Genomic DNA, 67,449 nt, shown 5'->3' on the forward strand with positions numbered 1-67,449 from the left:
CATGATCCACATAGTTGAAAGCCTTTGCATAGTCAATAAAGCACAGGTAAATATCTTCCTCTAATTCTCTGCTTCCAGCCAAGATCTACCTGATGTCAGCAGTGATATCCCTCGTTCCACATGCTTGTCTGACTCTGACTTAAACCTCGGGTAGTTAGATACCTGGTAATGTACTATTGCAACCATTTTTTTTTTTTTAATAAAACACTTTAATCATGTGTAACAAAGGCATGAGTCATAATGCAACCATTTTTTAATTACCTTGAGCAAAATTTTACTTGTATTTGATATTATATTGTCCAATGATTTCCATATTTTGTTGGGTCACCTCTATGTAGAAGTGGAACAAAGATGCATCTCTTCCAATCATTTGGTCAGGTAGCTGTCTTCCAAATTTATTTTGATAGATAAGTGAGCATCTCCAGTGATGCATCAGTTTGTTGAAAGATTTCTATTTGTATTCCATCAATTCCTGGAACCTAATTGTTTGCCAGTGCCTTCAGTGCACTTTGCATTTCGTCCTGCAGTACCTCTGTGCTATAACTATAGAAAATTGTACAGCATTTGCTTAAAAAGTTAGAAATAGGAATACCATATGACCCGGCAATTCCTCTACTTTGTATATATTCCTATGAAATAAGAGCCATGACATAAATAGATATGCACATCCATGTTCACTGTACCACTATTCACAATCATAGTTCACAGCTTAAATGCCCACCAACAGAAGAATGGCTAAACTTTGGTACATACACGCAATGGAATACTAAGAAACAATGAAGAATAATGATGAATCTGTGAAACACCTCAAAACATAGATAAGTCTGGAGGACATTATGCTGAGTGAAATTAGTCATTCACAAAAGGACAATTTACAACAGACCACTGTTGTAAAAAGTTAACAAGAGACTTTCTTGATAAAGTAAACATTCTGTGATGGTTTACTAGGGCTGGGAGAGAAGGAAAAATTCTTCATGGGCTATGTATAGTGTAGACACATAGAAGACAATCTACAACAAGAAAGTGGTTGGCAGACACAGCGAGGAGCACAAGAGTTAAAATGAATATAAAGAGTTCTAGTAAATACTATTAACTAATGGTACAGGGAGGGATTGCAATCATTGTAATGGAATGAAGTGTATGATTTGTTGAATGTAAAACTGATGATCCACTCTGCAAATCTTCACTCAATTCACAATAAAAAGTTTAAAGAAGCAACAGCAACTCCACTGGGACTCCAGAGCATATTTGTTTGACACCCGCACCCCTTCTGTCTGGTAAAGGACAAAGCAGGATTCACACCAGGAGGAGCCAGAACCCTAAATCCACATTCATCTCCTGCTTCTGCCTGAAAGCATCCCAGGGTCTTGCTCAGGCCAGTGCTCGCTCGTGCATTCATTCTTCAATTCTTCTCTCTAAGAAAGCCCCAAACTCCTCAACAACCTAAAAGGCCCTTTGAGTTTGAACCCTTGTGACTTTCGTAGTATCCTCTTAACTGTTCTGCTCCTCCCTCCCCATGCCCACTTAATCTCCCAAAGTAACATTCCCACCGTTCTCTGCTCCAACTAGACAGAATGCTCCATTCCTCAAAACTGTCCTCTCTCATCTCTGAGCCTTTGTGTAGCCTGTTCCTTCTGCCTGGACCTTTGTTCCCTCCCTGCCTGGATAAATCTTAGGAAAATCTTAGATCTCAACCTAAATGACGCTGCCTCTCCATTCCCATCTAACATCCAATTTTAATTGTTCATTTGCGTTTTTAATAAATCTTGACTTAGCACCTAGCATCTGCCAGGCACAGCGGGGCTTCCTCACTCAGCTGGACTCCTGCCTTGTGTTCCCTGCTACCGTCAGCACTCTCTCCACTTTGTGTTAATTGCTTCTTGAAGAATCTATCTTCCCCATTTGCTTGTGAAGTTTCCTGAAAGCCAGAATCACAGCTCTCTCACCGCCATAACTCCAGCACCCAACACAGTCCCTGGCACAAAGGAGGGTCTTGGAACATCCTTGTTGATAAAGAAATGCATTAAAATGAGGAAAGCACATTCTCCAGGGAGAAAAAAAGTCATCAGTGTCAGAAAGATGGCAGGCCTTTCCTTAACTAAAGGCATGGATGGTAGCTTAAACTGGGTTTATTTTGTGCGGTTCCATGGACACAAACTCAGGACTGACCAGGAGGATTTACAAGGCACTTGACCCAGCCTTGGGAGCCCTGCCTACCGCCCCCAGGCCTGTGAGATGGGCTACCCTGTAAGACAGTGAGCCTCCTGCCATCCAGGGGCATGATAATAGTAACCAGGGTTGGGAGGGGGTGGGTCCTCTGTCTGGGTTCTGGGAGGAGTGCTTTGCATAACTCCTCCTCCAACCCCTAAGAACAGCCACAAGATGCTACCTTCCCCTGTTTTAGCAGATCAGGAGGATGAGGCAGGGAGAGGGGTAAGTGACTGTGCTGGAGGAGTGGTGGGCAACTGAGCCTGCCAGCATTCAACTCTTATTTGCCGTGAAAACCCCCAACTCGCTGTCCAAGGGCCTTTATTTGCTGTCCCTGGGTGTTCACTTAATCCCTGCTCAGCGCAAAACAGAAGTGATCTTCATCGTGTGTGGGTTCTGTATTTGCTGATTCGCTAAAACAAAACAAAAACGTGTGGTCCTTTCACATGGGCATGTGTGCAACAGCAAAAACTAACCCGCTGAGGGTGAACCCAGCTGCCGGAAGTCCTGGCTAATTCAGTGTCTGTGAGGAATATTCGACTGTTATGCACTGGGCCGGGTGGAGCGCTGGATACGAACAGCTCCTCACTGGTCCACAGTGACCACTCGGGACAGACTCCATGCAGTCTCCCCAGCAGGACTGAGCTCCTGTGTCCGCTAGGAGTTGGCTGAACAGAGCACGCCCTGACTCCTTCCCTTTCCTGTCTCCTTTCCCCAGCCCTCTAGCCGCGTGTCTCGGAATCACCACACAAATATACCAGTCCAGGTGCGGCGCTGTAGGATAAGCACGGGACTGCTAACAGAAAGATCAGTGGTTCTTGGAAACCCTGTACAAGGTCAGAACTGACTCGATGGCACCTAACAACAACAATCACTCTAAGCAAGGGATCCCTGATGGCATGGTGGGTTACACATATGAGAACCACAGGCTTGGCGGTGGTTACCACAAGACGTTCCTCAGAAGAAAGATGAGACTTTCTGCTCACGGAGAGACAGTCTGAAACCCTGCATAGGGTCACTATGAGTTAACAGCACACAACAACAATAACCCTAGGCAACACTGGCTTAGCAGTAGAATTCTTGAGACAGTTCTGGTGGCACTGTAGGATAAGCACTAGACTGCTAATTGCAAAGTTGGTAGTTCAAACCCACCCATCAATCCTTTGGAGAAAAATGGAGCAGGCTGCTCCCATAAAGATTTACAGACTCAGAACCCCAATATAGGGTCTTTATGAGTCATAATCAGCTCACAATGGGTTCTGCTTCTCAGGAAACCCCACACACCCTATCTGACCCAAGAGCCCACACTACAACCTATATTAGGGATACTAGAATGCAGCTCATTATCTATAACCAAAGTCCCTGGGAAGTGCAAATGCATTTGTTTACAAATCTAAAGGTTGGTGGTTGGAACCCATCCAGCAGCACCATGGAAGAAAGTCCTGGCAAACTGCTTCCCTAAAGATGACAGCCAGTAAGACCCTACGAAGCAGTTGCACTTTATAATACGTGGGATTGGCATGAGAAGCAATCAACGTGATGGCAGTGGATTTGGACTTTGTTTTGTTTTGTTTTATGTGCAGCCAAGGGCGGGAGGTAGCAGGGAAGTTTCAGCGGAGAGACCAGTGTGAAAGCCTGGTTCTGGAACATCACACAGTGCAGACAACGAGCCCCTGATACATCTGGGTTCCTCGTGGCACCTGGGCTGCCGGCTTGGCCAAGCTCCATTTTGTCCATGTCTCCAGCCACTTGTCACTTTCTCCTTGAACGTGCGCATGTGTTCTCCTGACAAATGTGCAGAGGGCAATCAATTTGGCATAATGATACCAAGACGAGTCTAGGATGGCTGTGAAACTCATTGGACCAGTCAGCGCCAGATGAGAGATTGCTATGCTCCAGCAGTTTTATAAAATTCAAAGCTTTCTGCTGGAGCCAAGGGTCAGTTATTGGACGGTTTCTTGCCTAATCATCACAAAACCCTGCCGTGTCAGCATCACTAGACAGGTTTTTTCAGATGGGTTTCTCAGGAGCCCTTCCTCTGCTTATGTTAAGGTTCTTCAAGAATGGGAATAACCCAGAAGAAGTGAGATCCAGTTCTTCAGAGATAATAAACTGCTTCCCTCGGCAGTTTATTTCCATGGGAAGGAAATTGTCTTCATTTTTTGAGGTTCTTACAAGGAAAGCTCCTTATCCCTGGTAGAGCAGATCACAGTTATTCATTTATTCAGTTGTTTGTTTGTTTTTTACTTTTTTACCGGCATACTCTAGAGTACTAATGTTGCTGTTAACTCCCTCAGGCAGCCCCTGGCTCATGGTAACCCCATGCAGAATGGAACAAAATGATGCCCAGTTCTGTGGCATCCCCATAATGGGCTAAAAGTTGGACTGCTTTGATCCACATGTTTTCATTGGCTGATTTTTGGAAGTCGATCTTGAGGCTTTTCTTTCTGGTCTGTCTAAGTCTGGAAGCTCCACTGAAGCCTAGTCAATATCATAGCAACATGCCAGCCTCCGCTGAGGGGCAGGGGGTGACCATGTTTGAGTGCATGGACTGGGAACTGAACCTGGGTCTCCCACATAAAAGGTGAACATTCTAACACTGGACCACCAATGCTATTGGTAAGTGCCACTGAGTCAATTCTGATGCATAGCGACCTGTATAGGGTTTCTAAGGAGCAGTTGGTGGGTTTGAACCACTGGTCTTACAGTTAGCAGTCCAGTGCTTATCCTACAGCACCATACCAGGACTCTACAACTACCATATGATCCAGCCATTCTACTCCTAGGTATAGACCCAGAAGAATCCATGTTCAGTGCAGTACAAACAACCAAGGCTCTAGGATTTGATGGACTTTAGATGTTTTAATAAGCAGATACAATGTAAAAAGTACTCTATGTCAATAAATCTGGCACCAAACAACATAAAAGTTGTGTCTTAGTTTCCTGTTGTAACAGAAATACCACAGAGGAGTGGCTTTATAGAACAGACATTGATTTCTCTCAAAGTTCAGGAGGCTAGAAGTTCAAATTCAGGGCATCAGCTCTACAAGAAAGATCTCTCTCACACACATTCTTTCTCTGTCTGTTCCGGGGGCAGGCTTTCATGTAGTCTCTATTTTTCTTCTTTTATGCTTTTTGTGCTTTTGTATCTAATCTACGTTGTAAATCACTCATAAGTGATTAGGACTATACTGAAATTACCCAAATGGATTATTTCACACAAGTGGGATTACATTCACAGATATATTGTTAGCTGTTGTTGAGTTAGTTCTGACTCATAGTAACCCTGTGTACAACAGAACAAAATACTGTCCAGACAGGCATCATCCTCACAATCATTTCTGTGTTTAAGCCCATTGTTGGATCCACTGTGTTAGGGGGTCTTCCTCCTGTTTTTGCTCAGCATACTAATTGAATCAATACTGTGAGAAGAGACAACCCTGAGTACACCTTTATTCATTTTAAACCATGCAATATTCTGTTCAAACGACTGCCTCTTGATCTATGTACAGGTTCCACATGAGCACAATTAAATGTTCTGGAATTTCCATTCTTTGCAATATTATCCATAATATGTGTTATGTGTCATATAGTTGAACATCTTTACATAGTGGGTAAAGCACAAGTAAACATCTGTCTCTCCAGTTTTCCCTATTTTCAGTAAGGTCCAACTGTTGTCAGCAATGATTTCATGTCCTCTTCTGAATTTGGCTTGAATTTTTGGCAGATCCCTGTTGGTGGAGCATTGAAAGCATTTCTGAATTTTACTTACAAAATATTACTTTCATGTGATGTTAGTGACATTGATCGATAATGTTATACATTCCATTGGATCACTTTTCTTTGGAATGGACACAGATATGATGGCCAGCTGGCTGTCTTCCAAATTTCTTGGCAGAGACCATCTCAATTGGTATTGCATTCATTGTTGGAGACTTGATTTTTGCTAATGCCTTCAGAGCAATTGGACTTCCTTCTTCAATATCATCAATTCTTTATCACATGCTACCTCTTGAAATAATTAAGCATTGATCCTTTTTGGTACAGTAACTCTTTATCTTCTTTTGCTACTGTTTGCATCATTTAATATTTCCCCCCAAAGAATCCTTCAGTATTGCAACTTGATGCATGAATTTGTTCTTCAAGCAGAAATTGTTCTGCTTGAGAAATGCTGAGTGTATTTTTCCCTTTGGGTTTTCTAACTCCAGGTTTTGCACATTTCATTTTAACACTTGACTTTGTATCCTTGAGCTACTCTTTGAAACCTTCTATTCAGCGCTCTTATTTTATCATTTCTTCTTTTTATTTTAGCTATTCTATATTCAAGAGCAATTTTCAGCATCTCTTCAGACATCCATTTTGGTCTTTTCTTTCTTTCCTGTCTTTTCAATGACCTTTTGCTTTCTTCACGTGGGTTTCATTATCTAGTACTGCTATAACATAAACACAGGTGGATGGTTTTAACAACTGTAAGTTCATTCTTTCACTGTTTGTTGTTGTTTATTGTTGTTTTTAAGTTCGTTCCGACTCATAGTGATCCTATATAGGGTTTCCAAGGAGAGACTGTTGAGTTTGAACCATCGACCTTGTGGTTCAAACCAACATTACAGTCCAATGCTTATCCTACAGTGCCACACCAGGGCATCTCTCACAGTTTGTTGCTGTTGTGAAGTGCCGTTGAGTTGATTCTAACCCATAGCAACCCTGTACAGGGTTTCCCAAGGAGCAGCTGATGAGCTTGAACCACCGACCTTGCAGTTCAAACGACTGGGCAGTCTGACACATTAACCCACAGTGCCACAGCAGGACTCCACAGTTTACCATCATTCCCTGGATCTAGGAGCTTCACAGTACAGGGACCCTGGTCCAAATGATGCACTGCACTTCTGGCTCTTCCTACTTGATAGTAGTATCTCCCTCTCTGCTCACTTCCCTCTCCTTTTATCTTTGTAAGATCCAAGATGTTGCAGGCCCCAGCCCTGGGGAACTCCCTTACATTAGAACAGAGTTGTGATGGAATTAAGGATATTACAACCCATAGTTAGTTGTTTTCATTGGTTTATCACATCCTGGGGAATCATCACAGAATTGGCACATTACATCATAACATAACTGCCAAGCCTATGAGAAGCATGACCCAGACAAGTTAATACATATTTGGGGGGATACAATTCAGTCTATGACATCATATATGGTGTATTGATGGCATCCCACAACTCATCTGTTCATCGGTCATTAGTGTTCGATGCATTGAATCTTTTCTTGGGATTGTCCATCAATTCAACCAGTTGTCCTTGACCCAGCTCTGTCTTATAGCCACCCAATGTCTGTCACAGTAGAACTATGCGCCAGAAGCTTTTCTTTCCTTTCCTTTGTCTTCTTCTTTTTATATAAATGTAACTCAAAACAATAGCAATTTATTTTGCTCACAAATCTGCAGTTTGGTCAGGGGACAGTTTGATTCTGCTCCACTCAACATTAGCTGAGGTGGTTTAGAGGATGAGGGGGGTGGCTCAATGGCTGAAGGGTCGAATCACCTTAAGGCTCACTCAGTCACTTCATAAGGTTTTTTCCAATGGCTGATTTTTTTGGAAGTCGATTGCCAGACCTTTCTTCCAAGGTGCCTCTGGGTAGATGTCAACCTCTAAGTTTTGGTTAGAAGTTAAGCATGTTAATCTTTGTTCAACTCGGTTTCTTTCTCTCTATACACACACACACACAAAAAAAAAATTTAATTGCTGGAATACACAAAAAATATCTCTGTAAGGGCGTACAAGACACTGTTGAGTGGTGGTCCCTGGGACTGGAGACGGGACGCCTGGGTTAGGTCTGAGGGGTGACCAGAAACTGTTTCTCTATATATTTTCTGCTCTTTAAATCTGAGTGTTAGGGAAGAGATTACTTATTCAAAAATTTTAAATTTAAAAAGCTAACACAGCTGCCAAATGGAAAATGGATTGGAGGTGGTCAGGAGCAGATTCCGGGACATAATGACACAGCAGAGACACTGTCCTGTTCCGTTTGTATGACACTGTCGGGGTGGGGGGTGAGAGGGAGAACACGCGCTGATGGCTGATGGGGTCTGAACATGAGGCACAGACCCCCTTGGGGAGGGATGACCTGTGGGAAGGGCAGACAAAGGTTCCAGAGGCATTATGTGAGGCAGGGAAGAGAGGTAGGAAAAAGAAGTTCAGCAATAGGAAAGCCAGATTAACTTGGCTTCTAGCCGAATTTGCTCTGGTTACAGACTGAGCTATTTGGAATTACTTGTCTCCTTCTGAAAACATAGCGCCACAAATTTCATGCATAGAACCCAAGAAGGGGTCAGAAAGGTGAACCTCCAGCAGAACCCAAGGCAGGAGACGGAAGTTCAGGGATATGAGCCCAAACGCTGAGCCTCCGCCAGCCAGAGAGAGAGGAGTTATCAGCCTACATGCCCACTGCTCCATCCGCTGAGCAAATGGGCGGAGATATGCTAAACGCGGACTGTTAGGGCAAAGCAGCTCTTGGCTCCCGCGGATGAGCTATGGCCCCGCTGGCTGTTAAAGGAGGCCTCCGTGGCTCTGCAGAATGATTTGCTCAACTTTAAATCAAGGTGACAAGCAGCGAACTAAATCAAAGTGACCACACTTCTTGTCTTCCTCTGCAGCGGGCATTTTCCTGGCAGCTGCTGCCCCCTGGTGACCACGCCTGGGTATGACAGCCTCCGTATGACTCAGAGGCCTGCACTCAGGACTCCAGACTGTTTTGCATTCTGACCGCACAGAAAGTGAGTCTGTCACATTTCTCCTGCCCTTTATAGAGATGGCCAGCACCAAGCACTGCATCAGCGAAGTCATAAACAACCAGGCCCACGTGAACAATGAAAAACCGAGCCGCAAAGGGCATTACCACGTGCCTGGTCTCAGAGAAGGCAGAGAACGCAACACTGCAATGTAGATTATAAAACAGAACCCCACTGCTGGCTTATAAATCATCATCGGCCCAATGGCCGTTAATAAAAGCTAGTGTTTACCGAGCCCCACTATTTGCTAGGCGTAGCTTCAGACCCTGTGCACGCATTAACTTGTCCAAGCTCCTCAGCACCCATCCGAGGAGGTCCAAACTAATGAAGACCCAGAGAGGTCCTGTGCCAACTAAGTATTCAAATCCAGCAGTCTGAGTCCCAGGCCTCTACAGATTTCATTGTTAAATTCCATATTCCTTACTCCTTTCGTTCAGATAGCTAAATCAAGGTCTGCATCCTCCAGTGATTTTGTCCCCCAGGGGACAATGGGTAATGCTAGCTAGAGTCATTTTGGGTTGCTACAACCTAGGGAAGGGCATCTAATAGGTGGAGGGCAGGATGCAGCTAAACATCCAGTAATGCTCAGGGCAGGCCCCACAAGCAGAGAATTCGTGATTGAAATACCTAAAATCATTGACAATCTATTACCTCTGTCTCTCTCTCGCTCTCTTTAATTTTTGCTCTCCTCTCTGACAAGGAATTAGCGCAAATCTGCTTTAGCCTGGAAAAGGTTTTCTTCTCAGGGCCCAAGCAAAATAACTCTTAAGCGGTCTTCCCTCCATTAAAATCCCTTAAAACTTCTTATTTACCCAAAGGGATAGTTTTCCATTCAGCAATCCTGCTAATAATATACCCTACAAGCAATAGGGCTCCGAGGAGGGACCCAGGCAGAGGGAGACACGCTGTCCACCACAGAGAAACTGGCACCATGACGCTAGTGGCCTGTGTGGAATATTGTGACTGTCCCTGGCATTGGGCTACAGCTTATACACATGCTGCTTGTCAGAGCTGTGGGGTGACAGTCCAGGAAACAACATGTTAACAGTTGTCTCTCTACTCCTCGTGCAAACTCTTCCTTTGGGATCAGCCCCAAAGGTTCACTTGCAGGTTGGGGCAGCAGGGCTGTCCCCTCCACCAAGTAGTTTAGATTCAGCTGAATCTAATGACAAAGGGTGGGGAGTCCTGGTGTGGCACTGTGGGCTAATGTGTCAGACTGCAAAGTCGTTTAAACTGCAAGGTCGCTGGTTCAAGTTCACCAGCTGCTCCTTGGAAACCCTATACAGGGAGGGTGTCTATGGGTTGGAATCAACTCAACGGCACTTAACAACAACAATGATGGAGTAAGTCAGGGGATACAGGTAAGGTATCTGACTACCCCAATCTCAATGCACCTCTCCCAGCCATAAGATCATTCACATAGGAGATACTCACCTACGGCTTGTTGAATGAAAGAATGATTGAAAAGAAAGGAGAACTGCATATCTCCGTATGGCGAGTAGTGTCTGGGGTCTTAAAAGCTTGTAAGCAAACCATCTGAAATAAAACTACTGGTCCCTACTGGTATGGAGCAAAAGAGAATGAAGGAAACAAAGGCTCAACAAAATAACTTGTCTACAGGAACTATGGGAGCCCGATACCACAACCCAGAAGGTACCGTATAGAATGAGAGAAAAAACGTAGAACAAAACTTAAATCCCTACAATGAAGCCAGACCTAGTGCATTGATAGAAACTAGTAGAACCCCTGAGCCTTTGCCTTAAGATAACCTTTGAACTTGGAATTGATACTGTTTCTGAAGATCACCTTTCAGTCAAATAATAGATTGGCTCCTAAAATAAACATTACCACCTGTGTAATGCACTCTCTTAAACAATTAACTATATGAAGCCAAAGGGTCAACAGTTACCCAAAAGCAAAGACAAGAAGACAAGGAGGGGCAGGGAAGCTAGATCAATGAAAACAGAACAAGCCGAATGGAAACAATGAGAATGCTGATACCTTGTGAAAGTCGTCACCAGTGGCATGGAACAATTTCTGTAAAAATTGCTAAAGGGCAATCTAATTTGTTGTATAAAAGCATAATTACTATTATTTTTTAATTAATGACCAGAGGGTAAATTTTATAAGACTCATTCATTCATTCAAAAATATTCACTGAAATCATTGCAATGAAATGATGGTATAAAACCGATGTTCTCCCATGTAAACTATCACTCAATTCACAATAAAAACTTTTTTAAAAAAAGAAAAATATATAGTTACTGAGTGTCTCACCAGGTTAAACACTTTCCCAGATGTGGGGAGAATAAATGAAATCAAGTCGCTGCTCACATGAAACATATCTTCTCATGGGCTGATGGACGCTACACACATGAACAATTGGATCTAGAATGTAATGGTGTGTGGTGGTGGGTGATAGGGAGAAAGTAAAATAAGCAAGGACATTGAGAGCAGCAAATTGAGGTCTCTTTAAATTGGGTGCTTGGGAGGGTCTCTCTGACAAGATGGCATCTGAGTCAAGATCTGAAGGTCATGATATTGCCAGGGAACAAGCCATGCATCCATGTCCCCTCCATTTGAGAATCGTAAGTGCAAAGGCCCTGGGGTAGAAGTGGTCTTGAAGAGTTCAAGAAACCATAAAGACAACTAGATAAAGTAGATGAAGGAGGGCCTGGGCGTATCTTACAGTAGTAATTCTCAGACAGGAGTGTGAATCCGAATCACCAGGAGGACTTAGGAAAGACCGAGGGCCACCCCCAATGTTTCTGATTCAGTAGGTCTAGGGCAGGGTCAGAGAATATGGATTTCTAACAATTTCCTGGGTGATGCTGATGTTGCTGGCCCAAGGCCACCATGAATCTTTACTGCACTAAATCCTTTTAACATGACCCATCATAGATCATCAGATAGCCATGGCTTGTTTCCTATATGCCTCCTTTGCAGCAACGATCAAATCAGTCTTAGATGAAATACAACCAGAAGGCTCCTCAAAAGGGAGATGGCAAGACTTTGACTCCCTTACTTTGGACAACACATCATCAGGAAAGACCAAACTCTAGAAAAGGACATTGTGGTTGGTAAAGTAGAGGGTCACTGGAAATGAGGGGCATCCTCCATGCGATGGACTGGCACAATAGCCCCAGCAATGGCCTCAAGCATACCAAGGACCTTGGAGGCAGTGCAGGACATGTAAGGTCGCCAGGAGGTGGAGCTGACTTGATATCAACTAGCAACAAGACCGAAATAGGCACTCAATACGTATTTGCTGAATGAATGACTTCCTCAAAGGATGATTCTAGTGTTTCTCCTTTCCTTTCTGCTGTATATTTCACTCCAAGCAGATGCTGAGGTCAAAACTCACTTTTCCAGACCCTTCTCTTATCTCTCATTCACACCTCAACTGAGTGGCACCTGCCACATGCCAAATGCATAATGCATCCCCACAACTCCATATCTTTGTCTGTGCTGATGCTCCTACCCAGAACTTCCTATCCCCTGTGTCCTCAAAAATTCCTTCCCATCCTTTAAGGGTCTCCCCTTGCATATGCATCTCAACTCCCCCTCCACCATCCAGAGTTAGGAGGTGGCACCCCAAAGTGCAGTGAGTCCTGTACCTGTCCAAGTCATGTGCTGTGTTCACCAGTGGGCAGCCTCCGGGTGGTACCAGTCAGCAGAGGTATTAAAGTGCAGCTTCTCATTTCAATCCACTGCCAAATGTCAAGGTCAAGGGACTTCACATAGAAATGCAGATTCCTGGCATCTCTAGAAAAGTCAGCACCCTGCCATACTGGGTATGGGTTGGAAATCAACTCGGTGGCACTTAACAACAATGAGGATTAAGGTGGAAAGTGGCACTATGGCATAAAGCACTGGACCGCAAGGTCAGCTTGAACCACAAGGTCGGTAGTTCAATCTCACCAGCCACTCCTTGGAAAGTCTGTATAGGGTCGCTATGAGTCAGAAACAGCTGAATGGCACTCAACGACAACAAGGGACTATAGATTAAAGTGAAACTAAAGATTAAGGTAGTGTAGTGGTTATGAGTTATGCTGCCAACCTCAAGGTCAGCAGTTCGAAACTACTCAGCTGTTCCATGGGAGAAAAATGAGGTTTGCTGCTACCATAGAGATGTGCAGCCTCGGAAACCCTACACAGCGTCACTATGAGTCGGAACCAACTCCACGGCACACCACCACCACCACCTTATTAGAGGGTGTGACTTAATCACTTGGTTTTCCTTGGGGACATGGTCTCAGTCCAATTTGCAGGGCTGCTCCAGCAAAATTCTGTCTCATGCTTTGGCTCTTGCATCTGGCTGATCACATCTGATCTCCAGTTGGCAGGACTTGTGGTCCATCACCTGACCTCTCTTCTGATTTGGATTCCTCAACTCCTGAAGCTACATGGGTGAGGAGAATCCTCCAAACTAACCTTTGAACTACAGATTTAGGACATGCCAGCCTCCACAATTGCATGAACCATTTCCTTTGACAGTTGTGAGTTCTGTGCAATGTTGCAGCATGTTGCAAAACCCTGGGGCATGTGGAAGGGGAGAAGTGGTGTGGTGTCAAGGACTATGAAGTGGTATAATATGTTGGAAAAGTCAGGCATTTGGGATCTCTTTAACCCCCACCTTATTGGGCCAGCCTTGTGCTGATCTTTGTAAAAGAAATTATCCTGACTCACTGTAATATTTGGCTTGAGGGAATGGGTGATAAATGAGAGAAAGAGGAACCTTTGGTTTCTGGATGGATAAAAACCAACCATGGATTAAAGCAGAAGTGATGTTGTAATCACTTACCCAAGGCAAAAGCTACTCATGAGACACAGAATTGGGAGCTACAGACCTAAGTCCTGATGAATTAGATAACTGGATGAATTTGGAAATGCAGAGTGATAAAGAAAGTTGTTGTTGTTGTTGTTAAGTGCCATCGAGTTGATTCCAACCCATAGCGACCCTGTATAGGGTTTCCTGGGAGCAGCTGGTGAGCTTGAACCGCCGACCTTGCAGTTCAAACAGCTTTGCAGTCTGGCGCATTAACCCACAGTGGCACACCAGGACTCTGATAACGAAAGAGGAAGACATAAAATACCTTGGGTTTTGTTGAGAATTCGCTGCAATGGCAAGGAAAAAGAACAAAAGAATGTACGGGCCCATTGTAGCCCTGCACCAAACCCAGAGCCACTCATCTCAGATATGACTCAAAAAGGAAAAAATGGGTTAGAACAACAATAAATACCCCTACAACCACTGGCTACTAAGAAGCTATTCCAAGAGGCGGGATGGGCAAAACCAGGAGGTTACTGAAAGCAGGGGTACACTGTAGAGGAACCCCTCCAACTGGTAAATTGCTATCACCAGCTTCCTGGAGAACGACTACTAAAACAGATTGTGAGAGACACTAATTGAGGGGCAGTGTCTTTGGTTTCCAATGCTATAGATTGGAAGAGTATGTTTGGGTTGATGCAAGATGCACAACTCACTACGCAACAGTCATGGATGGTAATACCAGATCCATTTACACAGAAGGTTAACCCAGAGGGAATTGCCAGCCTGGTAGACACGAAAAAATTCGCAGTAAGATCTGTTCACCCTGAGAAGGGAAACTACCCCTCTTCCACTCTAAATACTCAATGAAGCACTCAGAGGAAGCAGCTAAGGTGCTGTTTATAGAAGTAATGTTGGCATGGCTTTATGGTGATCATATTCATCCCCTTCCATTGGTCATGGTAGAGACGATGATCAAGGGAGCTCCATCCATGTGGACATCCATGCAACCTTACTACTAGGAAATAAAGCAACAGTATGAGAAGCCGTGTCAGAACTGTTAGCACAACTTCCCTGCATGGGTTTTACAGATGCAAGAAACATAAGGTAATTCATAGGAGAATGGGAGAATGGGAAGAGGGAATTAGGATAGAATGAACCCAGTAGGAGAGATATTTTAAGATAGTCACTGAGAAATGAGGCGCTCTGGTAGCGTAATGGTTACAATTCGGGCTGCTAACTTTAAGGTCAGCAGTTAGGCATTGATGAAGTTGGCACAAAAGCCCTAATACATCACTAAAGTAGGTTGGGTGGACCAAGAGAAGCTTCTGATGGTCTCACTATGTTAAAGAAGCCTAAACAAGTCCTCTCTAGCCTCACTGGGAGTAACTTAATGATGTGAATTCCCACGTGGGATCATTTGGAGCCGAGGCTCAGCTCAATGCCAGAATTGACAAGGAGGCCAGAGTCTTCTGGTCTAGCCCCCAGCAGTAGACCCAAGGCCATATGTATATGCATGGGTAAAATGGCCTGGGATGGGGGTGGAGAGAGAGACTTTCTTGGCACTCCTCGACACACCAATAAAAGATTGAAGGGACCTAACGTTAGGTCCTGCTGCTGTGGCACTGTGGGTTAATGAGCTGGACTCCACAGTCAGTTTGAATCACAAGGCCGGCAGTTCAAACTTACTAGCTGCTCCTCGGAAACCCTATACAGGGCCGCTGTGGGTGGGAACTGACATGACAGCACTTAACAACAACGTTAGACTCAGTGTCCTGGTGCATTGCTGTAGGATAAACACAGAACTGTTAACCACAAGGTTGGTGGTTCGAACCCACTAACAGCTTCTTGCAACCCTATCCAGGCTCCCTAAGAGTCAGAACCAGTTTAAAAGCACTGAACAGCAGGATTAGGCTCAAGGTATATAGGAGTGCAGCAGTTGATGAGACTAAGGTGAAAGTTTGGGTGAGAATTGGAAGGTTTGCACAGCTCTTGTATGAAATAGTTACATCTCCCTAACCTGAATATATTCTTGGGGTGGATATTATATGTATTTGGGGAACATTCCTTCTATTTGATATTATAAAATGGAAGCTATGTAGGACTGCTGTTCGGCAAGTATTGATTGTTGTTGTTGTTAGGTGCCATCAAGTTGGTACTGACTCATAGCGACTTTATGCACAGCAGAATGAAACACTGCCCGATCCTGGCCCGACCTCACTACTATTGCCACGCTTGAGTCCATTGATGCTGCCATTTGGCCAATCCATCTAGATGGGGGGTCTTCCTCTTTTTCTCTGATCCTCCACCTTACCAAACATGATATCCCTTTCCAGCTAATAGTCCCTCCTGACAATATGCCCAAAGTATGAGAGATGGAGTTTGGCCATCTTGGCCTCCAAGGAGCACTCTGGCTGCACTTCTTCCAATACAGATCTGTTAGTTCTTTTGGAAGCCCATGACACTTTCAATATTCTCCTCCAATACCATAACTCAAAAGCATCAATTCTTCTATGGTCTTCCTTATTTACTGTCCAGCTTTCACATGCATATGAAGTTATTGAAAATACCATGGCTTGGGTCAGGTGCACCTTAGTCCTCAAGCTGACATCTTTGCTCTTCAACACTTTAAAAAGATTTTGTGCACCAGATTTGCCTAATGCAAAACATTGTTTGATTTCTTGACTGCTGCTTCCATAAGTGTTGATAGTTGATCCAAGCAGAATAGAAGTCCTTGACAACGTCAATCTTTTCTCCATTGATAAGAATGTTGTTTATTGGTCCAGTGGTGAGGATTTTTGTTTTCCTTACATTGAGATGCAATCCATACCGAAGCCTGTGCTCTTTGATCTTCATCAGTAAATGTTTTAAGTCCTCTTCACTTTCAGCAAGCAAGGTTGTATCATCTGCATATTGCAGGGTGTTAATGAGTCTTCTTCCAATCCTAATGCCATGTTTTTCTTCATAGAACTCAGCTTCTTGGATTGTTTGCTCAGCATACAGGTTGAATAAGTATGGCGAAAGAATACAACCTGATCGCACACCTTTCTTAATTTTAAACCATTCAGTGTTCCTGTTCTGTTCAAACAACTGCCTCTTTGTCCATGTACAGATTCCTCATGAGCACAATTAAGTGTTCCAGAATACTCATACTTCGCAATATTGTCCATAGCTTGTCATGAAACACACAATCGAAAGCCTTTGCGTAGTCAATAAAGCACAGGTAAACATCTTTCAGATATTCTCTGCTTTCAGCCAAGATCCATCGGGCATCAGCAATGATATCCCTCGTTCCACAGCCTCTTCTGAATCCGGCTTGAACCTCTGGAAGTTCTCTGTCAATGTATGCTTGCAGCAGTTTCTGTATTGTCTTTAGTAAAACTTTACTCACATGAGATATCAAAGAGATTGGCCGATGAGTTCCTCATTCTGTTGGCTCACCTGTCTTTGGAATGGGCACAAATATGGATCTCTTCCAATCAGTCGGCCAGATAGTTTTCTTTCAAATTTCTTGGAATAGATGAGTTAGTGCCTCTTGTGCCACCTCACTTTCTTGAAAGATTTCAATTTTTACTCCATCAATTCCTGGTGCCTTGTTCTTTGCCAATTCCTTTAATGCACCTTGGACTTCCTCCTTCAGTATCATTGGCTCTTGATTCTATGCTACCTCTTGAAACAGTTGAACATTAACCATTTCCTTTTGGTACAGTAACTCTGTGTATTGATTAGACATGACTGAACGGGAACCATTTTAATTGCTCCAACCCACTCAGATTACTCATTTGAAACAATATAGGATATTTGATGGGCAAAGGGAGATAATTTTTTTGATTAAAGACATGCTAAAGGCAGGAGTGTTGATGCCAACAAGTTCTCTGTATAACAGTCTTGGTATAAGGGCCATCAAGTCAGTTCTGACTCATAGCAACCCTGTGTAGGGTTTTCAAGGAGTAGCTGGTGGGTTTGAACCACCAACCTTGTGATTAGCAGTCTAGGGATGATCCTACAGTGCCATACCAGGACTGCTGTGTGATCTGTGGAAATGGCAGATGGCTCATGGAGGTTGACAGTAGGCTTTCGAGGTCTAAATCAAATAGTGCCACCTGTGGCTTCAGCTGTTCCAGACGTGTCTCCACAGTGCAGAAACTATGCAGGCTCAAGGAAACTGGTACTCAGTGACTGATCTTGTAAATGCCGTTGCCTCCATCCCAATCTCAGAAAAAAAATCAGCCATAGTTTGCTTTCATGTGGGAAGTATCCCAATATACTTTCAGTGTGTTACCTATGGGTTATTTAAACTCACTGGCTTACTATCATAGAACTTGGACTTGGTGCAGATCTTAAATGCAGTGATACAGAACACTGATGATATTATGTTAATTTCAAATACAGAAGAACATGCTAGAGCATATTTGAAAACAATGGTTGCCCACATGACCAACAGAGGCTAGTTAATAAATCCAGAAAAACTCCAGGGTCTTGTCCATTGAAATTCATGCGATGAACTTGGGCTGGAGCCACCCATGACATTCTTCAGGTAACCAAGAACAAGTTGCTGTTGCTACCTACCTAAGACCAAAAAGTAGGCCCAACATTTGGTTGGTTTGTTTGGACTTTGGAAAATGCATATTTCACATCTGGGAATACTGTTGACTCCTATCAATAAAACTACTCACAAGAAAACTGCATTTAAATGGAGGCCTGAGCAACAGAAGGTTATTGGGTTACAGAAAGTGGTCTCACTTTGCACCTCTTCAGGTGCATATGATCCACATTCAGACATAATTTTGGAGATGTCTGCTGCACGTTTTTGCAGAGTGGAGCTTATGGCAAAAGCAAGAGAACATTGCCCTATGATGACCATTGGGATTCTGGACTAGAAATTTTCCAGATGCTGCAACACAATGTGTGACATTTGAAAGGCGATTACTCACCTGCTGTTGGACTTTGCTTGAGACTGCCTCAATGAGAGAAGGACACAAAGTCATCATGAGACTTGAGATACCCATAAAGTTTTAGTGATGCTGGAGAAACACTTGAATAAGGAAGGCAGTGCTCAAAATAGTTCTGTAATGAAATGGAAATCATACATAAAGGAAGAAGCTATGGAGAGTGCAGGGAGGCACTGTATTCATGAGCAGGTAGTCACTGTTCCCATAGCTCCCACCTGGGAACCACCTGAGAAGATGCCAGAGCCCATTGCCACATGGGCAGTGTCCTATGAACAACTTTCTGCTAACCAAGGCTGCTTGGTTCACAGGTGGCAGTTCCAGGTACTTGAACAACACTTGATGTGGAAAGCTGTTGTGTTAGGAAACAGCTTTCCTGCAGAAGGAAAGACCCTGATTGAAGAAGGTAACAACAGTTCATTCAATGGGCTGAGCCAGCTTCTTAACTGACATGAAAGAATTGGACAATGTATTTTGTTGTTGCTAAGTGCCTTCTAGTTGGTTCTGATTTATAGTGACCCTGTACAGGGTTTCCAAAAAGAGACTGATGATCTTGAACCACTGACCTTGCAGTTCAAACCAACATTGTGGTACAGAGCTTTAACCCATAGTGCCACACCAGGATATTTGGATTTTTACTGATTTGTGGGCAGTGGCCAGTGGACCGGCTTTATGGTCAGGCAATTGGATAATGGAAAATTGAACTATTTAAGGGAAATCCATGTGGGGCTAGGACCTAGGAAAACCACTCTGGAAATTTAGAGAGTGCATTAGAGTAGGGCATTTTGATGCCCATGTGAAGAAGCCTCTTCCTGGATAGAAGGTGAGTGGAATCAGCAAGTGGACATGTTGGTATGCTCCCTTTAGGTGGCCAATTGGGTCCATGAAATGAGTGGACATGGGGGTGCTATAGAAATGCAAAGAAACATCCCTCCAACAGCCTCTGAATCACAAAATGCCAATAAGGGTTGCTCTGTCTGCCAGCAAGAAAGACAGAGGTTACAGATGGCTATGGGACAGATTCCCAGGGAAGAAGGACCTGCTCACACCTGGCAAGTGGATTATATAGGCCCAGTGGCACCAGGGGGCTACAAATGGGTCCTCACAGGAATAGATACTTACTCTGGACTGGGCTTTGTATATCCTGTAATGGATGCAGATGCCAAAAACACCATTAAAATATCACAACAAAAGATATTGTACCAATTTGGACCACCAAGTTATATGTCCTCAGACCAAGGAACACATTTTATAGCTCACAGGGTACAACAATGGACCAAGACATATCATATAAAATGGACACATTATTTGGCAGACCACCCTCAGAGTAATGGTTTGATAGAGAATTGAATGGGTAATTGAAATATTTGTTATCTAAAATGAGGGGAGATAAAGGCATGAAGGACTGGCTCACACACATTCAAGAGTGTGTCCTCACACTCAGCATGAGGTGGGCAGAGGGAAGATCGCCACTGGATAGATTCTTACTTTTCTCAGGAGAATCTAGGGAAGAGAGGATAGGGAAGGATGCTGGTGTTGCTATACAGTTCTTCCACACATTGCCTGAAACTGCTTTTTTCCTGTCAGATGCCACAGTTTAAGGATCGGGAATGCAGCTACAGGTACCAGAAGCAAGGGTAATCCCTCAGCAAGAGACTATAACTATGTCCCTGAACCCATATGCCAGAATTACCAAGGTCTGCTGGGACAGACTGTACCTTCCCCACGTCTAGCAAAACCAGGGATTGACAGTAAATAGTACCATATTGCCTAGTGATTGAGATATCCCACTAGCTTCATATTTATGTAACCCCACTTCGGACATATTGTCAGGAGGGACCAGTCATTGGAGAAGGATATCATGTTTGATAAGGTGGAGAGTCAGAGAAAAAGAGGAAGACCCCCAACGACTGGAACAGATCCGTATTTGTGCCCATTCCAAAGAGAGGTTGTTGCGGACCGTGTAAGACTGGTCAGAGGTTCAAGGCCTTATAGGCCCGAGTGTAACAAATGAGGCCACTGGCAGTTAATGGCAAATTGTTTTTCATCTTAATATTGTTACATGTATTAATTTAATACACGGAGCCTTTGATAATCCACAGATAAATGTGATATTTTCCTAAAGCCTAAGACTAAAAAAGTTGCAAGGTCAAGCCTCTCTCCAAAAGGATTAACTAAAAATATCTTAGCAACTTCTCAGATCTTTGTTCTATAGACAAAGAACCCATCCTCCCTAATCCCTTTTCCAGGTGCAGCCCATTCACCTGGGCATCTCCTGCAGAACTCTCACCTTCCCCCAACTGAGCTCAGGGGCTATAGATATGTTAATTGGGCCTGAGAATCCAAGTTGCTGGCCTGGGATTTGAAGCAGCGAAGTATGATGTAAAGTTACCTGAATGTCTGGAAAAGTACTGATGTTAGCTGTACCTTGCCTAAGTCCCCCCAAGCTTGGTGTGAAGCTCCTCCCCTAAATAAAACAGAGGCCCAGGCCTCCCCAGGTGTGCATTATGGGTTAGAAGGCATGCAGTAAAGATTGCAGGAAAGTGAGTTGCTGCCTGCATAGGCCACGATGCCTGTAGTCCCAAGCCTGCCCACCAGTGATGTATCCACCTGGCTTTGGGGTGCCTCATTGTCTCTCTTCTTCTGTTTGTCTGTGTATTCTTTCGCTATCCCTATCGCCACTGGATCTCCCCTCCTCGTGAACCAAACACTCGTGAACCGAGCCCCTATGTCGAGGCAGGTCCCCGACAAGAGGTGACCCAACAGAATGTGGAAATCATCAGACAATCTCTTTGATATCCTATGCGAGTAAAGTTTTACTAAAGGTAATACAGAAATGGCTGCAAGTATGCATTAACAGAGAACTTCCAGAGGTTCAAGCTGGATTCAGAAAAGGCTGTGAAACAATGGATATCATTGCTGATGTCCGATGGATCTTGTCCGAAAGCCGAGAATATCAGGAAGAAGTTTACCTTGTGCTTTATTGACTACGCAAAGGCTTTCAATTGTGTGGATCATGACAAGCTATGAACAACTTTAAGAAGTATGAGTATTCCTGAACACTTAATTGTGCTCATGAGGAATCTGTACCTGGACCAAGAAGCAGTTGTTCAAACAAAACATGAGGACACTGAATGGTTTAAAATTAAGAAAGGTGTGCAACCAGGTTGTATTCTTTCACCATACTTATTCAACCTGTATGCTGAGCAAATAATTCGACAAGCTGGGTTCTATGGAGAAAAACATGGCATCAGGATTGGAGGAAGACTCATTATCAACCTGCGATATGCAGATGATACAACCTTGTTTGCTGAAGAGGACTTAAAACATTTACTGATGAAGATCTAAGAACACAGTCTTCGGTATGGATTACATCTCATTGTAAAGAAAACAAAATCCTCACCACTGGACCAATAAACAAATTCTAATCAACAGAGAAGAGATTGAAGTTGTCAAGGACTTCTTGGATCAACTATCAACACTCATGGAAGCAGCAGTCAGAAATCAAACGACATATTGCATTAGGCAAATCTGCTGCACAAGACCTTTTTAAAGTGACGAAGAGCAAAAATGTCAGCTTGAGGACTAAGGTGTGCCTGACCCAAGCCATGGTATTTTCAATAACCTCATATGCATGCGAAAGCTGGACAGTGAATAAGGAAGACAGAGTTATGGTGTTGGAGGAGAATACTGAAAGTGCCATGGGCTGCCAAAAGAACCAATAGATCCATTTTGGGAGAAGTGCAGACAGAGTGCTCCTTGGAGGCCAAACTTCATCTCTCATACTTTGGGCATATTTTCAGGAGGGAGCAGTCGCTGGAGAATGATATTATGTTTGGCAAGGTGGAGGATCAGAGAAAAAGAGGAAGGCCCCCAATGAGATGGATTGGCCAAGTGGCAGCACCGATGGACTCAAGCGTGGCAACAATAGTGAGGTTGGCCCAGGATCAGACAGTGTTTCGTTCAGCTGTGCATAAGGTCACTATGAGTCGGTACCAACTCAATGGCACCTAACAACAACAAAGAAGTAAGGATTAAGATCGAATTGAGAACTGAAGTTTTAAGGATCAAGGATCTACGGAATTGGAGAATGGATAAGGAAGATTATAGAAGACATGATGCATTTGAGTTATGGTGCTGGAGGAGAATACTGAAAGTACCATGGAGTGCCAGAAGAACAAACCAATCTGTCTTGGAAGAAGTAGAGTCAGAGAGCTCCTTAGAAGCCAGGATGACCAGACTTCATCTTTCATACTTCAGATACACTATCAGGAGAGGCCAGTCCCTGGAGAAGGACATCATGCTTGGTAAAGTGGAGAGTCAGTGAAAACGAGGCAGACTCCCAATGAGATGGATTGGCACAGTGGCAGCAACAATGGGCTCAAGCGTAGCAACAATTGTGAGGGTGGTACACAATTTGTTCTGTTGTGCATAGGATTGCTGAGAGTTGGAACCAGCTCGACGGTACCGAATAACACCAACAAGCATTAAGGGTGTCCTCCAATTATAGAGAGTGCGACTCAAGTCACCACCCTTTGTTTTCCTTGGGGGCATAGTCTGAGTCCAATTTATAAGGTTGCTTTGGCAAAATTCTCTTGCTCTGAATCTTGCATCTGGCTCATCACATCTAACTTCCAGTGGGCGGGACTTGCAGCCTATCACCTGACCAGATTCCTTAGCTGCCTCAGCCTCGTCTATCAACAGCTTGTCTCCTGCAGATTTGGGTTCCTCAGCTCCTGAGAGAGACTACATAGTGAGGAGAATCTTCCAGATTGACCTCTGAATGACAGATTTGGGACTTGCCAACCTCCACAATTGTGGGAGCCATTTCCTTTGACAATTGTGAGTTCTATGAGCTATTGCAACATATTGCAGACCCCTGGGACTTGAGGGAGGTGGTTGATATCAAGGATTATGGAGTGGTGTAATATGTAGGAAAAGTCAGACAATTGGGATATCTTTAAGCCCCACCTCATTGGGACCATGCACACCCATTAGCTGTGTGTATGTTAGTTCCCCTGCACCAGTGTTCCAGGTACTGAGGAGTATGTGCCGACAGGCCGCTCGTGCAACATCTTCATTGAGTGGCTGCGCTTTCCTCTGAGCACCAGTCAGTAAAGATTCCAGGGGTCCCACAGAATGAGAAGCCACCAAATCCACTTGCCCTCCAGTCGATTCTGAGCCATGGCAACCCCAACTGTGTCAAAGTACAGCTGTGCTCTATATAGAGCTTTTAATGATTGATCTTTCTGAAGTAGATCACAAGGCCTTCTTCCAAGGTGCCTCTCTGTGGACTTGACCCTCCAGCCTCTAGGTTAGCAGCCCAGCACATCAACCTATAGGGACTTTTGAGGCAGAATCAACTTAATGGCAGTGAGTTTAGTCAATTTGGTAGACGGTGATGATAAAACAAATCTGCCCCGATCCATTTATTCCCATCCCTCCACATTATTTATTGAACTCTGCTGGTAGCAGAGTGGTTATGAGTTGGGCTGCTAACCTCAAGGTCAGCAGTTCAATACTTCCAGCAGTTCTGCGGGAGAAAGATGAGGCTTTCTGCTCCCGTAAAGATGTACAGCCTTGACTGTTTAGAAGGGTCCAACTGAGACTCACATCATTCTCAACTGGTGGGATATTGAAAATCTGAGTTCAAACCGGAGCCACTGCCGTGACCACCCACAAGTCTCTTTTCTGTACTTTCATTGACTGTTTTGTGAGTTGAGTCATGGACAGTCTGCTCTCAGCTTCTAGCCTCGGAGAATAGGGTTACCGTGCTAGCTAGCACCTATGGAATCGTCAAGGACCTGAGACCCTGGACCCTGCCTGCCAGCCAAGAAACTCAAGAGGAAGAATTGGCAGTCTTTGTGTCCCTCACAGCCCACGACGGGACCCAACATGTCTCAGGCCACCAAGAGGAAGTATGTGGTAAAGGAGGTGCTGGAAGAACTCACGATGCCCTCCGACCAGCAGCAGATTGTGAGGGTACTCAGAACCCCAGGAAACAATCTGCATGAGGTGGAGACCGCCCTGGGGCTGGACTTCTCAGTGAGCATGCCCTCCAAGTACCACAAGAACATCTGGATTAAGAGAGGGGACTTTCTCATTGTTGACCCCATCAAGGAGGAGAGAAGGTGAAGGCTGAGATCTCCTTTGTGCTCCGCAAGGACCATGTGCACTCTCTGCAGAAGGAGGGGCTCTGGCCTGAAATCTTCTCTGAAATGACTGAGAAACACAGTAGCAGGGACAAACTCAGCCTGAACTCCTGACTGAGCCCCAGTCTTCAGGAGATGAATCCAGCTCTGAAGATGATTCTGACCTCTTAGTTAACACCAACCACAGACAGTATCATGAGAGTGAGGAGGAGCTTGAAGAGGACGAGGCAGCCTGAGACCCCAGGCCTGCCACACCACTTACTCAGAGACTAGGTCCTGGCTCCCCTGAGCTTGAACATTCCCAGGGTGCCTTGCACTCTTCCCCCGCTGGTTGGGGACACAGCCAGGCCCCTCTCTGAAGAGACTCTATACTCATTCCTTTTCTTGTGACTTCAAAGCCTGGTAGAATGTCATGACGCATCCTGGACTGTCATCTCTTGAGAATGGTTTTCATGTTCCATCATGAAATGTAGTTCTCGCTTAAGTGTCTGGTAGATAACCTTCATCAGACTGAAGAAATTTGCTTCTGTTCCTACCTTACTAAAGGGTTGGGTTTTTTCCCCTTTAATCAGTGGGATTGGATTTTGACATCTATTAAGATCACCAAGCTTTGTTTCATTGGTACAGTGAATTACATGAGTAGATTACCTAATGCTGAAACATTCTTGCCATCTGATATAAACCTCACTTCCAAGCAAACACAGAAGTTGCCATGGCCTCGACTCCAACTCATGGTGATGATGCCATGAGGCTTCAGAGTAGGACTGTGATCCACAGGGTTTCAGTGACTGATTTTCCATAAGTGGATTGCCAGTCCTTCCATCTGAGGTGCCTCTGGGTACAGTCAAGCTCTCAGCCTTTCAGTTAGCAACGGATCATGTGCCCCCAGGATTTTATGCTTGTTAAGCTAATTATTGTTAAATTTCATTTAAATGCTTTCCCTGCCCTATTTTGTTACCAGCATTTTGCTAGCCTTGAAGAATAAGTTTGGATACAATCTTTCTCTACAGACTTTTTTGTTTGTAACAGAAATTCTTTGTTTCCTAAAAGTTTGGTAGAACGTCTTTATAAAAACTTCCGTCTCGTGCCTTTTTAAGGGATACATTTTCTACTTTTTTCATTTCTTTTATGACATTTGACCTACTCAGGTTTTCTATCCTTCTTAGAGTCAAATTTGGCAATTTATATTTTTCTAGAATCATGTGCTTTGTGTGATTTTAATTTGGGGGGCAAAAAGATATGTAGTGTGAAAGCTACATAATGAATGAGGAAGACTGAAGAAGAGTTGATGCTTTTGAATTATGGTATTGTTGTCTTTGTTATGTGCCGTGGAGTCAGTTCTGACTCATAGCGACCCTGCATACGGTTTCCGAGGCTGTAAATATTTATGAGAGCAGAAAGCCTCATCTTTCTCCCTTGGAACACTGGTAGTTTCGAACTGCTGACCGTGAGATTAGCAGCCCGATTCATAACCACTATGCTACCAGAGCTCCTTGAATTCTGATGTTGGCAAAGAATATTGAATATCCCATGGACTGCCAGAAGAATGAACAAATCTGGCTTGAGATAGGTTCAGCCAGAGTGCTCCTTAGAGAGGATGGTGGTGAAACTTTGTCTCATGTCCTTTGGACATGTCAGGAGGGCCCAGTCCCTGAGGATAGCCATCATGCTTGGTAAAGCAGAGGGTCCATGATAAAGAGGAAGCCCCTCAACAAGGTACATGGGAGACTGTGTCAATACACAGTGGTTACAACATTGAGCTCAGACAGCTACAGCTGTGAGGCTGACACAGGCAGGCAGAGTTTCATTCTGTTCTTGGTTTCACTGTGGGTCAGAACCAACTTGATGGCACTGAACAACAATGTTGAAGTTACTTGGACGTTCTTGTAAGTGACAAAACCCAACTCGTATTAGCAGAAGCAAACAGTTCATGGGCCTGAAGTCTGAGAATAGAACCTTGTGCAGAGTAGACTCAGGGCCAGAATCTTTTCATCAGGACGCTCCTCATGTCTCTCGGATTGTCTCAGGTTCTCTGATGAGCCATTCCATTCTCTCCTGCAAGGGATGTCTACAGGAAGTACTAGCCTCCACACACTCTATGTAGATTTCTCCAGAATTTGTACATTTCAGGGAAGACCAGTCTATCTGCTCAGGTCTCTTGCCCTTTGTTACGAACTTGTGTTGGCCCAGCATGGGAAAGGCAGGAGCGGCCACACTTGATCCATATAATATGTCTCTCCTACAATAGGCTCTGTTATCAGGGGTACAAGAGGTGGTGACAGATACAACTGACAAATACATATTCTGTATTTGATGTTTCTCTTTTCTTTAAATAGCTTTGTAAGAGATCTGTCTACCTTACTGATCATTGCCTTCTGTTTCTTTGAGTTGATTTGTTCATTTCTAGCTGCTTTAGTTGTATGCTTAATTTCAGTCTTGTTTTATAATGTACTTGATGGTTATAAATTTTCCTGTAGTTACTCCTTTGGATGTTCCCCATTTTATCATGTGTGTCAGTGTGAGCCTATTTTTGGCACTGTCAACTTGGCCCTAAGTTTTTCTCCAGCTCTTTCAATGATTCTGTGAGCTACCTATTCATGTCTTCCCCACTTAAAACAACCCCAACAAACCCTTTCAATCTATTTCTCTTATAAGCCATTTAGTGTCTGTAGGATGCTGCTAAGATGGAGGGGGAGGGTCTTTATATTCTGCTTACTACTTCCCTTTGAACATATCCTTCCTTGCATCACACTTAGTATTTTGTATTTTTCTAGAATCGTGTATTTTAATTTTTTTGGCAGAGCATATGTAATATGAAAACCGGACAAAGAATACAGAAGACCAAAGAAAAATTGATGCCTTTGAATTATGGCGTTGGCAAAGAATATTGGAACAAACAAATGCTGAATCTGGATTCCACCCCTGTTCTCCCCGCTTACTGTTGGGACCCACCCTGTATGAGTGGATCTCCCGGAATCAGTTAAGTGTTGTAGAAGACCTTTTCCCCAGTGCCCAGGCCATGTGACTGGTTACCGGACAGTGCCTGGTAGGAGTAGGTTCCAGATTGTGACACTGTGACCAACTGTGCCAGACAGACCATTTCCCTAGGGCTGTCCCATGCAGCCCCGCTCATTCTGTAGATGGACCAAAAGGCACAAGGACAAAATGTGGTGGCCATGTGGCTTTTCTGCTTTGATCTGTCAACGTGATGGAATACCTCAGTCCACTTCACACGTCAGCACAGTCTATGCATTCCTGTGATAAAATGCTCAAACCAAAAAAAAAAAGATTTACAGCTTTGGAACCCCCTACAGGGTTGCTATGGGTTGGAACCGACTCAACGGCACTTAACAACAACACTCTACCCCATCCCACACGTCTGTCAGTTTGTTCCACTGTGGTGACTTGGGCATTTCTGTGATGCTGGAGGCCAGGCCACTGGTGTTACAAATACCAACGTGCTCACCCACAGGACAAGTTTCAGTGGAGCTTTCGGATGAACAGACTAGCTTTATTTCTTAAAGTGAGAAGCAACGCCTGCAAACAGCCATTAATAATCAGAACATGGCATTACATAGTATGAATCTAGGCAAATTATAAATTGTCAGAATAGAAATGGAACCCATAAAGATTGATATCCTAAGCATTAGTGAACTGAAATGGACACGTATTGGCCATTTTGAAACAATCTCTGTCAGGAAGAACTGAAATGGACATTATTGGCCATTTTGAAACAATCTCTGTCAGGAATGACAAATTCAAGAGGAATGATGTCACATTCATTGTCAAAAAGAACATTTCAATATCTATCTTGAAATGCAATGTTATCTGTAATAGGAGACTATCTATATGCCTACAAGAAAGACCAGAGTCCTGGTGTGGTGCTGTCTGATAAGCAGTGAACTGCTAATTGAAAGAACGGTGGTTCGAACCCACAAGCCATTCCTTTAAAAGCTCCATACAGGTTCTCTATGAGTCAGAACCAACTCAACAGCACTTCACTACAATAAGGAAGACCAATTAATACACAAATATTATTCAAATTTGTGCACAAATCCCAAAGCCAATAATGAATAAACTGAAGAATGCTACCAACTTCTTCAGTATGAAATTGATGAAACATGCAATCAAGCTGTGTTGGTAATTACTGGTGATTAGAATGTGGAAGTTGAAAATAAACAGGAGGGATAAGTAGTTGGGAAATATGGCCTTGGTGATAGAAATGACGCTGGACATCTGCAGGATGGAATTTTGTAAAACCAATGATGTATTCATTGCAAATACCCTTTTCAACAAGATAAACGGCAACTACACGTATGGACCTTGCCAGATGGAATGCACAGGAATCAAATTGATTTTATCTGTGGGAAGAGATGATGGAGCTCAATATCATCTGTCAAAACAAAGCCACCAATTGCTTATATGCAAGTTCAAGCTGAAGCTGAAGAAAATTTAAACAAGTCCATAAGGGGATACTTTGAATTTTAAAAAATGTTTTATTGTGAAATATGTGACAGTTTACATGGGAGAACATTAGTTTTACATTCAACCTATCTTGTATCATTTCATTGTTATGGTTACAATCCCCTCCATGCATCATCAACCAACTAAAGGGTATACACTACAAGCCTGCCCTGGGTCGTCAGCACACAGGCCCTCTCCCTCTCTGTGTCTAAAGTCCCCAACTGCTCCATTTCTCCACATCATCGTCTCTGCCTCCATCTCAGGCATCACTGCTTCTCTGGGTAGGGTCCTGCTCTCTGCTCTTCTCCCTTGATGGTCCCAGGGACCTCCACTCCTAGGCTGAAAAGTTAATTGCTCCCCTCCTTGCTACAAAACATCTACCTTTACATTTCCAACCCTCAAAAGCAGTCCTGATAACAATTATTCACTATTAAATCACAAGAGATTAATGCGCATTTCATTTCATCAGCCCCACCTAGACAGATTGTATACTATTCAGTGGAGATTCTACCTTCCTCCAGGCCCTCTGAATCTGGGTTCCCTCTTGAAAGCTTGTAAGCCAGTCACTTCTTGCCTTTGTAGCCCCCCATTTTGGGTAGTCAATGTCCAAGTTGCCTATCCCTGTCTACTCTGTGTATGGAGGAGGTTGAATTTTTTTAATGTTAAAAAGCAATCCACCTGGAAACTGTATCTGCTTTTGGGGTGCTGCCAGAAATTTAAGCCCAATTCAGAAGAGGACATGCATTTGATTCATGATGTTTTATTGACTATGCAAAGGCCTGGGCTGTGTGGATCTTAACAAACTCTGGATAACATTGTGAAAAATGGGAATTTGAGTAGAACTGATGCATCTCAGTTGCAGTGTTGCTGAAGAATGGACTACAGGAAGAACAAAGAAATCTATGTGTCTTGGACGAAGTACAGCCAGACGCTCTTTAGAAGCCAGAAGAACTAGATAAAGTCTTTAGACTTTGGACATGTCACCAGGAGGGACCAGTCCCTGGAAAAGGGCATCATGCTTGGTAAAGTGTTGTTGTTGTTGTTAGGTGCCATCGAGTCGGTACCAACCCATAGCGACCTTATGCACAGCAGAACAAAACACTGCCTAATCCTGGGCCAAGCTCACTACTGTTGCCACGCTTGAGCCCATTGATGCTGCCACTTGGCCAATCCATCTCGCTGGGGGTCTTCCTCTTTTTCTTTGACCCTCCACCTCACCAAACATAATATCCTTCTCCAGAGATTGGTCCCTCCCGACACTATGTCCAAAATATGAGAGACGGAGTTTGGCCATCCTGGTCTCCAAGGAGCACAGTGGCTGCACATCTTACAAAACTGGTTTATTGGTTCTTTTGGCAGCCCAGGGCACTTTCAATATTCTAGGTCAGCAAGAAAAGAAGAAGACTCCCAATGAGGTGGATTGGCATGGGGGCAGTAACAATGTGCTCTAACATAACAATTGTGAGGATGACGCAGGACCTGGCAGTATTTGGTTCTGTTGTGCATAGGGTTGCTATGAGTCAGAAGCGACAAGACACACCTAACAGGTACTCTACCACAGACATTTTGATTCTTTCATTTTTTTGTGTCTCCGAACCTAAAAGGTGTTAGGTCCATCTTTAAAGATGAAGAAACAGCCTCAAGGGTGAAGGGATGGCCCCAGGACGAGGGTCCCTCAGGGAAGTTAAGGACCAGAGATGTCCTTGACCTTACCTGTGCTTTCCTACAGCACTTGGTATGCACCCCACCTCTATTTTACCATACAGGAAATGGGCTCGGAGGAGAGTATGGCTTCAAATCTGAGTCCAATCCAATCGTGCGTCCTCATCAAAGTTGGTTTAGTCCGCCCCTTTGTTCACAGGCATAATTTACATTTTAAAGTTCCAGTCACAGATTTTCCTCGGAAACCCTATACAGGGTGGCTATGAGTCGAAACCGATTCCATAAAACTTAGCATCACCCTTAAATGGTTTTAAAATGAGGATTTCACAGTGGGGTACGAGGTAAAGACTGGATTTCTTTAGAGACTCTGGGGCCCCGATCCCTGGATCTTGGGACCTGAGCAAGCAACCAAACAGTGAAGAGCTCAGAAGTCCAGCTTTAGCGGCTGCGGCCTGATCTACTGCGCAGGCGCCGTTCTAGGGTCCCGCAGGCCGGGTTGGCCTGGTAGGCGAACCCACTTCTAGAAGGGCCGGGGGATGCGGCAAATCTCATTTCTCCCGAAGATGGTAGTGGCCAGCCTCCGGCCAATCAGAATGCTTCCTGTATCACAGTTTCTGACTAGAAGACTTTAGAGCTTCTTTTCCCGGTATTTTCCGGTGGGGCGAGGGCGGGAGAGAATAATGATTGACATTTCTCCGGTAATCTTTTGCCAAGAAGAATGAGCTTGAAGAGCAGCTACTATCACCAATTGTCTCACAAGAAAGGGATATAGCCCCGCCCTACTCCTACCACTGGCTCTCCTTGAGAGTTTCTGGGCTCTGTGAGCAGCCAATCACGGGTTAAGGAGTGGGGAAGAGGCGGGACGAGCGGGCTGTGGTTGCCAGGTGAGGGCCGTAGACGCGGTACCTGGCCGGGGTGGAGGCTGGTGACTTCCCTGTGTGCGCTCCCTGGGCTGGGACTGAGGGCCTGGGCCGGGACGGGAGCTGCGTCGACTCGCTTGCACCTTTCAGGCGGCCTTCTGAAGCCTTGAACAGGGTCTCATCCCCTTCCCCATACTAGCCCCGGGACTGTAGCGCACACTCTCCGCCCTTCGCCCAGTTCAGGAGGTCAGGCCCCATCAGTCCCTGTCCCCAACTCGGTCATTGGCCCCCAAGAGTCAGCCGTATCCCTGCCCCGAAGGCGCCCCAGCAACCCCGGGGAGCAGCCGCGCTTCTCCCATCCATCCGGTGGCGGTTACCATGGTGAAGCTGGCAGCCAAGTGCATCCTAGCAGGTGAGTCTGAAATCTTGCGTGGAATCCAATGGTCTCCAGAGACCACAGGCTGCATCTTGTTGAGAACTTTTCCTCACGTAGCTTGTCTGCTCTTAAATGTGAGTTAATGTCATTCCTGATAATGAAGCCCCTTAGGTGTGAGAGGAAACCTTGTCCGGCACACATGTGTCTCCCCTGTCGATCACCTGCGCCGGGTCATACCTGGAGGCCGCCTCCTAGTCTCGGCCATACTCAAGAGAAGCAGACGTAGAAAGAAGGCTAACTAAACAAACCACTGTTGTTGTGAAGCACCCTCGGGTCGATTTCAACTCATAGAGACCCTGTATAGGGTTTCCAAGGAGCGACTGATGGATTTGAACCATCAAACTTGCGATTCAAACCAACCTTGCAGTCTAGTGCATTATCCTGCAGCGCCACATTTGTTGTTGTTAAGCAGGGTGGAGTCGGTTCTGACTCATAGTGACCCTATACAGGGTTTCCGAGGCTGTAAATCTTTAGGAGAGCAGAAAGCCTCATCTTTCTCCGGTGAATCGGCTGGTAGTTTCGAACTGCTGACCTTGAGGTTAGCAGCCCAATTTGTAACCACTATGCTAGTTTTTCCTACCCCACACAGAATAGATTCCTTTGCCTGGAGACCCCATGTGTGCAAAATAGAGCTGTGCTCCGGGTTTTTTAGGAATGTGACTTTTCAGAAGCAGATTGCCATACCTTTCTTCCTATTGCCTCAGAGTAGCTTTGAACTTCCAACCTTGTGGTTAGTAGCTGAGCCCTTAACCGTTTGTACCACCCAGGGACTTACTGTACCCACCAGTAGACTTTGTCTATCTTTGACTACCTATGCCTTTGGTAGTCTTTACTTATGGGATTTTCCTTAACCAATCCCCCGCCCTTTGTTGTCTCTGGTTTTGACTCAGCATGACCCCATGTGTGCAGAGTAGAGCTGCTCCATCGGGTCTTCAAGGCCATGACCTTCCTGAAGTGGACCACCAAGCCTGTCTTCCCAGGTATCTCCAGGGAAGGGGTGGTTTGAGCTGCCAAGTCTAGTAGCAGAGTTACCCAAATGAAAAACAAAGTCACTGACCTCAAGTCAACTCCAATTCATTACAACGCTCTGCATGATTTACGGGAGCTGGCAGCCTCATCTTCTGCAGAGCAAGTGATGGGTTTGAACTGCCAACCCTATGGTTAGCAGCCTAGTGCCTAACCCACAGTACCACCAGGGTTCAGTAGCAGGGTTAAGAGACAGAAATGTAGTTGACCAGAGTTTAGTAAAGGCTCATATGTGTCACCTTTAGACCTAAAGATACTGTACTCCCCACTCGGAGGACAGGAATGAAGGCCCCAAGGACAGGTATCTCTGTTTTGTGACTGATCCAGCCTGAGCACCCACCCAGCACAATGCCCGGAACATAACCCAGTGATGTTGAGTCGATTCCAACTCATAGTGAGCAATCCTAAAGGACAGACAGTAGCACTACTCCAGAGGATTTCCGAGGCTACAATCTTTATGGAAACAAACTGCCACGTCCATCTCCCTTGGAGTGGCTGCTAGGCTCCAACCACTGACCTCCTTTTGGTTAGCTAGCCACTGTGCCGCCAGCGCTCCCTGGAACACAGTCGGTGCTCAATGAGTATTTGTAGACTGAACAACTGTGTGTTAATCATACTTTTAGTGCCTCCTTTTGTCATCCTGCACACTGAGGGAAAGCAACTGCCCGGATTACAGACGTAAAACCACAGAGCGCGGGCATATACGGAGTCCTTAGTGCATGCTAGACATGTGTCATTTCACCCTTTCAGCTGAGCATGTGGGGTAGGTGCACTGAGATGAAATGTTGTTCCGGGTTGCATCATCAATATATATTGCTGGTTGTTAATGAGTTTTCCTCTAACCCTAACACCATGTTCTTCTTCATTATACATAACACAGCTTCTCGGATTATTTGTTCAGCATACAGATTGAATAAATACAGTGAAAGACTATAACATAACCCTGACGTACACCTTTCCTGATTACAGAAATTAATTGTTTGTTGTTGTTAAATGCTGTCAAGTCAGTTCCAACTCATAGCAAGACTGCACAGGGTTTCCCAGAAGTGGCTAGTGGGTTTGAACTGTTAGCAGTCTAGTGTTTATTCTAGAGTGCCCCACCAGGACTCCACAGGAATTGATTTGTTGTTAAGTGCTAGTGAGTCATTTGTACTCATTTGTTGTTCTTAAGTGCCGTCGAGTCGGTTCCGACTCATAGCGACCCTGAACAGGATTTCCAAGGCTATAAATCTTTATGGGAGCAGAAAGCCTCATCTTTCTCCCGCAGAGCAGCTGGTGGTTTTGTACGGCTGACCTTGCGGTTCGCAGCCCGATTCGTAACCACTACGCTACCAGAGCTCCTTCATAGTCGACCCTATATAGTGTTTCCGAGGAGCGGCTGGTGAGCTTGAACTGCCAACTTTGCGGTTCTAACGGACTTTGCAGTCCAGCGCATTACCCCACAGCGCCACACCAGGACACCACAGGAATTGATTGCTGTTTCTGCTGTTAGTGCTATCGAGTCAGTTCTGACTCATAGCGACCCTGTGTAGGGTTTCCAAAGAGTGGCTGGTTGGTGACTTTGAACCGCTGACCTTGTGGCTCAAACTAACCTTGCAGTCCAGTGCATTAACCCACAGCACCACACCAGGAATTGATTACAGGGTATTGAACAGCTGTAATGGGAGGGCTGACTAAAGAAATGGTAACAAAAGGCAGTGCAGTTAGTAAGTGCAGGAAGGAGCCTGGCCCTGGACTGAGGGCCCAGAGGACCTGGAAGCTGAGAGGAGGGACCTTAGATCTCTGAGAAGGACTGGTGCCTTGGAGAGACACGATAAGGGTGCTCTGGTTGGGTGCTGTCCAGTTGATTCCCACCCATAGCAACCCCAAATGACCACGTCGAATTGTCCCATGAGGGCTTTTTGTCATCTTTATGGATTGCCAGATCGTGTTGATTTACTAATTTGTAACGAACAAGTTCCTATCTTTCCACCACAGCAAAGGTTCTGCTTCCACGTCTCTCTCTCTCCCAACCCCACCGCACCTTCCTGCAGAACCTGAGCCTCTTTTCAAATTCACAATTCCTGACAGGGATGGAGGACCCAGTCAACAAGGTAAGCACGGGCTAGCTTGTGCTTACTTATTAATCCATAGTGAACAGTTTTATCTGTTTATTTTTTTCACATTACAGATGTGGTAAAACCCAGGTGACATTGCTCACTATTGATTAGTCAGAAAGCAGAAGTCAGCCCATGCTTACCTTGCTTATTGAGTAATCCGTCCATGGATGGAATAGACTGGGAACAAGGAGCTCTAGTGGCACAGTGGTTAAGCAATTGGCTGCTAACGGAAAGGTTGGCAGTTCAAACCCCATAGCAGCTCCACGGGAGAAGAGCCCTAGTGACCTGCCCCTGTAAACATGGCACTTAGGAAACCCTCTGGGGTCGCTCTGTGTGGGGTCACGGGGAGCCACTGTGAAGCTGAGTCAGCTTTACAGCACCCAACAACAACAGGCCCTCAGCAGTGTTCACCTTTGGGAGGCAGAGGAGGCTGAAGGGCTGTCCTTGGCAGCAAGAGGAGCCGGAGAGCCTGGCCAGCGCAGGGCGTCCCAGGCCGCAGACACAGAGGGCTGTAAGGCAGGTGGGGCCGCTTCAGGGTTGACTCAACCTTCAGAGTTAGAGAGGATGAGAACGGAGGAGACGTCAGACTTGGCCATGATGAGGCCACCCTCTCTGCTGTCAACCCAGGCCTCTGTCCCACCTCTGGGACATCTGCCAGGCTGGTCCCTCACCCGCTCTTCTCCTCAGTGTTCCCTCCAATGTCCAGGTTCTCCATTTGTGCTCTTAGACTTAGCGCTTGAAATCTTGTGGCTCCGCAGGCATGTTCATCAGTGCCAGTGTCTGCCCATTCCATGTAGTCAGCTCAGGTTCACCGGACGTGTTGGGAACTGATTGACAGCGGGAAGACTTACAAAATGAGCCAGAAAAAATCTGGGGGGCTTCACAAGCAGGAAAAGCCAATGCCAATTGGATTCAGGAGCAAAATGGAGAGGGTGGATGCAGCTGTGGTTCCAAGAAGGAAAACCTGTGCCCTGTTTGCTCTGAAGAGGCTGGGTGCCTGGTGCAAATCCAGCTGTGGTGGTCCAGGGTGGCAGAGTGGCCACTGTGCTGAGGGGGAGGCAGGGACCAGCAGAGAGAGCTTCTCTCCATCTGTCCCATGAGGTGACACTCCCCAGAGGGAGGTGGTGTGGAAAGGCTCCCTTCCAGGACACAATGCCTGATGGACTCACTCCAACCTGGAGGAGCTATCTATCATGCCAGGCAATGCCACAAGTCACATCATTGTTTTCAAGAGAAAATTATAGGTGGGAAAAGTCAAAACTGCAAAGAAAGCAGAATGGCAGACTGTGGAGAAAAAAGCAGACTGTGGAGAAAGCAAGGAAAGCCAAATGTTGTGAGCAACTATAATCGGAGCAAAGGCTTGTCCCATAATGCCAGGCAGAGAGACGTAGCATGCTGGGACATTGTGCAGAGGGCACAGAGGGTGCTGTCAGGGGGCCGCCAGGGAGTATGAATTGAGGTGAGGAAAAGGTTGCATCCAAAGTTTGAACCACTGGCAGCAATGTGGTGAGGGCACAGAAATTTGTGAACTACAAGGTTGGCAGTTCAAACCCACCAGCAGCTCCTTGGAAGCCCTATACAGGGTCACTAAGAGTCAGAATAACATAGAGCTTCCTAAGAGCCCTGGTGGCACAGTGGGTTAAGTGTTGGGTTGTTATGGGAAGGTCGGAGGTTCAAACCCGTCCCTTGCTCTTCGGGAGAAAGATGGAGCAGTGTGTTCCCATAAAGATTTTCAGCCTCGGAAACCCTACGAGTAAGTTCCACTGTGGTCTAGGGTCACCGTGAGTTGGAATTGGACTACAGAGAAGTTACAGTGCTGTCTGATGGGAGGCATGGAAGAAACCCCAGATAAAATTGCTTCCAGCAGGCTTGTAAAGGACCCCGATATCAGACTGCAAACTGAGACGTTTTGAGACACTAACTCATGGGGCCACATAGGAGCAAAGAGAAGCTAAGATGACACCCCCAGGAGGTCTAAGAGGAGTGTGAGCAGATCACATGGGTAGAGAAGTCCCCAGAGGATTAGCAGGGTGTGTCATCCAAGTCACAAACAGGGTGGAATACATCACTTGGATTTCAGGGTGGTAAGCGTACTGTCTGACATCTTGCTCCTCAGAAAGGCAGAAGTGGACACCCTCCCAACTTCACCACTACCACCCCCAAAATATGCATTCTTGTGAAAGCTCTACACTCAAATTGACTCACCTGCTCAAGTGACCGTAGAGCTGTCTGGGCCTGGTCACAGCCCTTCACCTTCAAGACTTGAGAGTACGTTCACATGGACAGGTGGGCAGGTGGGTTCCAGACTGAACACGTCAGTTCTGTTTCCAGTGCGCTCTGGTTACCTTCTGGGTCCATCCTCCAGGATAAAAGGATTAGCCTTGCAGAAGCGTGCATCTGCCGTCATGGTCAGCTCGCCACTCCCGTGAGAGCCAACTCCGTTTCTGCTCTTTTATAATGGGAGGGTCTCAGGTCCCATCAGGACTGAAGTCACAGTCTCTTCTCCCATGACCTTGCAGGAGACCCGACAGTGGGCAAGACCGCCCTGGTACAGATCTTCCGCAGCGATGGAGCCCACTTTCAGAAGAACTACACCCTGGTGAGCTTGAGGCTTCCAAAGATGGGGCCAGGGTTCCTGGAGCAATCCTAAAACACCTGGCTCTGCCCCTCAACTGGGACCCCACACTTGGCCACCGTGTGCAGGGGTGGAGCGTGATGAGGTCTTGGGAGTGAGTGTAGAACACAAATCCTCCAGCTGCCCCATTCACCGTGCCTCCTGGGGCCCTGGTTTTCCTCGGCAGACAACAGGAGTGGACCTGGTGGTGAAGGCGGTGCCGGTACCCGACACGGGCGACAGTGTGGTAAGTGGTGCCCATCACCTGCTGGACCAGGTGTCCTCCAGCCAGGCTCCAGGGTCCCCGTCACCGTCCCCATGAAGACTTGCTGAGGTGAGGCTGAGCCTCTAGAAACAGCATCACAGAAGGAAGGGAGCCTTCTAGGGAGGGGCTAAGTGTTCAGGGGAGTAGGCAGAGTAGACTTGTTATCCGGTGTCCTAGGTCTCTGGTGTTCCTGTTATAGAAATACCTCAAGTGGATGCCATCAACAAGCAGAACTGGGTTCTCTCAGAGTTGAGGAGGCTAGGAGACCAAACTCAGAATGCCGGCCTTAGGGGAAGGCTCTCTTTGTTGGCTCTGGAGAAAGGTTCAGTCTGTTTTAAGCATCTGCAGGCCCAACATTCTTTGGAGAGCGCCACAGGTCTTGAATTCAGTCTTCCCCTGGATCTAGGAGCTTCACAGTGTAAGGTCCCTGACTCTTCTTAATTAGTGGTAGCAGGTTCCTCTGAGCTCTGCTGGCTTGTTTAATCTCTTATATTTCAAAAGGGATTGACCTAAAGTACAAACTAATCCTGTAGATTGCATCAGGACTCATTAACAAATTAGAAGTGTGGATCTATAACACATTGGATAATTACATCAGACCAGGGCTGTGCCCATCAGATCACACTGTGTGTGGGGGGGGGGGGGGGGGGGGGTTTCTATCATGCTGGATCTCATCTAGCATTGGAGGAGGATTGATGTTGTTGTTGTTAGGTGCCATGAAGTCGGTACTAACTCATAGTAACCCTATGCACAACAGAAGGAAACACTGCCCAGTCCTGGGCCAACCTCGAAATTGTTGCTACACCTGAGCCCATCGCTGCTGCCACTGTGTCAATCCATCTCATTGGAGGTCCTCCTCTTTTTATCTGACCCTCCACTTTACCAAACATGATATCCTTTCTCCAGTGACTAGTCCCTCCTGATAATATGTGTGAAGTATGAGAGACGAAGTTTGGCCATCCTGGCCTCTAAGGAGCACTCTGGCTGCACTTCTTCCAACACAGATCTGTGTATTCTTTTGGCAGTCCATGGTACTTTCAATATTCTCCTCCAACACCATAACTGAAAAGCATCAATTCTTCTATGGTCGTCCTTATTCACTGTTCAACTTACACATGCTTGTGGTGGTGGTGTGCTGTGGAGTTGATTCTGACTCATAGCGACCCTGCATAGAGTTTCTGAGGCTGTAAATCTTTACCAGAGCAGAAAGCTTCATCTTTCTCTCATAAAACACTTGAAAATACCATGGCTTGGGTCAGGCACACCTTAGTCCTCAAACTGACATCTTTGCTCTTCAACACTTTGAAGAGGTTTTGTGCAGCAGATTTGCCTAATGCAATACATCGTTTGATTTCTTGACTGCTGCTTCCATGAGTGTTAATGGTTGATCTGAGCAAAATGAAGTCTTTGACAACTTCATTCTTTTCTTCATTGATAGGGATGTTGTTTATTGGTCCAGTGGTGAGGACTTTTGTTTTCTTTATAGTGAGATATAATCTATACCAAAGGCTGTGATCTTTGATCTCCATCAGTATTTACTACCTCTAAACCGCTAAACTACCGAGAATCTTGGTCCAGCCAAGTTGTCGTGAAACCTTAACTATCACACCTGGCAATAAGATTCTTCACTGGGTCCCTCCAGGGGGATGCAGGAAATCTTGAACTTGATTTGCAAGGTGTGTGTTTATGTGCACAGATTCCTAGAGGGAGGGTTGACAGTCTTCACTGGATTATTAAATGTGAGACTTTGTCTCCTTTACTTTAGACATATCATCAGGAGAGACTTGTCCCTGGAAAAGGTCGCCATGCTTGGTAAAATACAGGGTCTGTGAGAAAGAGGAAGACCCTCAATGACACAGTAGCTGCAAAAAATGGGCTTAAACACAGCAAGAATTGTGAGGATGGCGCAGGGACGGGCAGTGTTTGGTTCTGTTGTGCCTGGGGTCTCTATGAGGCAGAACTCATTTGATGGCATGTAACAACATGCTCAAGAAAATGGAAGCGCCCTGATGCTGTGAGAAAGGTTAAGACACTGCACAGGTGACCAGCAGGTTAAAGAGCCAATCAGACAAAGCCAGGACCTGAAGGTCAGAAGCCAGCAGGGGTGCCCCAAGCACAGGGGTGGGGGGAGCAGGAGATTTCGGAAGGTGCCTCCAGATGGGCTGGCTGGGTGTGGACAGAGCAGGGCAGGTCATCCTCACCCTCTGTCAAACTACCCCTCTGCCATCTGGAATAATGCCGGAGTCCCTGGCCTGCTCCATGACCTCCTTCAAAAGAATGGTTTGAAGATCGGAAAATCGATTTGCTTTGCAAAGTGCAAAATGACCTTTTGAAAAGGAGAGGGCTCGTCAGTGTGGAGCATTCTGTTCTGCCAGGTGGAAGGCAGTCTGGGCCTGAGGTTCTTGCGCACAGACTGGGGATGCAGTGGCCTACGTGGCCCTGAGCTGCCTCTCGGAATTCGCTCCTTCCCTGTGGCCTTTCCCCTGCTTCAGAAGGAGAGACTTGTTACAATGTTACAATGTGTGTCTACACTGACCTAAGCCGGATCACGTGGTTTTCCCATGCAGAGAAAATCTTCTTGGAACATGATGGTTTTGTTTTTTTCTCTTTAAGTTCTGGATCCCTAATTATTGCATTGGCAACATTCCTCTTTGGTTTATCTGTGTCATTGTGGGACATCTGTATTGATAGTCAGTTCAATCCATTGCCATGGGTACGTCATGCTGGGCAGCTGTTGCCCCTGTCTGTTTCTGAGTGTGTCGGTCACCTTTTCTGATTCTAGGAGCTCTTCATTTTTGACTCTGCTGGCAAGGAGCTGTTTTCTGAAATGCTGGATAAATTGGTAAGTAGCATGTGGTCTTTTTACTAGCTACCCCGTCTTCCCCTCCTGCCAGAAAAAATGTGCCCCTTATACGTCCACAGAAGCGTTTCGTTCCTGCACTGTAGCAGCCAAGAGGTGACCACGGCAGAATTCTGTAGGGGGCATTCCTTCAAATTTGGGGCTAGTGGCTACTTGGCTGGTAAGAGCGGTCATGCTCATGAGGGTCCCAGCTCTGGAATGGTCACGTGCTAAAGGTGGCAGAAGCTGTGTGACTCAGGCCTTGCAGCCCACACCCCAGGATGGAGCTTTCCTTCTGAGTACCCCCTCCAGTGATGTTCCCTCAGTTCCTGGGACCTCTGGGAGTACCCAACTGGTACTGTCCAGTCAGCTCCACCTTGTGTGTGAGAGTAGACCTCTACTTCATCTGGTCTAAATGGCTGATATTTTGGAACTAGATCTCCAAGCCTTTTTTCCGAGGCACGTCTGTGCCACCCAGGGACTCCTAAGAGGGGTCTAGAGGCCCTGTAACGAGGCTTCTCTGCTCACACCGTGGGTCAGGGGTACCAGGGTTCCAGGGGGATGTCCTATTGGGGCTCACTCTGGGAAATGCCCCATGTGCTGCCCAGGATGCGCATGGTACCTTGTTCTTCCTGCTCCCACCCCGCTGTCTCTCTTTCATGATGTCCTTACCAAGTGAAGACTTCAGTAAATCTGTCTGGCCCTCCAGAGTCCTCCCCTGCCTCTCCAACCAGGAATTCTTTTGTGCTCTTTTTGGTTGCTGTCTTATGAGAGGAACCACTCTAGTGAGATCATTCCACACAGGGTTGGCTTTCCTGGGTAGACTCATCATGATGCTTACAAGCTGCCTACTGTGTGCATAGCCTGGCGGGAGGATGCACTGGCGCAGTAAGGGCCCATGCTACCTCCAGACTTGCAGCTCTGTCCCAGGCAGGTCCTGTCTCTGAGGCAGAGGGAAGGGAGGCGTCTTGGCTTTAAAACACACCAAGATGTCTCCTTTGTGAGATGGACAAGAGTCGGAAGATCCATCTGTGATGGGAAAGTATAAGGTAACGGGGTTGAATCCTGGATGCCCCTGGGAGCCAACCTAACTTCAGAGGGTGGAGAACAAGCCCTCCAGAGCCAATCTTCCAATCACAACTGATTGAATGAAAAAGGATTCTCTCCCACACCCCGGTTGTTGTTAGGTGCCATCAAGTCGGTGCCAACTCATAGTGACTTTATGCACAGCAGAACGAAATACTGCCCAATCCTGGGCCAACCTCACTATTGTTACCACGCTTGAGCCCATCGATGCTGCCACTTTGCCAATCCGTCTTGCTGGGGGTTTTCCTCTTTTTCTCTGACCCTCCCACATCCCCTGGACGTTATTAAAACAGTAATAATAACCGTAAAACCAAAACCCAGTGTTGTCAAGTTGATTTTAACTCATGGTGACCCCAGATACTACAGAGGATTTCTTCGTCGTAATCTTCACAGGAGCAGTTCACCAGGTCTTTCTTCCATGGAACAACTGCGTGGGTTTAAACTGGCAACCTTTCCTTTGGCAGTAACCTGGAAGATTACTGATGCCTCAGAAATAAACCAGGTATAACTGCAGGACAGGGCTGCCCAGACACCAGCGCATGGTCAGGAGAAGTCCCAGACGCTGGCTAGTGGCCAGAGCCTGCCCAGGGACAAGCAGGGGCCCTGAGAGCATAGCCCTGGGATACCTGGGAGAGTGGGCCCTGGCCAGCCTGCTGAAGAACCTCCAAACATTCTTTGCCATTGGAGAATCGAGCCCTGGTGTGACATTGTAAGATAAGCACTGGACTGTTAACCCTATGGTCAGCAGGTCAAAACCATCAGCCACTCTCAGAAACCCTATACAGGCTTGCTGCAAGTCTGAACTAACTCAATGGCATACAGCGACAACAATGATTAGGAAGAGGCAAGCAATGAAGCTCCCAGCAATGGAGGAAGGAAAGAAAGAATCGTCCTTCAGACCGACAAATTAAGAAAAGACATAGACCCTCAACAAAAATGAATGCAAGAGTGACTTAATGAAACCAAGGGCAGGGGAAGAAGAACCCACGGCCATCCCCATCTGGTTGGTTTCTTGGAATTTGTTTTATTTAAAGCGCACAAGGCAGTTACCCTCTCTGTGCTATTTCTTCTGCTACAGAGTTGGGGTTCTCTGCCACAGAGTTTTGAGGTTTCACAAGAATGCAAAAACAGTGCCCAGCATGCTGATCTTGCAGCACCCAGCCTCCCACCACTGAACACAGCTTCCCTACTCCTCCAGGTGAACTACTTTGCTTGGCAGTTGCAGTCCAGTTACTGACTCACACAGTCCCTGGTACAGTCTCAATGAGTAGGAACGCGTACTCTCTAAAACAAAAGCAAAGAGATTTATGGAAGGTTCTAAAACAATTCAAACAAGGGGCACATCTGATGTCACAAAGGAAAAGCAAACCCTCCAGAATGGTGAAGCAACAGACGTATTTATGAGGTGAAGTCAAGAACTAAAGGTGCAATATTCTGATTGGAAGTTGCAGGATTGGTGGCTTACCCTGATTGGTTGGAAATACAGATGTGGGCTATTTGGATTGGTTAGTTTAAATTCATGACTCTGATGGAGGTTTGGCAGGGTGATCATATGGTATCATGAAACACTTCCTGAGGGCTGCTGAGGGGATTTCTGATCAGGGTCTTAGGTCAAGACCCTGCCTTTGGAACATTCTTCTGTCTGTAGTTTACAGAAAAGAAAACTTTTCCTTTGCTAAGTTTTTAAGCCTGTCTGAGGGTTTGATATTTATAGGGGAAATTCTTTGTTACTTAAGGTATCTGACAGGTGTAGTTGCAAGAGAACTAAGCAGACACGAAATGAAGTTTGCACCTGCAAAAAGATTTACAGCGTTGGAAACCCTACAGAGGGTCGCTATGAGTCAACCAACTCGACAGCACTTAACAGACGGAGTCAGAGCTCAGGCCTGGGCCGATCATTCTGATGTGAGTTGAGGACCCTCACACAACAGATTTTCATTGTCCTCTGCCCACATCCCCCTTACTCCAAACCAGTAAATCCACTGCCATGGAGTCAGTTTCTATAGGGCCGAGTAGAACTGCTCCATTGAGTTTCTGAGACTAAATCTTTTCAGGAGCATTTTGATGTTACTCCCACAGAACGACTGACAGGCTTGAACCGCGGACCTTGCAATTTGCAGCTTAACCCACAGCACCACCAAGGCCCCTCCCCTTGCTCCAGAAAGCCAAATTGTCTTTCTACTTTGCAGTCACTGTCACTAACCTGCGTTTACCCTGTCCCTCTCCGCAGTGGGAGAGTCCCAACGTCTTGTGTCTCGTCTATGATGTGACAGATGAGCAATCCTTCAGTAACTGCAGCAAGTGGCTGGAGAAGGCACGGTCACAGGCCCCAGGCAGCTTCCTCCCAGGTAGGACCTGCAAATGAACATCGGGGCTTCCCTATGGCACCCCTGAACTCCCAAACAGAGGTCACTGCAGAGGTCACTGTGGGCACAAAACATGGTGCTCCAGGCGTTGCGTGTAAAGCCTGGCTTGTCCCCTGCCATAGTATATTAGCAGTGAGTTGCCTTCTGTCTCCTAGTCTCTACATGAGAACAATGCCACCCCACCTTATGGGATTGAGGGGAGTCTCGATGATGAGAGTGAAGTTACTGGCATCTGAGTTGTTTATTCCCAGAAAACGGACTCTAGGGAAGAATCCCCCATTCTCTCATGTGTGTGGAGGTACAAGTAAATATTCAAGTCCTGTTGTCATTTCTGAATGCTTTCAATCCATTTATTTTTGATCCCTGTGTGAGATCAACAAATTCTTCTCATTACAGACCAGGAAAAGCGATCTCCAGAGACAGGCAGGAAAATTAGCTACAGCTGATGCAGCTGGGAACCAAAGCAAATTACCTCTGAGTCCCTGACTCTCCACCCAGGCCTCAGATTAGCTCTAATGGCCATTTTTAAAGTTTGCTCCATGTGTTAGGAATTATACTGCAAATGCTCACGGGAAGCAGGGCTGTGGCCCTCTCTGAGCTTGCAGCCTAAAGGGGATCAGACGGACAGACAGATGTACACATAAAGCCCTTCTGTCTTCTCTGTGGCCCTGGGAGGGCAACACAGGAGTCCCCAGGCCTCCCTGTCCTGCTCACCACCGACAGCCTGCTTCATGTGATGCTCCTTGCTCCCCCCACCCCAAAAGACAAGGCGTGCGCCTGCTCTTTGATCTCTCCAGCTGTTTTCCCAGACGGCCGCCATTAAACACAATGCTCTTGGTTGTTTTCTTTGAGTAGGTGTTTTAGTGGGGAATAAAACCGACCTGGCTGGCAGACGAGCGGTGGATGCAGCGCAGGCCCGGGCATGGGCGCTGGGCCAAGGCCTGGAATACTTTGACACATCCGTGGTAAGTAAGCCAGCTGGCTCCGCAGTCTGTAATGGGCCCCGGCCGGACACGGCTTGTCAGGTAACCCCACCGAATGGGTATCCACCAAATGTGTATGCAAACTCAACCTGAGACATTTACCTAACATTGTCTGAGTCACTCACGCATTACTTTAAACAAACCGTTCGGCCAGCCTTGGGGCAAGCTGTACCTCAGTAAGAAGTCCAAGTGTATTGGGTTCCATTCCAGTAGCCCTTGACCCAGAGGTGAGGATGCATTGGACCCGCATAGTCAACCCCAGAAACCAAGAGTTGGCACCCCATCCCCACGTCAGTGTTGAGGTGGTCAAGTGGCTGGTGAAGGGCGGGGCCAAGACTAAGATCATGTGATCTGCTCCCCAGCAGGACTCCTTGTCCTCAGCTTGCTACTGGCCCTGAATGGCCTCCAGTAGAGTCAGCTGGCCTCCTCAGCACGTGCAGACTTTCGAGGGATGTGTTACCAACCTCTTCAAAAAACCAAACAAATGGAAATAGTCGCTGTCAAATGGGTTCCCACTCATGGCTACCGCATGTGGCTTTGTATTAGCTGATTTTTTGGAACATGGCCACCAGATCTTTCTTCCAAGGTGCCTCTGCCAACCTGTCAGCCAGCAGCCAAGCGCTTCACTGTCTGCACCACCTCAAGATACATCTATTGGGGTTTTGGGTCGCCATTAATGTTGGTATCCCTTATGTTGCCAGGGAGTCTGGGAGTCCCGCTTCCTTGCAGCCAGGGGGCGGGCTTGGGGCCTAGGCTCCACCCACCAGGTGCCTGTGTGGAGGTCTTTTGACGTAGCTTTACTTCAGCTATAGTGACATCTGCAAAACTGGACAGATGCTACTGTTCAGTGGCTTATATGAGTGGGAAGGCATTCCAAGGTGGCGTGTACCGTTAAGCATTCAACTAGTAGCCGAAAATTGAACAGTTTGAGGTGCCTCTGTAGACAGGCATGGTGGCCTGCTTCTAAAAAATCAGCAATGAAAACCCAGCATGAGTCGAAACTGGCTAGATGGTAAGTAACACCACCACACGCACATGGCTGTGACCATCTTTAGTGGGTCCCTTGAGGAGAACATAGTGATTAGGGGCAGGTGTGTGACCCCAGCAATAAGTGACAGGACTAGCTTTGTGACCTCCCAATTGGTGCCTCGCGCCACCCATCTGTGAAATGGGGATCCTAACATCATAAGCCCTCATTGAACAATAGCTACATGAACCAAATATGATGGTGACTAGGAAAACATGTCGGCTGATGAATATAAAAAGCCTGGGCACAGAAAACAATAAATGTTACCTTGCTTTTCAGTATAACTGCCCCATCCCCTGCAAGTAATCTTGTTTGTACAATTATTACTTATAAAACCCTTATATTCGTAGATAGTACAAAGATAAATGCTACTTTTGCCTCTGGCCAAATGATCACAAATGCTAAATTCATAAAGTTCAAATTAACAAGCTTCTACCACATAGAAGGTTCCTTGTCTTCCATAAGGCATGCCTTTGAGCAAAGCAGTGAGCATTCCTACCAGAACAAACAGTATTTTAGCATTTCCTCTTCCTCCTTTGACCTTGGAGGAATCATCCCCTCTCCCCCAGTACCGCATATTTCCCGGCCTGCTTGATGGAATACAGAAATGAAAACCCAGCCCAAGCCATCAGTCACCGCCATGCACCGGCCTGGCTTTAAGCCCTGGTGAGGTGTTACTACACTCCTGAAACCGGTAGGTATAAATTATACTCAAGGAGTCTGCTGTTAAATGGTTGGTATTAACTGTGCAAGTTAACTAGTCCCCCCTGAGTTGCTGCTAGCACAAGTACCACTGGCAGCTCAGTTAAGAAAGCTGTAATTAAAAAGGAAATATAACCAAATGTTGCTTGAGACACAGCCAGGGCACGGTGCCAAACCCATCTTCTCCTCTTACTCAACGCAGTGCAGTCATCTTGCTGACCCGAGGAGGTACCGGCATGGTTTCTTGACTTTCGAACCCCTTGCTATGTGGACATTTCAGGCAAAAAAAAAAAAGCCAGGTAAAGTGACTCAAAGTATTGGTCATCACGATAAGAAACCAAATGATATAATGATACATACAAACAAGTTTAAGAAAGAGCCACATGGATCTCACCACCTCCCCTCATGGGGGCAGCGGGGAGCGAGTAAGGCTTGTGGGGTGCCTTCTGCCTGCCAGTGTTTTGCACGCATTATTGATTTCATCTTCCTAACAGCCATACAAGGCAGCTTGATTTTCAGGTGACCAGCAGGCTCTGAAAGCCTGCCCTGGTTGCACAGCTAATGAGGGGTTAGAACTGAGGCTGTCACTGCGGCCTGCACAGCTTCAAATCCTGGGCCTTTTAGAAGGTTGCTCTGACCTCCCACAGAGCTACTTTGAGACTCTCGGGGACAGAATTCTAGGCCAGCCCAGGCATTGGTTTATCTGCTCATGTTCTCGCGATACCTCACTCTATGTAAACCCACTCTAGAGGTTTCCAAAATATGCAGATGAGCATATGATTAGTCCTTTAAGAAAAGAGTTCCTGTGATTGGCAAGCCCTCTGAATGCATCTAGAAAATGGTTCCATTTGCACGTGCTATTCCCAGAACTCTATGTGGTACACTGAGGCTTGCCTGCAGTGACATGCGTATTTTATGTTGTGTTCTCCCAAGATCTTGTTTTCAAGAGCTTTGGTGGTGGTGGTGTTATATGCAGCTATCAACAGCAGCTAGGTGCACAACAGAACAAAACACTGCTTGGTCCTGAGCCATCCTCACAATCGCCCACTGCTGCTGCCACTGTGCCAGTCCATCTCATTAGGGGTTACATCTTTTTTGCTGACCCTCTACATTACCAAGCATGATGTCATTCTCTAGGGACTAGGCCCTCCTGATAATATGTTCTAAGTATGAGAGATGAAGTCTCTCTATCCTGGCTTTTAAGGAGCATTCTAGCTGTTTATTCCAACACAAATCTGTTGTTTTTCTGGCAGCCCATGGTGCTTTCAATATTTTCCTCCAACACCTTAACTCGAATGCATCAATTCTTCTACGGTCTTCCTACCTTATAACATGGCCAACTTTCACATGTATATGAGGCTATTGAAAATACCAGGGCTTGGGCCTCAGTCCTCAAACTGACATCTTTGCTCTTGAATACTTTAACGAGGTCTTGTGCAGCAGATTTGCCTAGTGAAATACATCATTTGATTTTTTGACTGCTGCTTCCATGAGTGTTGACTCAAGAGCTTTTGAATTCAGCTATCTTTGTGTGCATGCCACGTAGGCCTCATTCTCTTTCATTCAACACTTAACTTTCCTTTCAGTGGAAGTGGTATTTTACTTTTGGACATTGTGTGATGTTGCATAGGATATGATGCTGAGAGCAAACCCAGGTGTCTGGCAGGTAGGACAGTGTCACGCCTTAGTTCTGGCTAGAGAGCGACAGTCTCAAGCCCTCTGCAGTTATGAGTGTACACAGATACAAGCCGACCCCCTCACTCCTCAGTACCATGTTTAGCATCGCCACACCTGTTTTGGGAGTCCTGTTGTGGCACTGTAGGATAATGCACTGGACTGCAAGGTCAATTTGAGCCACAAGGTTGTCAGTTCAAATCCACCAGCCACTCCTCAGAAGCTCTATACAGGGTTGCTATGAGTTGGAACCAACTCGACAGTGATTTCCCTTGCTAGAAAGTTCTGGTAGTTTGCTATCCAGGAATAGGTTTCTTTTCACACACAAATCTGCCCTCCTGGCATAGTGGTTACGAGTCGGGCTGCTAACCTCAGGGTCAGCAGTTCGAAACTACCAGCTGTTCCGCGGCAGAAAGATGAGGCTTTCTACTCCCGTAAAGATTTATAGCCTCGGAAACCCTGTACAGGGTCGCTATGAGTCGGAACCGACTCCACGGCACTTAACCACCACCACTACCACACCCTCCTAGCTGGCAGAGTGGAAAGGTGGCTCTTCTCGAATGGGGGAATCTGGATTCTAGGCTGGGCACCGCCACTTAACTCCCTGGGTCCCAGGCTGTTTCTGTTATTGGTGGCTGCCATTAAATCCATTCCAGCTCCTGGCTACCTCGTGCATGCAGAGTAAAACTACTCCTTCAGGTTTTCAAGGCTGGGACCTTTTGGGAGCCAATCACCAGGCCAGTCTTCTGAGATGATGCTAGGTGGGTTCAAACCACCAGCCTTTAGCTTGTTATTGCTAAATGCCATCGAGTCAGTTAACAACCCTGTATGGGTATCCATAGAATGGTTGGTGGGTTTGAACTGCCAGCCTTGTGGTTAGTATCCCAGGGCTTATCCTACAGTGCCACACCAGGACTCCATCGAGTTTATATCCCTTTGTACACCCAGGGACTCGGTCCCCAGGTTACCCACCTGCAAACCGAACGCACCAAACTTAGCGGCTACTGTTGCATTCTTCCGTTGGGCCTGCGCTTTCTTTTGCTGGGGATGTTTCTCTGTCTCTTGTCAACGCTGCCTTTTTGCAGCTGCCACAGCTCATTTCAAAACAGCTTCTTTTACATTCAAAGCTTGAGCTGCTGCCTTGAAAGTAGTGCATTCTTCTGCCAACTGATTTCTTAAAACAGAATTTCGTACACACCCGCACACATACACACGCACCCACCAGGCGAACAATAGTGTTAGATTGAAAGCGGTTCCCATCCCCTGAGCCTGTCCTCACCCAACCCGTGGGGCTCCTCTCCCACCCCACAGAGAAACCCAGAGAAAGTGCATCACTTCTGACCTCTCCCCGAGAATCCAACACTCTTTGGGTACCTTTTGTCATAAAATTATTCATTATTCAGGTTACTCTATGCCCCGTCCTGGGTAATGGTCAAACTTCCAAGCCTAATTTGAAGTCAGAACTGCTTTCCTCTTGAGTCCACAAGGTCAGGCTGGCTTCTATGTGTTTTCTATGGCCCCTCTTCTCCCAGCTTGTAGCCTGGGGGTGGGGTGGGGGGGGAGAGGGATGCAGATGAGAGTTGCAGCATTTTTGCCAGGAGCTACTTTGGCCTCTCTGGACTGGTGGGGTATCCTCAGATATGTCCTATCAGTGGATCTCTCCCACCTGCAGGTGTCTAGACACAGGAGGTCCCTCCTCAGGCCTCAGTTCACCCCTCCTCCTGCATCCTGGCTTCCTAACAGTCCCTCCTGTGGGGACCACAGCACTCCTGATGGCTAGCTCCCTCTAAGGGAGCTCTAGGCCAGCACCCCCACTTGGCTAGCAACGGGGCCCTGGCAACGACTTCAGCCTTTCAGTGGGACAGAAATATGGGTGTCCAGACCCTTCCCAGTCACAGGTGCCTCTGGGAGAAGCACCCTTGCTGCAGAGAAGCCCTGACATGTACCAGCACAAACCACTTTCTCCAAGTCCTCCGGTCTCTTCACCCACCACCCTTTATGCTCCCAAGGGCTCCAGGGATTCATTCGGGTCTGGCCTTCCCTCCGCAATGTGGGGAATCCTTGCCATTGGATATGTTGTTGTAGCTTCAATTAACACTAAGCCAGAAAGTCTCATCTGCACATCTTGCCCCCCACGTGTACTTTAATCAGCAAGAGTGGTTCAAGTCCAGGTCCCACCAATTACAAGGTGTGTGACTTTCAGCAAGAAACTTTAATCGTTCACCCCATTCATTAGCTTCTTTCTTATAAAATTGGCATGATGGTAGTCACTACCCCAAATGGTGTTAAGATGAAACCAGGCAAATTGTGTGTAGCACCTGGGAAGTTTGAGGTGGGAGCTAGCTGGCTTTGATGATAAAAATAAGCCAACCCACGTCTTAAATTTCTCTCGACAGAAGGAAATGGAAAACTATGAAGCTCCTTTCCACTGTTTGGCCAAGCAGTTCCTCCACCTGTACCGGGAGAAAGTAGAGGCCTTCCACTCTTTGGTGTGAGGGACGGGCAGCTGGTTGATCCCTTAGGACCGGACTACAGAACCACCGGGGGCCACTGTGAAGTTGGCAGGGGAGCAGTCTCCTTGGAAGAGGAGAGAAGATGGAATTTCCTCTACATTTCCAGTCTATCCTGACAGCTTTAAATAAAATTAGATGAAATGTAGCAGCCTCCGCGGTTCCTTCCATTCTGGGCCGGGGCAGTCCAAGTTGCATTGTGCACTTTGGTGTTAGTAGGTGGCACATTCGGTTCCAGAACAGCTCTTAGAGCCAGACTGGGACATTCTGTGGTAGAGGGGTCCTCAGCGGGAGTACCCCCAAACTGGGGCTACAGTCTGTCACCCTGTGAGAGTGGGTGGTCCTGCCCACTCTGAATGGACTGGGTGGGATGGGGATTCTTCTTCAAAAGTACAGCCCACAGGGGGTGCCTGCGGTGAGCAACCTTTGCTTACATGTGGCCACAGTTGAAATGCTGGGCTTGGAACTCACCACATAGCTGAGATGGGGCCCATGTCCCTCTCCTTTCCCAGTTGCTAACCGACAGCTTCCGTTCAACTGGCTGCCCAGGAGCCAGAGATCTGCCGCAGTGGCCCCGGTCGCTGCAGCACAGCGCCCCCTGCCGGCTCCTCAGCGCCTCGTTTCAGGAGGGGCCAGTCTAGCCCAGCTGCCGGGAACCTGGGGTGCACTGGAAACTGAGAACTCTCTTTAATGACCAGCCTCTGGGTGAGCCAGACAGGAGTAGTCACTGTGATGAGCTTGACTCAGTTCCATCCTGTCCTCAGTCGCCAGATTAATCTTCCTAAAACACCACTCTCCTCTCAGCTCTCCCTAATTATAGGCCAGCAGAGGTTCCTTCCTCCAAGTAGCTCAGGCCGGCTCTACTGTCATCTCTCCCCGGCTCGGAGGGCTCGGAGGCTGTCCCTGCCCTCCAGGCCTCCGGCTTGGAGGGTGGGCCGTGTGGTGGAAAGAGCACGCCTGGGTCTGTAGCCTTGGTAATGATAACAGGCAAGTCCTCAAGATCCTCTGTATCTGACCCACAGAGTCTGCTATGCTAAGCACATTTTAGGTCTGAGTTCCCTTAATCCCCCAGACATAGAGTCTGCAGCCCGACTTCTACAATGAGGAAACAGAGGCAGAGGATGAAGTGACATTGCCAAGTTTTGAAACGGGGAGCATAGCCAGCATGAGCAGGGGAGTGGGGAGCTCAGCTCACTACCACCACCTTGTTCTGTCTCGAACCAGGAACAGGGGTCATATGCGTGGGACTTTGACAAGGCTGCCTCTCAAAGTCCCATAAGAAGTGAGACAGCAATCGCGTGCATCACCACATCGTCCCGGACCTCACCCCCATTCCACTTCCTGCTACTTCTCAGGCAGACCTCACTGTAGCCCCTGGCCATCTTTCGGCATCCCCCTTTCAGATAGCTCTGACCACAGGTCCACTCAGTCCTAAGCACTGGGCTCTTATCAGTCAGCCATGCTAAGCTGCTGGTCTGTCACATGTTCCAAAGGGAAGACCAGAAGCAGACAGCCAAGCAAGCATGCAGGGAATGTTTCTGGTTGCCCCAGAATTGGTAAGGAGAGCTCATGGTTTTTAACAATGAGATGCCAAGTAACCCACTTGCTAAAGAGATGGAGCCTAACAAACCAAATCAAACTCATTGCTGTGGAGTTGAATCCGAGTCTTAGGGACCCCAAAGGACAGAGTCAAAGTGCCCCATAGGGTTTTTAAGGCTGCAGCGTGGTGGTTATGAATCGGGCTGCGAACTTTAAGGTCAGCAGTTCGAAACTACCAGCTGTTCTGCAGGAGAACGATGAGGCTTTCTGCTCCCATAAAGATTTACAGCCTCAGAAATCCTGTACAGGGTCGCTATGAGTCGGAACTGACTCCACGGCACATACCAACAACAACAACAATGTTTTCAGAAACAGACTGCCACATCTTTCTTTCTTGGACTGACTGGTGAGCTAGAACTGCTCACTCTCAATTAGCAGCTAAGCACTTAGCCGCTGTACCAACAGGGCTCCTTTTCCCTGGGGCCAAACAGGAGGGGGAGTCCTGGTGTGGTGCTGTGGGTTAATGTGCGAGATTGTGAGACAATCTCACCAACCACTCCTCAGAAACCCCGCACAGGTTGCTATAGGTCAGAACCGAGCTCACAGCAATTAACAATAAAACAGGAGGTCGGTTTGAACCACAGGGTTGGCAGTTCAAACCCGCCAGTCACTCCTTGGAAACCCTAGACAGAGTCTAGGAACCAGATCGATGGTACTTAACAACAAGACAGGAGGTGGCAGAATTGGCAGGCTGCCACTGACCATTCCAGACCCTTCAGTGCCCCTTTCCTTGTTTATGGAGAAAATGAATGGGAAAGAGAGGAGTGGGGGAGGGCAGTGTTGGGAACGGATGACCCTCTTTCTCTGGCTCCATCCCTCCCGACCCCCAACCAAGACAATCCTCCTGAGACTGAGGAAGTGGCCCACATCCGCCCCCCCCCCTCCGGGGGCGTCCTTGGGGGAGCTCAACCTGCTCCCCTAGAATGGGGTCTGCTGTGCTCCGTCAGAACCTGGGGGCTTCAGAGGGGAGAGGCCTGGGGAGGAGCAAGGGCAGCATTGAAGCATGTTGTACAGGTGGCTCACAGGTGTTCCCACCTCGGCTCCATGTTACCCTCAGAGGGCTCACTCATCTCATGAGACTCGACATGGAGGGAATCGTGGTCTGCCCAGACACTGAACAAATCTAGTGCCTCCTCCCACTTGGGAAAGGGTGGTGTCTGATGTAGCTCCCTAGCACCTACCAGCAAAGAGCACACCACATGGGATGGAGCCTGTTAGGAAAATGGAGTGCTTCATTCTCACTAGCCACCACCCCCACCCCCACCCCCATTCCAAGAGAAGGAAGAGGAAGGGCTTGCTCCCCTCCCCAGCCTCTGGAAAGGAGATCTAAACCAAGATTTGGAGTTTTAGTAACTCAAGGACCTGTCATGGAGGCCCACCAGGACTGGGAATTGGCAGAGTGTGACAGAACACAGCAATTAGCATGAAATGTTCAGGTTTGAAGCCTGCTGTATCAAAACTCCTGATAAACCGGCTCCAGCAGAAAATTAATGATCAAGATTGTTTCAGATGGTGCTAATTTGGTGCATACAACAGAATAGAGCTGTTGGTGATGTGTTAGATAACTGGGGTGGGTAGGCAAGGAAGGACTGTAAGAATAAGGGGCATTTGAACTGGGATCTGAAGGTTACGGAAGAGCTGGCCATGTGACTGTCTGGAGCAAGAACAGGTCAAACAGCAAGAGCAAAGGCCCTGAGGTACAAACAAGCTAAGACTGCTGAGAGACTTAGCTGGTGAAGGCACAGCCTGCTATGTGCTAGGAAAAGCTCAGGGGTCCCATTGGGAAGGATCTGGGAACCTGAGAAGTGGTGGGGAGTCATGGCACAGTAGTTAAGTGGTTATGAGGTGGAAAGTTTGAACTCACTTAGCAGCCAGCTCTTCAGGAGAAAGACCTGGTGATCTGCTTCTATAAAAATTACAGCCTAGAGTAACAGTCCACAAAGACAATGTTCTACACCCTAGTAGCATCTGGGATCTTAAAAGCTCATGAGAGGCCGTCTAAGGTGCAACTATTGGTCTCTCCATGTACAGAAGACAGAGCAGTTATGACAATTAAAGAGGCTTAGAATCAAGTATTCCAGTGGAATAAGGGAGCATGTGAACATCAGTCTCCACGACTGAGACAAGAAGAGCTTGATGGTGCCTGGCTACTACTCCTAACTGCTCTGAAAGGGATAACATTTGAAGGTAGAATATGTAGACCATGACTCAAAATTATTATATATATGGTGGTGGTGGTGGTGGTGGTGGTGGTGGTGGTGGTGGTGGTGGTGGTGGTGGTGGTGGTGTTATGTGCCATGGAGTCTGTTCTGACTCATAGTGACCCTGGACAGGGTTTCTGAGGCTTTACATCTTTATGGGAGCAGAAAGCCTCATCTGTCTACCATGGAACAGCTGGTAGTTTGGAACTGCTGACCTTGCAGTTTGCAGCCCAATTCGTAACCACTACGCTTATAAAGAAAGAAGACTGGGATTACTGGTCAGAAAGAAACTGGAGGAACCTGAGACTATAACCCTCCACCATCTTCCAGATCTGGAAAGAAACTCACTCTTGTGTCTCAACGTTCATCCAAGCAGTAGACAGGTATACGGGGGGAGGGGGGAGGAAGGGGGGGGGCAACAACATTTGCATAGTATGCTCACTATGAATGATGGAACAGTTAATCATTCAAAATCAAAATGCAACATTTACCTAAAGACAAAGTAGAGAAGGGATGGGAAGGTGGGTGGACTGGGCAGAGGAAGCCCAGGGAGGGATAACTGTTGTTGTGTGGAGGGAACTGCAACCATTAAAATGAAATAAGTGTACAACTTGTTGACTGTAAACCTGATGATCTTCTCTGTAAACCTTCACTAAGTAAAAAGTTGAGAAAAAAAAGATTACAGCGTAGAAAGCCTTATGGGGTAGTTCTGCTCTGTCAAATGGGGTCATTGTGAGTCGAAAATTAACTCGATGGCACACAAAACAGCAGTAAGTGGTTATAATTACATCACTTACCTAAGATCCAGTTCTTAATGAGGAAATATCTGCAAAGCACATGCTGTGTCTTCAGATTTTATTCATTCAACAGCATTGATTCATTAAGCACCTATTACATGCCAGGTCCTATTCTAAGGACTGGGATTTATCAGTGAGTAAAGCAAATGACCCTCACCCATGATCAGTTTGTAGTGGCTTCAGTGTTATTATGATTCTGAAAGCTCCACCGCTGGTATTTCAAATGCCAGCAGGGTTACCTATGATGGATAGGCTTCAGCAGAGCTTCCAGACGAAGACACACTAAGAAGAGAGGCCTGGTGAGCTGGTTCTCAAAATTAGCCAATAAAAACATCATGGAAAAAATAAAACGTTATGGACTACCACTGAACAAAGTCCAACTCACCTGCTTTGGACAAGTCATTAAGAGGGACAATCACTGGAGGAGGACATTGTTTTGGATGAAGTAGAGGGCCAGAGAGGGCAAGGGAGCCCCTTGGTGATGTGGATTGGCACAAGAGTTGCAATGATGGATTCAAGCATGCTGGTGACATGGACATCAAGAATTGGAGTTGACTTAACAGTAGCTAGTGGTTACGAATCTGGCTGCTATCCTCAGGGTCAGCAGTTCGAAACTACCAGCTGCTCTGCAGGAGAAAGATGAGGCTTTCTGCTCCCGTAAAGATTTACAGCCTCAGAAACCCTGTACAGGGTCCCTATGAGTCAGAACCGACACCACGGCACATAACAACAACAACAACATCTACCACTTTGCCTGTCTATCTATCCATCTATCTAAAACAGACAAAAATCCCTACCCTCAGGGAACTTACCTTCTAGTCAGGTTGTATACAGTCGGCTACAGTAGAGCAAGGAAGGACCGCCGGTGTACAGGGAGGGAAGACCTCACTCAGGAGACAGCATTCAAGCAAGATCTGAAGGAGGTGGAGGTGACCTTGAGAAATGGCACTTGATGACAGCAGGCCATAGCCCACTCTTCTTCTCCATACCCAACACTGTCTAAGTCAAAGGAACACAGAATGTGATATGGACACATGAGGGATCTGAACTGAACAGGACTCGGAACTTCAAAACACCCACAATCCTTGCAGGAGAAAAATGAGCCAGCCTTTGACTCTTCTACCCATGGGGACCCATACAGCAGCTAGCCCCAAAGGCTGCAGGTAGGCAGATGAAGAAGGTTCTATTCAATTCCTCCACCGCTTCATCTCTTCCTGGGGAGAATGGTCTGGGGCTGGGCTGGCTTCTCTGTGTTTCTTCCTCCCTGGTTCCATGAAACTGACCATTCTTCAGCATCCTTTGCTCCTGGTGACATATCTTGGTTTCACCCACCACGATGGCAGGGAAATCCAGGTGAGGGGAAGATGGGAACATACAGAGGGCCAGCCTTGTTTTTAGAGTAGGCATTCAGAAACCTAGGAGATCCTGAGTGGTGCAAGTAGTTAATGCATAACAGGAAGATTGACAATTTAAGTTCATCCAGAGGTGCCTCAAAGAAAGGCCTGGTGATCAATCAACTTCAGAAAAAATGAACCATCGAAAACCCTATGGCACACAGTTCTATTCTGACACACATAGGTCACCATGAGTTAAAGTCAACTCAATGGTAGCTGGTTACTGGTTGGTTCAGAAACATAAAACAATTCCACCCCACCCCCACTTCCACCCCATTCAAGTGGCACCCAGGTGCTTTTCCTGCTGAGTCATTGTTGGAGTTCTGCCACAGGAAGGTGTGCCCATTGAGATGTGGGTGGTGTGGGGAATCCGCTGGAACTAGGGGTGGGGGTAGAGACTCACCGTGACATTGTGCCATGAGAAGGCTGGGAGAGGGACTTTGGTTACGTCATCTTCACAAGGAGCCTTGGGACTGGGAGGCAATGTGCTGCACTGTCTGGGAAGCAAATACATTCATGGAGGGGCTACTACGTTTTGCTTTTAAAAATAGAATGAAACTACAAATTTGCTGGCAGTAAGTAAAGACTGCATCAAGTCCAAGGTGGGAACTGGGGATGGTACTACCCCCAAAATCTGTCAGAGGACGTTAGCCCATCCTAGAGTTATAGAGAGAAACGTCTGCTTTTGCACCTGCATCTCCCATTCTTGTGGGCATCTCTGCTGTGTACTAGGGGTTGGGAGTGATGGAGCCTGAGTCCCAGTGAGCTCTCAGTCTGGTGACCAAGGACTGTTCTCAGGGACCTGCTTGAGGTGGGAGCCAGGGGGAGAGAAGAGCGAGCATTCCAAGAGACACAGCATGTACAATGTCACTATGTGTTCCCACTTGTAGGATTTGGGGACAGAGGGCGGAACGGGTAAGAGATTGAAGAGGATAAAGCCTGAACGTGGCGTTTTGGGTCCACAGAGTAGAGGGATAGGATTTTCTCACAGTGAAGCCACCTTAATGGGCTTCAAAATACACAAGACTCACTTGGATTGCTGCTTTAGAAAAATCCACCTGGGGAGTTGGGTGGTGGAGTGAAGAGGGAAATCTTGGAGGCAGAAGACCAGGTGCAAGACTACTGCACTACTCCAGCCGGGAGCTGATGGGGCATTGTGGAGACCAGGCTGTAACTTTATCCATCTCCAGCACTAGCCAAAAAACATGGCAAACATATTTTCTGCACAACTTAGTATTGTCTTCCTCCCTCCCCTGTTTCTCAGATCACCAATTGATTTTTTTCTTCTTCTTCTTCATGCATTATCCTTTATTTACTTTGGAGATAGAGAAAACAGAGCGAGAGTGACTTCTTGGTGCTGCAAATTGTTAGTGATGGAGCCAGGATTAAGAACTTGGGCTTGCCAGCTCTTTGTGGATTTTATGATATTTATGTATATGGTGCCCATTCCCTCGTCTGCTCTTCCAGTAAACACAGCTGATAAATATGAACAGCACAGAGGCCGAGGGCTTGCTTCCATCGTAAGAAGGCATGAAGGCTCATTAGGAGAGAATATTGAATGGGCAGTTCTAGAGACTCACGCGACACGTACCTTTTCCCCAAAGTCCTTCATTATGTGACAGGTCCTAGGGAAGGAGGGTGTGGCTCATGGTGCACAACAACATGACAGGAAACCCCACAGGCAAGGACAGCCTCGATTTCTTCAGGACAGAGACAACTTCTTATACTCCTCATAGTATACTTCCTATGTTGTTGACTCATAGTGACCCTGTATAGAGTTTCCAAAGAGCACATGGTGGATTTGAACCACCAACCTTGCAGTTCAACCTGACTTTGCGGTCAAGTGCTTATCCTACAGCGCCACACCAGGACTCATCTACGTCATAGTTTCTCTAGAAACATCTGGGTTTAGTGGAAAGAGCACACTGGCTTCAGGTCAGAAGAGCATGATTAGAATGCTGCTATGTCCTTGGGTAGAATATTTGTCCTCTCTGATTTTCAGCTTCCCCATTCATCAAATGGAAATAGCATTACTAAATCTAATTTATTTCTTTTTACTAGGTAAGATATTGGGAGCGTGGTAGCTCTGTAGGACCGACACTGGAGTGCTTTCCACAAGGCTGGCGGTTTGAGGCCAGCACTCACACCTCTGGAGGAAGATGAGGCTTTCTACTCCCGCAAAGATTTACAGCTTTGGGAACCCTATATAGACTCCCTATGAGTTGGAACTGACTCAACAGCACTTAACAACAAGGTAAGATATATGAAACCTCCGTTTATTTTTGTTGTTGTTAGGTGCCATTGATTTTGTTCCAACTCATAGTAACCCTACACACAACAGAAGAAAACACTGCCCAGTCTTGTCCATCCTGACAGCTGTTGTCCTGTTTGAGCCCATGTTGCTAAGTAAGGGATGTAATAAATGCTCAATGTACAGTAAGTGATTTCTAATTTTTCTGCAGTCACCATATGGCTTTTTTATGAGCATAAAAGTAATCTATGCTTATTGCCAAAAATAAATCAGAATCTACTGAAAAGTATAGGAAAGGAAAAGGAAATGACTCAAATACCTTCTAGCTAGAGATAAACGCCATTAGCCTTTTACCTCTGCATCCAAAATTAGTTTCAAAGTCAAACTGTGATCATGCCTGATGGACCTTTTGGAACTTGTTACTTAACAATATCTTGGGACCATTCTTTCAAATATATACACATAGATGTGCATGATCACTTTCTTTCTTATGCAATTGTGAAAAATTTAAACCATATACCAAAATGGAACAGCAACTTGAAGACCGGCTTACCCGTCAGCCAGATTCAAAACTTTCAAGCATTTACCATGCTCGCTTCATCCGATGCACCCTTTCTGTTACAGTCATCTCACCATGTTTTCAATGAACTACCAACCTTAATGTCACACATCTGTAATCACAAGGCTTTTATACATTTATACAAAGGGATGGTAAGGTTGGTGGTTCAAGCCCATCAACTACACTTGGTGAGACCAAGATGAGCTTTCTGTTGCCACAAAGATGTACAGCCTCAGAAACCCTATACAGGGTCGCTAAGAGTCAGAACCGACCCAATGGCGCTTAACAACAATAACAATTAGGCACCTCAAATATCCAGTCTCCCTGACAACAACCATGAAGGTGACATGGGGCCAGAACAGAGGGCCAGGAACTATGTCCTATTCTACATAAGGTAGCACATTGGTTGACACAGCTAAGCACTCCACAATTAACCAAAAGGTTGGTGGTTCAAACATACCCAGAGGCACCTGGGAATACAGGCTTAATGATCTGCTTCTAAAAGGTCCCAACTTTGAAACTCCTATAAAACTCTGCATACAAGGGTCACCATGACTCAGAATCGACTCAATGGCAACCTAGAACAATATACGTACATGGGGTCAGAGTAGACTCAATAGCTCCTAACAAAAATAATACCCAGTCCACATTCCAATTTCCCCACTTCATTCCAAAAGGTTCTTTTTGTTTGGTTTGGTGACCTCCCCACAATAAAAAACCCACCCAAATCTGTTGCCTTTGAGTCAATTCAGATTCATAGTGATCCTACACTATGCAGTAGAACCACCACATGAGGTTTCCAATGCTGTAACCTTTATGGAAACAGATCGCCACATCTTTCTCCATGAAGCAGCTGATGGGTTCAAACCGCTGACCTTTCAGATAGCAGCTGAGCACTTTAATCATTGCATCACCAGGGCTCCTGTTTGGTTGGTGTGATTCTATATCATTTTAATGATCCCCTGTTGGTTGGCACCAGCTTGTTCCCAAATCATCGCTCTTTTCCAAAAACCACTGAGGGCAGAGCCCTTTGACTCAGATTTGTGGACCCCTGTCCCATTATTTCCAGAGGACAAATTCCTAGAAGGGAACTTTCCAGGTTAAAGCCTATGTACTTTTTAAAAGCTTTTAATAGCATTTGGCAAATTGCCCTCCTGAGAAATTGTACCAATTTACACTCCCACCAGCAGGGACTGAGAGGCCCAGCACCCCGGATAGCTTTGGCTTGTTAATGAAAAGAAATTAAAAAGAGAGCTAGCAGGTGGGAGAACAAGAGACCAGCGAAAAGGGCCTAGAGTAAGAAGAGGCTGTGGGGTGGCTTGGCGGGCCCTTAATGATAACCCAGAGTGCCAACTGCCTGAGATGAGCCCCCCAAGAGCCGAGAGCCCCAGCCCTCCATGACTGCAACCCACGTAAGTACTTGTGCCAACCATTCAGTCGAGACGGAGGATAAAGCTGGAGCCGAGATTCAGTTCTAATTAGGAGCTGCCTTCCCAGTGAAATCAGGGGCGCACAGACAAGGCTGAAAGCAAACGAGGAAAGAAATACTGCAAGCCAGCTGTGCTTGAAGCAGGCTTGTTCTCCTAAATTCCCAAGGAAGAACTCTATCCACTGAGGATCATAGGATTGAACTCAAAGTCTGGATCTCTACTACCAAGACCAGGTGCTTTGGACTCTTCAAGTCTTGCAGAGTAAGGGCGGTGAGTGGAGAGCAGGGCAGGACAGCTCCCAGGAGGCCCCATCTTCTTGTTGTGGTTGTGTACTGTTGAGGCCATTTTGACTCATAGCTACCCCATGGGACAGAGTAGAACTGCCCCGAAGGTTTTACAGAAGTAGGTCCTTTCTCTCCAGGGCTGCTTTGGATTCATAGCAAAGCGCTTAAGCGTGGCACCACCAGAATGAATAATTGTTGTTGTTGTTACGTGTCATCAAGTCAGTACAGACTCATGACGACCCTCTATAGGGTTTCCGAGAAGCAGTTGGTAAGTTTGAACTGCTGTCCTGGAGGTTCAAATCAACCTTGCAGTCTAGTGCATTAACCCACAGCACCATGTCAGGACTCCAGGATGAATAATAATGACATATGAATAATAATTCTACATAATAATATACTATCTATTATTATTACATATAATATTATGCATATGGCTATATAGATGGTTTTGTGTTTTTTTTGGCTGCAGTTTGAAAACTCACATTTATTTCAGGTTGGAGAAGAGTAAGTGAAATTAAGATACATTCCAGGTCCTGTTCCACACCCCAACCTCCCAGCAGTAGAGAGCAGGCTATTGGGGCTCCCACAGCCCTTGGAGTTGGGAGGCTCCTTCAGTGGGTTTCCGCGTGCTTTGCTTGTCTTTGGCACACTCTCTCCAGTGTTGCTCTGTCATATTCACTGTTGCACTTGAGTGCAAGGCCCAAAAACAGAACAAGTCCAAGGCTAAGATGGACAAAGCCATTTTAACAGTCAGTACCTGGTCTCCTAGCATGAAGTTCCTCAAGTGCTGTAAACATTTGTAAGACCATGTTTATGAGAAGAGCACCCAGGACCCAGGTCATGGTGGATTCTGGTTTTTTAAGGTATAAATTATTTATTTCACAAACGTTGGCTCAACATCTGACCCCCCAAAAAAAGCCTATGTTTCAAGGACATTACAATTTGATTGGATAAGTTACTGGAAGAATTTGGCTTGAGTTTTCTGTAGAATTTTTGCAAAAATTAAGTCAGTATATTATCATACATTGGCATCAATATTTAGATTATGTTTATAAAAAGTAGGATAGAGAAAGTATTTTGAAACATAGTAAATAGGCATATAGTGCGGTACCAAACAATAGCTCATCCAAGAGTACTTATACCTTCACCCCTGGATCTTAAAAATATGCTTTAATAGAGAGCAAAACAGATTTTGCAGGTTTGAGATTGCAGATTTAGTATAAGACTTTATCTTACATTATCTGAACAGGTCCAACCTAATAATATGAATCCTTGAAAGAAGGGACTTTTATATAGCTGGAGTCACAAGTGATGTGAAAGAAAAGTAATCAAGACAGATATGACAGGAGAAATAGAGAGATTCAGAATGTGAGAAGTACTGAATCCAACATTGTGTGATTTAACGATGGAGAAATAGAGGCATTAGCCAACGATTGTGTTTGGTTTCTATAAATTAAAAATAATATCTAGGTAGGATCTAGCAGTCCTGGTGTGGCGCTGTGGGTTAATGCACCAGACTGCAAAGCCGTTTGAACTGCAATGGCGGCAGTTCAAGCTCACCAGCTGCTCCTTGGAAACCCTAGACAGGGTCACTATGGGTCGGAACCAACTCTATGGCACTTCACAACAACAACAGCAACAAGGATCTAGCAAGGAAATAAAGACTTGGGAATACAGCTACCTGAGACTGCACTCTGTCAACAAACGGAATGAGCTCAGAAGCGAATTTTTCCTGAGAAGTTCCAGAATAAAGGTCCAGCCTGACTCTATCTTTGCTTGGTGAAACGTCATGGTGAATTCTTGATGACATAAAAGGAACTTTTCCAGCAAAGATCAAGAAACAATTTCACAAAAGGTTTCTTATATCCGATCATAAAAATAAATATACGAGGGGGGTTCAAAAAGTTCACGGAAAAATGGAATGAAAAGATAATGGAATTGTTTCACTAATTTTTTTAATCCCCTCTCTCATCTATAGGAACCCTGGTGGCACAACAGTTAAGCAACCGGCTTAACACATGGTGGCAAATGCTAGTCCCTTCCCTCTCCTCTTTTGGGGACCCATGGAAGGCTCTGTTCTCATCATCAATCACTCTGAGGGGGCTCACCACACAGTCACAGCCCTGCTTCCCCTTCCCACCTGCAGGCCTTTCATAGCACTGTCAGCCCTTCATCCATGTCCCCAGCATGGTCTGCCCTGCCATAGGCCAGACCACGCCACACCATATCATGCTGAGACTTGCCACACCGTGCCAGGGCTGGCTGAGCTTGCCGCCCCATTGCAGATGGAGGCTGTGTGTGTCTATGTATGCATGAATATGTGTATGTGAATATGGTGTGTGTATTTGTGCATGTGTGCGTGATGTATGTATATGAGAATGTGTAGTGTGTGTTTGTGTGTATGTGGTGTTTGTGTGTGGTACATGTATGTGTGGGTATGTAGTTTGTGTGTGTGAGAGTGTGTGCTGTGTGTACGTGCGTGGTGTGTGCACATAATATGTATGTGTGTGGTGTGTGTATGTGTGTATATGTAGTCTGTGTGTGTATGAGTGTGTGCTGTGTGTATACATGTGTGGTGTGTGCATATGATATATGTGTGTAGTGTGTGTATGTGTGCATACATGAGTATGTGTATGTATGTGTGAATGTGTGGCCTGTGTGTGTGGTGTGCATACATGTGTGTATATGTGGTGTGTGTGTCTTGTGGTGTGTGTGTGTGCATGTGTGTGTGTATGTCTTCGGAGGAGGAGGGAATACTGTGGGATCAGAGCTCCTCCAATGCCCTGGACACTCCCTGGCCTCATGCTGCCCACTCAGAGCCCCAGAGATCAGTGTGTGAGCTCAGTGACCCCTGCCCCCAGAACTCCCAGAAGCCCCCACAACCTAGTGACCACAAAAGCCCCCTAACCACTCTATTGCATCTGCTCTTGCTCCTTGAATCTAGGTTCCCCTCAGTCACCAGAGTGACTCTGTACCAAGAGCAATCAGAACGTGTCACCCCTGTCTGCTTGCAGGCATTCAAAGGTCGCCAGGGTCCCTAGGTCAATGGCCCCAGTCCTTGCCCTGGCTTGCAGCACCCACCTCATCAGCCTATCTTGTCCATCACCCAACCCTAGACCCCTACACACACACAAACACACACACACACACACACACACACACACACAGACTTTCAGTGTTTCCTTTCAAAGACCTTCAGTTCAGTTTTTGTGCCTCCGTTTCCTCATCTGTTGATTTGGAATACTTAGTAGTGTCTTGGGGTCCTGGTGTGACTATAGGACATGCACTGGACTGCTGATGCATGGTGTCCAGCTCAAACCCACCTGAACAGGCTCGCTATGAGTCGAAACAGACTCGAGGACATGTAACAACAACAGTAGTGTCTTAGTTTGGACTCCTTCAAAAGCCAACTCTGAGACAAGTATTCAGGAGCCAATCCGTTTACTTTACAGTGTTCCCCAGGAACATCTTGGTGAGAGGGAGAGTGAGACAGGAAAGGGAGGAAACCAGGGAAGTGTGCATTACGAAGGACCTCCTGTGGGCAACAGGTCTCATCCCCTGGGGTCTCTGAGAAACAGTGTCAGGCACACCCCAGAATTGTCTACCACAGAGAGAGCTGGGCTGTTCATCTTCCATTCCCATCAGGTACCGGTGAGAGCACTCCTGGGAGGATGAATGCCCCATCACTTCTGTTCTGTCCCATGCAACCTGGCAGAGTGATACAGGAAGCAGCCTGCCCAGAGGAGAACTGTGTCCAGGTGACTTCTGGGGTGGACATTGATAGCTTCTGCTACAGTTAATCTTTCATCATTGTTTTTGTGTGCCATCAAGGAGATTCTGACTGAGTGACTCTTTGTTGTTGTTAGGTGCCGTCGAGTCGGTTCCAACTCTAAGCAACCCTGTGTATAACAGAGCACAACACTGCCCTGTCCTGTGCCATCCTCACAATTGTTACATGTGAACCCATTGCTGCTGCCACTGTGTCAATCCATCTCCTTGGAAGCCTTTCTCTTTATCAATGACACTCCACTTTACCAAGCACAATGTCCTTCTCTAGGGACTGGTCCCTCCTGATAACACATCTGAAATTTAAGAGCCGATACTTCCCCATCCTGGCTTCTAAGGAAAATTCTGGATGTACTTCTTCCAGCACAGATGTGTTTGTTCTTCTGGTACTTTTAATATTCTTCTCTAACACCATAATTCAAATGCATCAATTCTTCTACAGTCTTCCATCTTCATTGCCAACTTCCATATATGCATGACGTGATTGAAAATTCCATGGCTTGGGTCAGACCTTAGTCCTCAAACTCACACGTTTGTTCTCGAACACTTTAAAGACGTCTTGTGCAGCAGATCTATCTACTGCAATACGTTGAGTGGCCCTGTAGTGTTGGGCTAATGACTGGCATAATGCATGTGAAGTGTTTAACACAGTGTCTAGCATGTAGTATTAAATGAACCTGGGCTTTTTCATTATTTACTTATCATCATTATCATCATTATGACTGCTGTGACACAACCAGTTTGTTCTCAACTACGAACCTCAAGTTCAAACCCACCCAGTGATGCTGTGAAAAAAAAACCTGGTGATTCACTTCGGTAAAGATTGCAGCCCCCAAAACCCTATGGAGCAGTTCACTCTATAATCTACTCAACAGCAATGGGTTTGGTTTGGGATTTACGTAAGTTCCCTCCCACCTCAGGGTCTGTATGTAGGCTGTTCCCACTGCCTGGCACACTGTCTCTGCCCATTTTCCTCCCACCAAAAACACAAACAAGGTTAATATCTGTTTATGCTTCAGCACCCAGGAAAGCCTTCTCTGAACCACTGGATTCGATCAGGCCTCTCCCTGGTACATGTTCAGAACACCTGCTCTGTGCCTTCCATCCAGAGCATGTAATCATCATTAGCATTTTAAATGTATTTGCATAATTGCTTGCTCTTCTTTGCTTATTGAAGCTCTGTCTCTCCTTCTCTCTAGACTGCAAGTTTTCTGAGGACACAGATGAGGCTGTTTTGCTCTCAAAGACATGCTCAGATCTAACACAGTGTTAGCGCCTAAAAGGTACCCGAAATAAAATTGGTGGAGCACAGAGAGGAATTTGAAGATGAGTGATGAAACTGGCACAAAAGAGTGTAATGCAATGAGGACATTTCCACATTAGAGGAATTTACGAAATGTTCCTGGAGCATAGATGAAAAACCCTCCATTCCTCTCTTCAGCAACTATTTTTAGAAGACCTATTCTGTGCTACACCTGAGCAGGCAGGGATAAACAACATGGGAGGTTTCCATCCCATGGGGGCATTAATGGAGAACTATGGAGCTCTGGTAGCGTAGTGGTTACGAATCGGGCTGCGAACCTTCAGGTCAGCGGTTCGAAACTATCAGTCGCTCTGCGGGAGAAAGATGAGGCTTTCTACTCCCGTAAGGATTTACACCCTCGGAAACCC

At 46.3% G+C, this 67,449-nt stretch overlaps 1 protein-coding gene and 1 pseudogene across 1 annotated transcript; both read left to right on the top strand.

Annotated features, from left to right (window-relative positions):
• Window positions 1-24,607: 24,607 nt before the first annotated feature.
• Window positions 24,608-25,100, top strand: LOC102838838 (annotated as a pseudogene).
• Window positions 25,101-32,222: 7,122 nt separating this feature from the next.
• On the top strand, window positions 32,223-51,462 carry IFT27 (intraflagellar transport 27 homolog (Chlamydomonas)). The gene is made up of 7 exons (XM_006865223.1): window positions 32,223-32,262; window positions 37,931-38,010; window positions 38,213-38,272; window positions 41,073-41,132; window positions 44,446-44,563; window positions 45,437-45,546; window positions 51,364-51,462. The coding sequence occupies exons 1-7, from the start codon at window positions 32,229-32,231 to the stop codon at window positions 51,460-51,462; spliced, it is 561 nt and encodes a 186-aa protein (XP_006865285.1). The 5' UTR covers window positions 32,223-32,228.
• Window positions 51,463-67,449: the final 15,987 nt, after the last annotated feature.

Source organism: Chrysochloris asiatica, unplaced genomic scaffold (assembly GCF_000296735.1).
Source record: "Chrysochloris asiatica unplaced genomic scaffold, ChrAsi1.0 scaffold00076, whole genome shotgun sequence".
Taxonomy (NCBI): domain Eukaryota; kingdom Metazoa; phylum Chordata; class Mammalia; order Afrosoricida; family Chrysochloridae; genus Chrysochloris; species Chrysochloris asiatica.

Excerpts from the sequence above, each read along its gene's own strand:
- IFT27 (XM_006865223.1), top strand. The coding sequence starts at position 32,229 with ATGGTGAAGCTGGCAGCCAAGTGCATCCTAGCAG. Across the intron at positions 32,263-37,930 it reads AGCCAAGTGCATCCTAGCAG|GAGACCCGACAGTGGGCAAG; the intron begins GTGAGTCTGAAA and ends ATGACCTTGCAG. Across the intron at positions 41,133-44,445 it reads CTGAAATGCTGGATAAATTG|TGGGAGAGTCCCAACGTCTT; the intron begins GTAAGTAGCATG and ends CCCTCTCCGCAG.